Genomic DNA, 60,948 nt, shown 5'->3' on the forward strand with positions numbered 1-60,948 from the left:
GCAAACTGAGCCAAACATAAAGACAACAACTATGGCAGCATCCAACTATGCATGTTTCTTAAACAATAAAAAACATTTTTTATCCAAAAGTTATTGTTTTGTATTTTATCTGGAGTTATTGCTAGATTGTATACAGAGTAATACATCCCTTTTGACCTTTTACTACACGTTTGTAGTTATATTGTCATGTTGATTGTTTTATTTTTGGACTGACAGTCTGCAAGCTGGCTTACAATCAAAGTAATACAAGAAGGGTAGTAAGAAGACTGTGGATTTGTTTTGTGATTTATTTTCACATTTTCTAGGTCACGGGTTTGCAAGAAACATCTGTTTCTTGCAAAATGAAACATCTGTTTCTTGCAAACCCGTATGATCTAGTGTGATCATATGTTATGCAAGGTCTGAAGATCATGTAGCCGTCAGGTGCTGAGTCACTGCATATAAATCAAACACAAAAACTCACCAGAAGACTTTGTTATCAGAAATGATCCCAATAACAGCGGCAACACTGATTCCGTATGCTAGGCAGTCTCTGAACAGGGGCCAGCAGGTGAGTCGCCCTGCCTGATAAGGGAAACAAAAATAAATGGCTTATATTTTATACAAAGCACCGTAGCCAGACAATCCCTGACCTAGTAAAGACGCTGCTCTCATACACAAGGAGGTGATAAGGGGGTAATCTCTACCGGGATCTTTGGGTTTGTTGTTAAAATGTACCATAGAGGCCAAAAGTCCACAGGCTGCACAGATTCCAAGCAGGTTGTACACGGCAGATCCCACAATGGTGCTGATTCCAATGTCCCCCTTGGTCACAAACACCCCTAATAAAAGAAGCACACAACAAAGTTTGATGTTGGATATAGGAGCAATAAGGAAGTATTTCTAAAAAACTGTGAAAAAGACAAAGAGCATGCAAGGTTACCAGGTCACACCTACCGATGTGACCTGGTAACGCAGGTCAGATCTGTAGGTAGATGCCTACCGATCTGCGTATCGGTGTGTAAATGTGTGAGCGTTTGTGAGTGCGAATGGGTGAATGTGACTCTAGTGTAAAGCGCTTTGAGTGGTCAAAATGATTGGAAAAGAGCTATATAAGTTTAGTCCATTTACCATTTAAGGTTACCAGGTCACACTAGACCAGGTCAGGGGACATGTATCCAAACTACAGAGTGTAGTGTGCATACAAATAATGTTGTCCCTATGCATGATTACCAAGAAAAGCTGTGACCAATTCAGGTGCAGAACTCCCTGCTGCCATGAACGTGGCTCCTGCCACATCCTGAGAAAGTCCCAGACCTGAGAGAGACCCGAGAAATAAAAAAATATTAAGCTATTTGTCTGCAACAAAAAAATATCTAGCAAGAAAGTTAAGGTGTAGATTTCTACTGTAAACCATTTAGTTAAGTAGGAATACTGAATATTTATCTGCAGTGCCGGCCCAAAACATACTGAAATTAAGCAGGGCGCCAGAGAGATTGTTTTTGTGTCACATATATTTGAGAAATAAGACGACTTTTAAGCTTGATGATTTTCGTGTAGCAGATTTAAAATACTCTGAAGTATTTAAAATTGAATATATTTTTGATAAACTTTCAAATGCAGAAGTTGTAAACTTACAAAGCAAAATGTTCATAGCTTGATAAGTACGCTCTAGACAGGCACGTGCAGAGGGGGGCTAGGGGTGCTTGAGCACCTGCCCCTTTTGCTCCTTGCCCCAAAGTGCCCTTTTGGTCAAATCTTTTATTTTTTTGTGGTATTATTTCCTAAGTCCTCTTCTGACACATAATAACATGTGGGAGGAGACAGCCATGTGAGGAAAAACTGTTCTTAACTATCGATTCAGTATTTTTATCATACAGACATTAGGCTGCTGTGGTTGTGCTATTATCTAGCTGCTAGCTAACGACTTTGGTAGCAAAGCAAGATAACTGAAAAGCTTATTCCCTGTGTTGTTAATGATAGCAGTCATTCTTCAGTATTGCTTAAGCAATAGCGGCACATTGCCCATCCAAAACCGATCATCTCCATAATGGATACATGTCTTCTAATTTCCTTTGCTGCATAATGTACATTGCATTTATTCCAGTGTTAGGTAAATGTATCTTGAAGAAGAATGGCACTTAAATAAAAGTCCAACAAGGATATTCATTTAGAATTAAAAATAACACCCTGAATTACCATGATAAATATAATGTATGCAATAAAAGTGTGTCATTAATGAAGGGGATAAAACTCAATCCAGACTTTAAGTTTAGGGTCTGGTTTGCAGAGTATGAAGTTAAACTTTTTCCCCAATTATTCATTAAAAAAAAAACTAACCTCAGTTAAGTAAAATAAAATTGTAATCAAATTGTAATGATTCCTTTAAAAGAAAAAGTTTTGTTTAAAAGACATTTTTTCAAATTAAATTACTCATTTTTGTCTTGTGAACTTAAAAAGTTATTTGCCAAACATAAACTTTAATTTGCACACATCAGAAATATTTTGTTGTGATTTTGGGACCTCCCCACGACGTCATGTGAGAATCACAAGCAAAACTTTGAGCCACAAACAAAATCTTAGAATAGCAAGAAAAAATTTATGACAAGCGCAAATAAGTTTGTTTTGCCAAAAAAAAAAATAAATAATTAACTTCATGAGACAAAAATGTGTGATTTTAAGTTAAAAAAAGTTTTTTTTAAAGCAAAACTCAGTAGGCTTTTCTCATGATGACATGCATTAACAATTCAATATTTGCTTTTGTTTTTTTTCTTTTTTCTGCAGTTCCACATTAAAGTTTGATGCAGCTCTGCTTTCCTGAATGGACCATCTTCATCTCCACTGCAAGTGTAGCAAACAGGCAGCTTTTTTTTTATAGATTACAGTCCACTAAAAGGTGGCATTGTGCCCTTTTATATTTTTATTAGTGTAATTTTGTAAAGACAAAATATGTCTGGTGGTCTAGCTCTGATTTACATAGTTGTAGTCGTATGCTCTATATAGAGATTTTCCTTAGCTTTGATTGTATATCTCACAATTTTGTAATTTATCATTGTTTATAAATTTATTTTTTTTTTTGGGGTATTATTTCCCAAGTCCTCTTCTGACACATAATAACATGTGGGAGGAGACAGCCAGGTGAGGAAAAATAAATTTTTTTTAGGGTTAGGGTTATTCTTATCCAATCTTATTCCACGATTAATGCTTTCAAAGTTTACTTTGAAAGCTGTGAGGCTTTGTTAATATTCTGGTCTAGAATGCGGTTAGATGTGCCCTTTTTTTTATTGAGCACCTGCCCCTTTAGTGGTCTCTGCACGGCCCTGGCTCTAGAGGTCATAATTTATCGCTACGGCTGTAGTCAGCTCTGCTGCTTGCATCTCTGCAGGGATCAGATTTTCCTAGCTAATTGTCTTGCAAATCATTGCAATAAATTATTTACAACTTGCTGTTTAAATAATTAGCTTCTCCTTTTCGAAGGAGAGCAGAAACCTGTATTGCCACGCCAAATGATTATGTCAGAAAAACAATCTTATCGCCACAATTATTTTTACAGCTGGTATCTTCCAATCACTGCAACTGAGTTAATAAGTAATGTGAGCTAATAATCACAAGTGCTTAACAATAACTTTATGCAACATAGATCATTTAAGTCGCATGTGTCAAACTCAAGGAACGGGGGCCAAATCTGGCCCGCAGTAGCTTTTTATGTGGCCCTCCAGACTCCAGATTACATCAATAAGTCCCTCCAGTTTTTCACAAATATGCAAAATCCACACAAAATCAACACAAAATCAACACAAAATCAACAGATCCCCACATTTTTTCTGATTTTACTGACATTTTTTCTCAAAACTGGCCAAACACATTAACTTAACCTCATTTGATGTCAAGTTATATATGTGACTGATACAGCAATTAATAAAAAGTCACATTTAACATCATATATTAGTGCAAATATCGTAAAACTTCCTGACAAATATTCCTATATTATCACTACAAAATCTATGATTTTGATTGCAAAAAAACACAAAAACAATCACAAAGTCCTGGTTGGACTAATTAGTGTGGATTTTCAATATAATTTCACTTTAAGAAACACTTATTGGATGCTGAAACATCTATTTATTAATATTTTAACAATTTAATGGTTTTTATCAATATATTCTGGAACAACCGGTCCTTTGAGAACATTCAGATTTTCGATACGGCCCAAAATGAAAATGAGTTTGACACCGCTGATTTAAGTGGTCCCTGTGTGTGAAATGCACAATGGGCAAATGATCAGGCTTGAGAAACATTGGCGCTGTGGTGGCTGGTGAGGGACGGGCTTAACAGGAACTTCAGCGCCAATAAACTGAGGTTAAGCAAAAGTCCTAAAACAATGCCAAGGACAGCGAGCAGCTTCACAACCAGCCTCTGTAAGACACGCTGGCGAACACGTTAGTCCTGACACAGCAGTTATCAATGAGAGTCATAGGCCGCTTGAACACTAAATCGTTTTAACTTAATAAAGCAAACAGAGTCTGATTTGCACATGAGATTAGAGTAATACAACCACTCCAAAGTCAGAGCATTTTAATACTTTAAATAACTGATTAAACAGGAAATCATTTATTGATTAAAAATATAAGCCGATAAACTCTTGCTTGCCTAACAAATTAAGGACTAAATGTATCCACAACCACACGATGTGGCATTCGCACGTCTTCAGCACACACATTTTCAATCACATGTTCATGGCCCTTACGTTCACTTATTACTTCTAGAGATGGCAGAAAGTAATCGTCGCAGACTATGGAGACAGCCAAAAACATGTAGAATATGAGCATGAAATATATGACCAGGCCTCCATCTTTCCTCTCCCGCACCGTGAAGAAGCCTTCGGGAAACTCAGAGGCTTGTGGTGCGATGCATTCTGTTTCATTCTCTGAAACGACAGGAAACACACACAAACACACTCAGCCGTCACTGAGAAAATCTGCTCAATCAAACAACTCAAGCAGTTTGGGGAATCTGGGAAGATTGTCTGAATTCTTGACGGAATTTACTCTGTGCCAAGTAAAATGTCCGACTAATCTTTAGTCCACGATTAAATCTTCTTACAATCCTACATTTGGTTATGTTTCACGTGTTTCTGATGGGAAAATCGAAAGGTGCTCTTTGCACAAAAGGTTTACAAACTAGCTGTGTTATTAGACAGAGCTCTGCTGAATTTGAAGTCATATGAAAAGTCTGTGATAAGCAATGACAGGGTTATTACATGTTTTATATAGGACACTCTGGTTTGTTAGCTGTGTCATCTGATTAAGAAATATGTGAATAAAAAGATATTGTGTTTATGGGTGCAGGAAGATTTTCAGCACCTGTGGAAAAGACAAATAACAAATAATGTCATTATGTTTCCATTTTCTCAAAATTGTACAAAGCCTGGATGAATTTCCAAGCTGTTGTCGTGATGTAAAAAAACCCCCATCCTATATCATCCCAAAGCTATAGTTACATTTTTATATAATGTAATTTGATTTTTGCACATTTTTGTTTTCAAAATGTATTTATTTCACAAGACCTATTTTAAAGTACTCAATGACACCTCACAAATAAAAAAGCAAAGCAAGATTGCACCCTTCCTCTTACAGATACCTTTGTGCAATGATGCATGTTGATTCTTTGTAACCTATTTGCAATATACAGCTTCAGCTGGAATGTAAATGAGCGAATGTCAGGTAAATCCAAAGACTAAGATTTATTTCAGACTATTCAGAGAGCAAAAACAAGTAGGACTAGTCTTAAAAGTAGACTACAAATTTATATGTTTCAATAAATTTTAATGCTCTGCTCTGTTTCCTCTATGTGTATCACATTTACCAAAGATTCAAGTGCAGCAATTGAAGCCAATATGACAAAATATGTTTACTGTTTCTTTAAGAAACTCATTGAACCACTACTCCTAATATTCACCTTCTCGTAATCCACTTTTTGTCTACTTTTTTTTTTTTTACTATTCCTGGGAATTTTATGGTATTGTTGTTTGTTGTGACTTTGTCTTACTATGACGAATCTCCATGTTCCTTAATTGTTTTTTTTTTACATGCACATTTACTGGTGCGATGCAAATCTTGTCTTTAAAGGGATTTGTGGAGCTCACTCAAAATACCTTTGTAAAAGCAGGCCCTGATGCCATAGTCTGTCTGTGTTGTTTAAACTATTAACAACAAGCTACATCCGAATACTCAATTTCAATCTCAAATGGATGATCGAATTCTGCTACACTTCAGAAGTTGGTCACAAAGCTTAGAACAGACATTATATTTTCTAAATTTAAGATTTAGCCAAGTTATTCTAACTCCATTAGTTTAAAAAGAAAGAAATGAGGACACATTAATTCACATGTTGCTTTGAAAAAAAAATCTTATGGAATTAATTAAATGAAATCTATTTCTATAGACAAAACCTTAATCTACCACACAAATCAGAATATTTGCATGTGCTTACCAAGAGCCCGGCGCACCCTGACAGAGTGGTTCTCCTCAGCAGTTTTTGCTGTGAACGACACAAGATGAACACATGCATACAAAAAAAGCACAAAGCCCAAAAAGTAAGGTATGAAATCCTTTCTCCTTTTTTTCTGCACTGCTGGAGCTTTATCCATAATAATTTGACAGGTAAATAAGATAACCTGAAATCAACAGCTCTTCCAGAGAACCATGTGTCGTCCTAGTTGAATTAGTTTGCAGGGATTTTAAAGAAAGTTGAAACTGCTTGTTAAAGCTGCATCTAACTCTACTCTAAACTACAAGTTGCACAGAAGGGATACCAAAGCGGGGGGAAGCATCCTTTAAGGTCTGGTGGTACTACAGTGAGAGTGAGGGGGGGTGATCACGAGTTGCGAGTCATTCCACTTGACTTGAATGGACTCCTGCCTGAGGCGCATCAGAGGGTATAATTCCTCATAAGCAGGCTTTAGCGCAGATCTACCACTTTTTAAACAGGCGGAAACATGTTATTTTTTCAGTGGTGAAAGAATCACAGTAAAAGATCTGAAGCTGAGGATTTGGGGGTTAACGCTGCCATGGATTACATTTCACCTTTATCCCAACTGATGGCATAAACCCATAAAAATGAGGATAAATAGTTATTTATGGTCTTCATATCTTCGATTTGATTTATCTTGACGTGTATTGAGATGACATCCTGCAAAGTCACCTTATTGATAATAAAAGTCAACTCCTAACATTTTTTTTTTAGAAGACAGCCCTAGACATATATTTTTCACTACCAGTCTTGTGCCAGAAGAGGGGGTGTGTTCAGAGTCTGACGGACAGGACTTGTTTGGACTTGCCTCAAGTCACCCCGAGTTTGAGCAGGTAGCATTTCCGAAGCTCTCATTCCAGATCCCTGGAAATATCGGGAATTATTCAGCTAAGAATGAAGGTCTGCAGCACTAATCCACAGAAGTAGAGGGTGAGTTTGCTTGTTAGTTTTCAATGCGAGCTACTCTTAAGATTGCTCGTGGTTTGTTTTGCATGAGCATATAATATAAGCAAAACGATATTTTAAAGAAGTAACTTTGATCAATTAATTGTGTGTGTGTTGCATGATGGTTAGCCCATAAAGCGCACGCTTATTTTGTTGTGATGGGTCAATATGTAGGTAAACACAGCAGTGTGCTTTACCTCCGGTTCATAAATATCTCTGAGTCAATGGCGCCCCTTAGTGGATTTGAACCGTCATGTCGCTCCGTCTGTTGCTGAAACACAGAAAAGCTGTGTGAAGCTGACACATCACCCACGTCAAAAAATCTAGCAAATAGTCTGAATGGTTAGTGCTCCGTTTGTGCAGGTTTGTGCCGTTAAAATGTTTGTTTGTGCAGCTTTGGTTTCTGAGATATTAAAAATACATTTCATCTGTAATTTCATCTCGTTAAAATTATTCTAGCAGTCTCAAAGAAATCGTTTTGAATAAGTAATTTTTTTAATTTTTCCAAACTTCCGATTTTCATTTTTGAACAAGGTAAGTAAATTAATGCTCAGGTTTCACATAAAATATTGACTCAATGCAATGCATCCCCGTAAAAGCAGAGAGGATGTATGCATGGCTAGCTTACACATGCATTTATTTAAATTCACAACTTATATTTGAAGTCCAGACTTTTTAAACCTATTGAAACATAGAGAGGCACTATCTTGCAGCCTTTACATTTATATTGAATCATTAACACTTAAGCATATGCATAAAGGGCACATCTTATCTTCTGAATTAAATTCTTCGATCAAAATTATAACTTAATATCTCAAAGACGAAAGATGCACAAACGACAGTTTCAACGGTACAAACCTGCACAAACGGAGCACTAACCATTCAGACTATTTGCTTGATTTTTTGCCGTGGGTGGGGTGTCAGCTTCACACAGCTACACAGAAATGCTTGATTCTGTGATTCATCTGTTGCCTAATGCACAAGGTTTATGTGACTCTTGAGATCACACCACGATTGAACCGAAAAGAATTGCAAAAAAAAAAAAAAAATGTGGCACAAAAACAACACTGGAGATTTCTAACAGGAAAGTATCTTTACAGTAAATTACAGTGGTGATAGGGCATCATGCTCTGAGATTACTGTTTTTTTTTCATCCAAACAGATAGAACAATAAACAGTTTCAATGCAAGTTTCAGTGCTAGAAAGCTGAAAGTGTGAGTTCAGTCATACATACCTGGGCAAGCAAAGGAATGGCTTCGCCAGAACAAAGTGCATTTCTAGGAATGGACTAGCTAGTGCAGCGTTGGAGCTGACAGAAAACTTGTTGGGTCACTAGAAGAGGGGAGATTCCCACACAACCTGACAGAATTTGGGAACTTTTGAAATAGGCTGTATTGCAAAATATGTAAAGACAGCATCTGAAGTCCTGCTTCCACAATGTGCTTCAAGAAAGTATTGGTTTAAAAATACAATCTCATTCAACTGGGTTATACTGTAGCTCTTTTTTTCATTTTCTTCCAATGTTACACATTAAAGGTGGAAAACAAAAGATTTAAAATAATTTGCCATTACACATTCTTTTATTGCACAAAAACAAACAAACACATTTTAATAGACATTTGAGAAACACCATGGGTCTATACTTACTAGGTTTTCATAGCTGAATCTTGTACTTAAATGTCCAGATGTCTTTGAATTGGTTTCAGTTATTTCACTGGTTTTCCTTAACAACCAATCAGCTTAGTTATTGGACCAGTTAAAGTAATTGTCTTTTAGTGTGGTCACTGGTTTTGGTTTCTCTCATGTTGGCACTATTTGAACCAACATGGGACCTTAAAAAAAATCTGATTGCTACTTCTCATATTTTGTCTCTGAAACTCAGCCATTTCTTCACTTCTATATCTCTTGCCCAGAGGAATTTCTGCTATCTTTATTCCTATAAGTGTGTGCTTCTCTTGCCTGCCCCATTTCAATAAGTCATACTGGCTACTGAAATGTCTCCAAATATTTGGACATTGAAACCACTCCGTTGCCAGGGATCCTTATCTGGTCAAGTTGTCCGCAGTGTGACTTACATAACAGTTTATTGCCCTAGTCCACACCATTAAAAAACAAGCAGATGCCAGCATTTCAGCAGAAACCTTTTAGATGACGATCTAAAAAGTTTCATCTAATTCCACACAACAGGAGAAATTCATTAAGAGAAAGAAACGTAGTTGCTTTAATTCACTGTACGCCACCACCTGCTCTCTGATTGGTTAGTATGTTAGGAATTTGAGGGTCACAGCATCAACATAGTTTCTTTTGTCAAGAGCTCTGAGCTGCAGTTGCACAAAGAATAAATGCGTGACTTTTTTTTATTTGCAGATATTTCTGCGGTCATGTTTTATTATAAGCAAGTTATTCAGACCTGCTGCCTTCTGTGGTTTGTGTTCTTGTTGGTGGGCAGAGGTACGATATCAGCTTGGTAGGAATCCATCTCATCTGTCACTGGAAGCCTCCGTGTGTGTGTGTGTGTGTGTCTCTCTCTCACTGCTTGTGTGTTTTCACTTGTGTGTAAGAGGATACAATGGAAACTTAACAATGCCCAGTTCCATCTCAGTTATCACCAGCGTGGTGAGCCTCCGTTCGTCTCAGTAACTTACAGTCATTTATAAAATCGTATGATTGAAAACAACAACAACAAGGATTTTAATAAAGTCTCAAGTGGAGGCGGTCTTTGTTTGACTCAACCATGACGTGAATAGTCGCTGTACTTGCCAGTTTGCTCTACATAACAATGAGTCTCCTCAGAGAAAAGGGGGAAGGAAACAAGTGAGGCGAGAAAAACTGGTCGAGTTGCTTTGCTCATCATTACAAAAGCAAGTCAGGAGCTTTTATTAGTCTTAATGTTTCGCTCCGAGTTACTGATCTACGAATTTCTCCTTATCAGCGGACTTATCCCACCTTTTCTTCTAGAACATCATTCCTCTGACTGACAGTCCACCTTTGACTGTATTTTTTCGTACTTGTTGAATAGCACCACCCCGCCCTCTGTGTGGATTGCTTAGTGTTCAAGGTTCAGGAAGATAACGAGAGGTGAGTGGCTGACGCAGAGTTTGTGTTATGTTACCAGAGGATCATATTACCGGAGACAGCAGGTTGGCTGAAACTTTAGCTGCCTTCAGATCGCTGTGACTTGAAGCAAAACAGGAACTGGGACCAACAAAAGGAGTTTTTAAGAAGATTTTCACAACTCACAGACTATTTCCTGTCGTTTGAAGGCGAAGGTTCACCATGGGTGAGAAGACACAACTGTCGTTGCTGCTGATTTTGCTGTGTGTGTCGGGGCTTGTCCCTCGTTCGGCTGCTTTCGTGTTCTGGACAGCCTTGTTGGAAACACGCTATTATCTGAGCAGCAATGACACCGTCTCAAAGTTCTGTGAGTGTGGGGTGTATGGCCGTAACTCTGAAGTGGAAGCATTCTCAGGCTTTGTTGCTGTTCCCAAAGGAGATCCCACAGGCTGTAACCCATACGCTTCCTACGGCTGGAACTCCAGCCAGGAATTTATCGCGCTGGTGAAAAGGGGCAACTGTACTTTCAGCGAAAAGATCAACGCTGCCATGAACCAGGGAGCAGCCGGTGTGGTGGTGTACAATGTGGACGACACTGGAAATAGTACCACTTACATGTCTCACCCAGGCACAGGTGATGCTATCGCTATCATGATTGGCAACATTCAGGGCACACAGATCGCCAACTCGGTGAAAAATGGAACTGCTGTGTACATGTTCGTTAACATGGGCAGTCCTCACGGGCCTTGGATGGACACGTACTGGCTCTACTTTCTGTCTATCGCCTTCTTCATTGTGACAGCCGCCTCGATCGCCTACTTTGTGTTCATCTCCGCAAACCGTCTGTACAGCATGAACAGGCACAGGCGCACCGAGAAGAAGCTGAAATCTGAGGCCAAGAAGGCCATCGGGCGCCTCGAGGTGATCACACTGAAACGAGGGGACGAGCTTACGACGTCTGACGCCATGTGTGCCGTTTGCATTGAATCCTACAAAGCGGGCGAGGTGGTGACGGTGCTGACCTGCGACCACATCTTCCACAAAGCCTGCATTGAACCCTGGCTGCTGGAGAGGAGGACCTGCCCCATGTGCAAGTGCGACATCCTGAAGGCCCTGGGAGTGGAGGAAGACGTCAAAGACGACATGCCCATGAGTTCTCCACCAGAGGTCACTGTAATCACAGTGACAGGAGGAGACGCTCTGTATGAAGTCCCACTGAACGAACCCCTGAGCCATGAACCAGAGCAACAGCAACATCGCTATGACAACAGGGCCTTTGAGGAAGACTCTGAGGCTGCTAGAGGATGAGCAGAAACAACAGGAAGAAAACGATGAACAATAGCAACTGTAACCCTTTGTAATGAACGAGGACAGTGGAATCAAGGTTCCAATCAAAGAAATATGATCTTTCAATCCAGACATACTTAAGAAGAAAAAAAAACAACTTGAAGAATTTATGTGAAAAGTAAAGATGTTGTTAATTAGGTTCTGTTATTTTATTCCTTTGGATGCATGAATGACGTGTTTTTACAGATTTATCAGTAGACGGCGATGAAAACCAACAAGCTGCAGAGTGACACGAGTGTCACTTTACTGCTTTGCATAGCAAGCACAGTCGGCATTGTTTATGGACTCAAGGTGTGGTACGGGATTTGAATATCTGTTTGATGTCGGGGCCAAATGTTCTTCCTGTAGCTCGAGTTACTCTCTGCAGCTAATTCACTGATTCCTTATGAGCAAACCAAATGTCTGTTCATCGACAAACTCGGTTGTTTCACTTTCTTGGTGCCCCTGTTAAAACTGGTCTGGATCTTTCCATTTTCACTCAAGCGACAGGACCTTTTCTACATACACTCCCTCATATCACACCCTTGAGTGGAAAATCAGGATGGTTCACATTGCACTGCTACGACCAAAGAAGAAAAAAAAAACACCTGAAAGCTGTGGAGCTTTAGAAATGTTTATGCTGGAACTGGCGTAAGCCTTAACATGGCAGTGAAATGAATGTCTTTTTAGACTTTAGGAGACCTTATAGAATTGTTTTCTTGGATAGTGGGGAAATAATGCATTCTTGCTCTTTAAATTATGTATATTTAGACTTGTTTGTAATTTATAATATACTTTTTTTTGGTTATTATAATAAGACGATGCAAAATGTTTGTGTAATCTTCCATGTCTAAAGAACAGATTTCCAAGCACAAAATCTCTGTCTTCCTGGTTTTCATTTGACATTGTAGAGTTTATTTTGGTTCATCTGGTCTACCTCTTAATGAACGGATATAGGCATGTTTCACTGTAAATAATGGAGCTTTTTCCTGTCTTTGATTGGCACGAATGTGCTGAAAATGGTACTTAATAGCCCTTTCATACTGCTGATTTATTTTCACTGGTGTTTTACAGATTCCAGGAGTCTTAAATTGACTTGTAAGCACTAATATTACTTCTGTATTAAATCACATTGATGTTGATAAGAATTCAATAAATCCCTCAAAATGAGGCTAACTCTGAACAACAGGTGTCTGCATGGATCTGTGTGTAAAAGAGCGGAGGGTGTACCGTGTGCCTCACAAAGGCGTGGTAAAGTTTGTACTTATTTAGCAGGTTTTGGGTTCAGCCGTTGGGAGAGACGGAAAACAATAATTACCTCTCCCCAGGTGGGAGCAGAAACCATGAACTTGAGCTGGATAATCATCACACTGCACCAGGACAGGGGGCCTGACAGAACAAGTCGAGGTGTGCAGCTGCATGCCGACCGAATTATTCAACACAGAACATTTCCATGAGCTTTACGTCAAGCTGTTTATCACAGTCCAGCCTCTAATAAACCCGGGTGGTTATGAAAGCCTCTGGTAATAATTTATTAAAGAACTTTAGTCTGTTTGCTCTTCAGACTATTTATCTTGTAACGTCATGAGTTGTGGCCACAAATGCAGAACTCTTTTGAGTCGTTCCTTACTTTGTTATGTTTTGCTTCCAGAAAGTCCAATAACACTGTAGTCCCTTAATGTGACCTTCAGTAGCAGTTCTACAGGTTTTCTTATGGTTTGGTGAAACATTTATTTAAACGATGGCAGCCTTTTTTATTTGTTTTTTACTCCGTAAGCGTTAGCACATGGCAGATTATGATCATCTAAAATGACACAGCTCTCAAGTGGTGTGTCAGATCTTTTATGAATTTCCCAAGCGCATGACATTCAGATGCGGTTCACGTGCTGTAGACAGTTTTTTTTTAAACTTTATTCTTCCCCTTTTTTTCTGCACTTCTTTAATTTTTTTAAAGGTTTTTTTTGGCTCTAGTGACCTTTACTTGAAAGAGCTGAGACAGGATAGTTGGTAATGAGAGAGAAGGAAGACATGCGGCAAAGGTCACCATTTACTTAAACATTTTATTGAGAAACATAAAGAAGGATCCACAATTTGAAAGTTTAGAAATCAGGCGTAATGAATGGATAATGAGATTATAACTATTTACATGTCTGCAAGAACTATTTGTTTATCCATAAACTAAAAAAAAAAGGATAAAGAAGAATTACAACTTCTTGCTGATTTATCTGTGCTTCTCAACTTAACCAATCCTGTTACAGATTCTAGGCGAAGATCACACGCACAATCATTTCCTATTAAATAGTACTTTCTGTGCCTCAGGGCCTTTCGGTACAAGTCAGATGTTGATTTATTCCAGCGATACCTGTGCGAGTGCTGAGAAACGCTGGCTGAGAGGTGTTGAGGCAGCAGCAGGTAGAATAACAAGCCAAGATGTTTCCTGTGACAACACTACAGTCGGAATGCACAGATGTGGGTCTCGCCTCTCATGGCGTTTCCTCTTCCTTTCTGGGCAGCATGTTCTGAATTTCAGTTTTCTGCTGTGAGTCCTACGCTTATTTATTTTCACGTCCTACGCTCCCAGGTCAGATGGTTATAGTGGCACAACATCGAGACAGAGAATCGATAGCGAACTAACTGGCTGGGTTGGAAACAACTGGCAAGCTCCGGGTTTAGAGGCCCTGCTCCGCTCAGCAGTGTCGCTCCTCTGATTTATTGCCATTGTTAAGGAGAAAATTGAGTCAGAAGGTTTTCATTTAATGGCGCAGTGGTTGGTGGCTGTGCCTTAATTCCAAACTTGACCTTCAGTTTCTTGATAAGAGTCAAAATACTGGAATTAACTGTAGCTTATCTGCTTTTTTTTTTTTTTTTTTTTTTTTTTTTTACAGCACATGAAATTCAGTTGTCAACAAATAAGCTTGAATGGTGGTCTGCACCTGGGTGACAAATACAGAAAACGGAGCAGTGTTAATGTCTAAATACACTTAAACCCAGACCACAGGTCTTCCTTCTCTGTGGATGCAGCTACAGCTGTCCTGCAGCACCACCTGGTGGAAAATAACTTGCGATGCATTTCCTATGTTTGCTGTGTAGGGAAATCACTAGATTTTCTAGTCAAAATACACAGAATAATCACATTTTCTGCAGTAAAAATAGAAAACTTAATTTGATGTAGAGTTTAATGGAGTTGTGCCAGTCTTCATCTTTTTTTTCTCGTGAACTTTAAATCAGCTCACAGGCCTCCCTCATTTTCATCTCTGCTTGAGCGCACACACACGCACACACACGCACACACGCACACACACACACACACACACACACACACACACACACACACACACACACAGATGCACTTATTTGCGTGCGGTCTCTCTTTCTGCTGCACTGCTTCAGCAGGGCAAAAAGACAGTCTTCCTAATCAAATTACAGTAAGTCTTGTCTCAGCCTCTCTCGTCCCAGGCTGTCTTAGTAATTATCTAAACGAGGCAGAGAAATTAGATTACGAAAGTGCAGCAAGACCTAAATGGATCCATTTTGTTATGCAATGAGTAACTTACAAACCCCAAAAACATTTATATTCTGCTCAGATAAAACCGACGGATCACAAGCCTCTTGTTTGTGCGGAGCCAACTTGTTTTTCATTAGCTTAGTAATGAAGTGAAAATGCACAGAAATAAAATTACAAAGAATGCCACACAAAGCTTTCGCTCACATTGTTGCTGCTGGTATCATCTATGCATGCATTTAGTGAACCGACCACAGGTGCAGAATTCCAGGCTTGTCCAAGGGGGAAACTTATAACCTCCACTTGATGTTTTAAGCTCTTCCTTCCAGTTGTTATCCGTCCAGCAGAACAGATACTGCTGAGTGCACCGGACAGGGCAAATCTCATCCTGTGTCATTGTTGCTACTTCCCCCCTCCTGCCCTGTCCTTTGACATGTTTCCCGCCTCAGTCCGCACTGCTCTTTCTTTCCTGCTGACAGAAAAAGGGCAGGAGAGTGGGGTCAAAGCGAACCAGAGGATGTCTGAGGAAGAGACACCTCTTCCCCTTTGACTCAATGGAAGGAAGCATTGTCACAATGCGAGACGACCGCGTTGTAGGTGGAAAAAGCTGGCCCTCATCGTCCGTTTGTCTGCTTCTCGTCATTACTGCTTCTCTGTCTTCATTTGAACAATTAGATCTAGATTATTAGGAGTCCTTAATAGGCCACAGATATTTCTAGGCTGCCACCTACTGGAGAAAAGTAATTGCAGCTCTTCTGGACTGAAGAGGTGTTTTCCACCTTACAAATGTGTTGTTTTTGCTTTTTGTCACACTTAGATCCCCTAAATGTTTTAATATGCAACGCAGGGCCAGCTGAATTCGATTATCAGGGGAATAAACAATCCACGTGAATATGACCCTGTTAGAAAAAGTATGATTGGAAGACAGTTGATTAATGGATGACTAACTTAAAATTAAGTCCAGCCAAATTTCATGACAAGCAGTGAAGAGAAGAAGGTTATGCATGTTGTTTTTTTCCACCTGTATGTGTTGTAAATATGTGGTTTCAGCTGTATATTTATGCTGCAGGTCGTTATTCAAATGCTTCCTGGTTAAACAGGTGTTTACAGATAATGTAGGGGTTTTACAGCAGACTACTGTGATAGTTTTGAGATTGTGACCAGGCTTAAACCGTGTAAAAAAAAATGTTGAAAGTCTAGTTAGACCCTATGTAGTGTCTTCCTGCTGTTGTTCACCCTGCCGATGCTATGAAAGCAGCATGCCTCATCACAGATAACAATGAGCAAGAGGAAGTGAAGCTGCAGGTCATGTGGTGCTATGAAAACAGTTTCTCCCTGAACGGGACGAAAACAGAGGTTGAGATTCATGGACTTCAGGAAGCTTTGCAGCGTGCACACGTCCCCTTAGCATCAGATGATGCCGCTCTGAAAAACGTCGTTAGCAACAAGTTGATGACGGTTTCGTCTGTCATGACTTGGACTCCCTGTGCCGATATTCAAGCCTCTACCTAATAAGCTCAGAATGATGAGAATAGAAAAGGCAAAATTTCCTTTTTTCATCAATTTCATCAATTTATTACAACAACGTATGGCACTTAGGAGCCGATGTGTCACTCATCATCTCTAGCTGTCACAGAAAGCGTAATGGGAGCAGAGGACAAGCACACCCTGACATGGTAGGGGTGTTATAAGGTCAAAACATTTGGGCTGACCTCTTTCACTGTTCTCATTATGTCTTTCCATCTTCTGCCTTTTGGAGCCGGGCTGTCCAAAGATGTGGACCAATTAAAGTAGTTTTAAAATAAATGGAAAACATAAGCTCCAACATACATTATTCCTCTTGTATCAACTTTCAATCAATGTTTTGTTTTAAACTGAAAATAAATAGGAATGTAAACATCCATTACCTTTTACTGAAACGCAGACTTGGAATACCCATTTATTAAAATTGATTAAAATGTATATATATATATATAGTTTCCTAAATATACAAAAAGTTGAGATACATTTGAATTTTTTTTTTAAAGACACATTTGAAAAGTGTCACTATTTCCCAAATAAAAATGATCTACTGGATCCTTAGTTTGAGTCAAGCTTTATAAAAATGTTTAACGATCACAACTCTTTGTTCTTCCTGGGTGCTAAGTGCTCCATCTGTGATTGTCGTCTCCTGGTCCAAGTGCTAAACATTCCCAACATTTGTGTTACTGCCTCTGTCGCCATTAAACATATTTATTGCACGAACGTGATCCACATCAGAGATGGAGGGAAACTTAATGTCAGTCCAAAGAAAAGCTCTGTGTGTCTGTACAGAAACCCACCTTTAAGTCAGAAACACTTTTGAGACATTCGTCTACCTTCACAACAAAACTCAGCTTCTCCTCCCAAACTGATGCCTCAGCACTGAGCTGTACTTACAAGTACTGTACTTCAAACATTATGAATCCAGCCTTTAGAAATCCTGATTGGCTTTTCCCATCAATGGTCTTTTTTGTATACGCTGCATAAAAACAATTTGTCAGCATGGTTTAGCCGTAACACTCAACAGCTGAGCCGAACAGCATGAGCAAGAGAATATCTCCTTTTGACTCTGAATTCTCGTGGCCCGAGGTGAGGATTCAAGCTAAATTTCCGCGTGGTAAAAACTGCCACTCAGCACAGTTTGACAACAGGAATCAATAATCGAGCTGCTTTTCATCAGCTCCTGCCATTTGCTGTAATTTTATTCACGCACATCTTACTGGAGGCTCCCTTCTCTGAAATATCAATAGTCGGCATTCGAGGGTGTGTATGTGTGTCGCCGTGTTTCCCAGCAGTCCATCCATCGAGGCTGATTAACTCCTTGTGTGTCCTGTTGCCTGCAGCGATTAATTAATGACCCATTTGCCTAATTGCAAAGAGCCGGGAGGACAAAGAGAAAAGCAAAAGAGTGATTGCGTGGGGATTAGAGAGGTAATGTTTATCTTTTGGTTTGGCTGTAAGGGAGACTGGGTCTGATGCTGATACGGATGCAAAGCTTAAGATCAGGTGCCAAAAAAAGTAAACTGGCATGTACAAGTCCAAAAAAAGTCTTCTGATTGCACCAGGGAGTATATTATTCTGTCGCAGCGTGCATGTGCGTGCCGGCGAGTGTGACCCGCTCTCCTGCGAGTCTTACATTTTTATGTCTGTGGCGAAACTGCAAAAAAGCCTCAGGTTTTTCTCAGCCTCCTTGCGAGTCTTTGTGCTGATTGTGCTTTTCCAAACGCTGTGCTCATTCTCAAAAGTCACCCGTTCACTCTGACCATCTGTCGCAGGCCTGCTCGGGCTTTCCGACACAGTTGGTCCACAAGCTGCGTCTGCCATTTGGTTCATCGCTGAAAAGGAAAAAAAAAAAAAAAAAAAAAACAACAACTCTGTGTGGAGTTTGTCCTAATTTTTGCTCAGTAAGGGTCACTACTAAGAAATGGCTCAACTTCAATCTTAGCTTGAGGAAACAAAAACGACATAGTAACAAAAATAACGTGTATAAACGACATGGATTATTATAATTTAAGTAGACTCGGCATGTATTGTAACTTCCACACTTATTCACTCTGCTAACAAGTCCTATAAAATAAATGCATGCACTGACGCGCCATCCTGGGGGAGCTGCGATACCCTCTGCTGCGTCTCATGCCAGCAGCAGGTGAAACCGACCGTGTCAACCTGCAAACGAGTGGAAAACCTGTCAGAATAGATGAGGAGGGAGGAACTCCACCTGTTTGGCAAAACGTCTTATTGTTGCCCCAACAGTGGACCTGTAGGTGAATTCATTTTAAGACAGGAGCTGAAACTTATTTACAACTCTGTCTGACCGCATTAATATGGAAGACGTTTACCTGATGAAATATTATAGTAGTTATTTTAAAAAAAATTGTAGCAACAATAAATTCCGATTAATGATGTTTGAAAACCCCAAAAACTGTCTGAGTTGCCAACATTGTTGTTATTTTCTTCATTGACGGTTCAGTGAGAGCGTCAATAAATATCAGTTAATTTCACAATATGATTAAATGCGATTTATGTTGTGTAGTTTAGTTGAAAGAATCACTTTTGACTAAACTACATCTGTGTCCTGAAGAATCCCGATCTGCTTTGACTGCAGTGATATGCAGTCGCATAAAACAGACTGAAAAACATTTAAAATGCTTTATTGTCACTTGTGTTGTAATCGCAATAAATACCGCCAAATTATGTGAAACAATTTCAGGTTCACTTCGCCCGTCTCTGAACCACGCTTTTCTTTAATTACTGTATCAACGTTTCTTAAGTGCAGGGTTATAACATGCTATAATCTGCCAGGATCAAATTCTGCTGAAGCAGAGAGAAAGATTGTTTTCTCTCACTGTAACCTTCGTTTATTTGAACAGGGTTTTTTTTTTTCTTTTTTTCTCAAAAATATCAACCAGCCGAGAAAAGAAACCAGAACCTTTTTTGTTTAGGAGTATTAAGGGGGAATTTGCTTACTGGCGTGAATAAAAGACTCAGTTCATATGCATGTGATGAGGATTGTGGCCTTGTTGAATGCTACAGATTTTCCATGTGGTGCTGCAGGAGAAAGATATGTCTCTTCTTGAAACTGGCAGCAGGTTTGGGAGTTTGGGATTTCCTGTCCGTCTTCCTCTTAAATAGGGTCCAAGCAGCTCATCTTTAATAATAGCGACTTTTATAGTGCTTGTCCTCCATCTTCCTTGGGCCTGACTCAAAGTGATGCCCTCTATTCAGCCGCTAGCTCGTCCATCTGCTCCTTTAGAAATGGATTTTTACACAGTTTTCCGACTTTGCAGTCTGTGAGAACTTCACACCTTGTTTTTTTTTTAGGCTACAGGTTTACAATATAGTAACACTAAAAGATGACACAGTGTTACCATGGCTAGAATGTGTGATTTAATTCCTGAGATATTCTGTTTGTATCCATGTCTGTTGTCCATTGCCCAGGTCATGGGGAAAGTTGGGGACAACTTTCAAACATTATTAAGTTACAAACCAAAAAGCTTTGAATATCTCACAAGGTACTGCTCAATGTTTTATATGAAAATAAAAAGAGTATGGATAAATTACCAACCAACCAAACCATGACCCTAATGGCCGCAATCGACAGGCTTGGCAAGGAGAGTATTTGTCAAAGAAGCAACAGCCACGGTAAACAGTAGAGCTCAGGTGGAAGAATCTGCAGAACATTTATTACTGTAGCAATGCAATCCAAAAATCTAGCCGTTGTAAAATTGGCACAAAGAAAGTTTTTGAAGACAAAAAAAAAAAAAAACACAAGTCGCATTCGCAGTTTGCCTCAAGTCATTTAGGGGACAACGGAAACTTGCGGGAGATGCTGACAGATCAGACGAGATGAAAAGCGAATCCTTTGGCACACATGCAAAACGCACTGTGTGCTGTGGAAAACCAACACCACGCATCCATCTGAACGCCTCATTCTTACCGGAACATCACGCTTTTATTCAGCACTATGCTTTTCCTCGGCAGGTATTGTCCCTTCACTCACCATCTGCAGCCCTGTCGTATTTTTACAACGGTAAAATGTCTCCTGTTCATAACGAGAAGCATTTTCACTCACACCGTTTCCTATTACAGAAATACGCAGAACCCCCCCGCCCCCCCCAAAAGAACATTTTTGTATTTGACTCCTGTTGTAAAGATGTGAGAATAATTTGTTGAATCTGTGTGCAGAAGGAAACATTTTAAATGTAGGTTCTAGTTGCATAAATCATAACATACTATATGGGGCAGAACCCACGTAATGTCTGCCCTGTCAAACAATCGTTCTCTATAATCATGTTGAAGCAGGTGTAAAATGTCTGTTTTCTTCGTCCTCTATTGTTCTGTCTCTCTCTTTTGCATCTGCCATGTGTTTCTTTTAGCAATATCAGGTTCCTCGGTGCTGATATCCATGCCGTGCCAGGCTGGGGTTATGGTTTGCAAATACAGCAGATGCTTCCATAATGTGAAAGCTTCCTTCTGTTTTTTTTTTTTTTTCTTTGTTGCACGTCAGATCATCATTTGCAATTTTAATATCAGACAAAGGAAACATGAGTAAATCCAGTAGTTTTCAAATCATTATTATATATTAAGAAAAATCTGCCAAACCTAACTGGTCTAACGTGAAACAGTAATTGCTGTATTTTTGGATCACTTTCTTGTAGTTTTTCACTGATTCCTGATAAACCATCCAAATCGAGCAATCATATGATCTATCTAAACACATGAGGTAGGCTGAAAGCAAAACTCAAAAAGACACACCACGCCCCGATTTAAAGAAATTCCTCAAAATTCCTGACTCCTGGACAACAGAGAGAACCGTTTTCCACAAAACAGTAATGATCCTTTTCCAGGAGTGGCCAACCTACTAAAGTTACTTTAAGGCAGAAAAAATGACTCATCCAGGAAGTCACAAAAAAAATATCTGGATTACTACTGGAAGCAGTCAAGGTCAGTGGTCAAAGCCACTGCTGATTTAAAAAAAACCTGTAAGACTTTTGGGAATGTATTCAGATGACTGACAAGACAAAAATGCTACTTTGTTGAAGCCTCTTGTTATATCTGGCGCTAAACTAGCAGAAAAAATCCCAAACATTTGAGATGACATTTGTTGTGAATTGGAGCTATCTATCTATCCATCCATCCATTTTCTATACACCCTTGTCCCTCAGTGGGGTCGGGAGGGTTGCTGGTGCCTATCTCCAGCTAACGTTTCGGGCGAGAGGCGGGGTCACCCTGGACAGGTCGCCAGTCTGTCACAGGGCAACACAGAGACACACAGGACACACAACCATGCACACACACTCACACCTAGGGGCAATTTGGAGAGGCCAATTAACCTGACAGTCATGTTTTTGGACTGTGGGAGGAAACCGGAGTACCCGGAGAAAACCCACGCATGCATAGGGAGAACATGCAAACTCCATGCAGAAAGACCGGGGCCGGGAATCAAACCAGGAACCTTCTTGCTGCAAGGCAACAGCTCTACCAACTGCACCACTGTGCAGCCCTGGAGCTATCTAAGTAAACTGAATTAAATTGAATTGAGACATGGTGGTGTTGTAATGGTCTCGGACTGTTCTGCTGTTTCAGGATCCTCTCTTTTCTTGATGTGATAAGGAGTTTTGATCTTAAGCAGAAAGTCTTGTCCTACCATCACTTTGTGAAACACACTCAGGTTATGCAGCAAGTCAGTCGCCCATAGTAAAACAGCAAGTGTATATATAAGAATCAACAGTGAAGGTTTAGGGATGTTCTAGTCAAAGTCTAAATTGGATCGAGCTTTTGTATTATAACGTCAAGTCATGCTGAAGCAAAATGATTCAAAACTGAAAAAAAAAATATAGAAACAGCTTCTTCCTCATATAGTACCAGGTTAGCTTGGATTGCGTTTTCTCCTTAACAAATGTAATCACAGTTTGAAAAGTGAGGAGGCAGATGCTTTTTTCTCTCCACTGACTGAACCCTGTATGGTGAACAAGGCCGAGGTAGTGAGGCCTTCAGTCCTGGTTTTATTATTCTGAACGCCTTGACTAATTTTCGAGAAACGGCCCACAGTGATCAACATCTAAGTAGCATTTCAAAGGGTGTTGTTTCAGGTTCTTATCTTGTTTATGGAAGCAAAATGATCACCATGCTGCTTCCTTATGACCTCAGCATTTATGAAGAGCAATTTTGTTTGGTTCTTGCACACATTAGCACTGACGCGGCAATCAGATTAGCGGCAGGTGAGAATCCAAAGTCGAAGATGAGATCATGATAGCAGAAACTCAGTGTTATTTTCTTTTAAATTATTCTGATTACATATTAAATTAGCTGATGTCTGATAAATGTGAAATATTCTGCAGTGTTCTGTGTGTCGCTTCCATACCCTGATCTCTATTTCTTTTCCAGTAGAGGGGGAAAATATGTGTTGCTGCTGCAGGAGAACTGAAAGCTTTGTTGTGACTTTTCATAGGTGCAGGCAAGATTACCTCTCAACAAAGTCTTTGTCCAAGCAACAGGATACCTGGTCTATGGCTAAGCTGAAGTCCAAGCAGGGGGGCAGAAGGGGGGTGGAGATAAATCTGGGAAATGGATAGCTTCAGGTCGGGTCATCGAGAACAACCTGTGATGCCGCATAAACGACGAGAATCATGGCCTCAGGCTGGGAGACCATTGTCACATCAGTGTCCCACAATGGAAGCGTCACCTGGCAAAGTTTGTTTGTGTTCACCTTTCTCTTCACCACAACCACAACTATTTGTTAGAGTCCCAAGTGTGGCCGAGACAGAGCAGGGATTTGTGGTTAAGGTGACAATAGGTTGGGACGCAAACCGCGGATACTCTGGATGTGTCTGGGTCAAAGTTTGGTTTAATTATCATATAGCTAGCATGATGGTCTGGAGTTGAAGATTTGACGTTTTGTTTCAATTGTCCGATATTGTACCATTAGCTTAAGAATGCAACAATATTTCAGTAACATGCAGTTATAAAAGAAAGAGTTTAATCGTTGCTCACAGCTGTGTGTAGTTCAACCCAACCATAAAATCTACAAAGCGATAAAAATGGTTCATTTTATAATGTCAGAAATGTTTCTATTATTAGAAAAATAATACCAATCACATGACGATTGATAATTTAAATTTGACAAAAAGTAATGCATCTGTGGAATTGAGATGAAGGTTCGATTTAAGTCATGATGGGTTAGCCTGCACTTTACTGCTCACCATACCTGTAAGCCACTTTGCATATCACCTGTGCTTTTAAAAAACTAAATAAGATTAGTGACTGTCGATCCTTTAGTTTTCACACCATAAAGCTCAAAACTTCCAACATTTTGTCTTGTAAATTATAGAAACTGGAACTGCACTGAGAACAGAAAAGAAACTGCAAGAGGAACCGCTGGAACTTAGAAACTTAGTAATGGAGCTTTAACCCATAAGGAAATTATGACCAGAATCTTTGGTGGTTTAGAAACCTGATTCATCCGGGACAAAAAACTTGTACGCTTTGAGACAACCGCCCCTTGTGTAGTGCATGAATGTGCATCCATTTGGGCAGAACTCTTCCATGAAAGCAAAGGGGAATTATGGGCGAGTAACCACGTAGAACCAGAACCACGTGTGGTCTGTAAGTATGATACATAACACAAGACTATTTTGACTTTTAAAATAAAAGGAAAATGTCTAAACCTGTTCTGTAGGAAAGTATCCCATCTCCAGCTCTTTCTCTGGCACAAGCAACACAAACCAGGCAAGCTGCGGTTCCTTGCCGCGTCCTGCCGTTTCCAGAGCTAACCGGGTCCTGGCTCTACCTGCGTTTTGTCTTGTAGATATGCGTGTGGATTCAGTTGTTTTTGTAAGCCGAAGAAAAGTGGTGAAAGGCTCACGGCTTCTTTAACATACTACCTACAAGGACAAAGCAGCTGTCAGGAGGAGGAGGATAAACACTGAATGTTTTCACAACCTGGGAACCCCAAAAGTTGTTATGTTGGTACTTTAACTTTCAAAGAGGGTGACTTATTAGAAAGGGGCTCTGACTAGGCTTGAACACACACGGCGCGGACACCGATATAGCACCGGCACATTTTTCTCCTGCTCCCGATCCTCTTCGTAAATAAATCTAATTTACAGCTGCTGAGAACAAGAGGTCTTCTGAGTTCAGGCACAGCCAGCTCAACTAAATCAACTTTAACGGCAACAGCTCCCGCAGCAGGCCGGTCATCGAGGAACGGTTTGGATACCAGATCAACGGCAGAGGAGCAACAGAGAAAAAGAAGTGAGAGAGAAAGAAAGAGACGGCTTGAATTGGGGGCGGGGGAGGAAGTTGGGAGGGATAGATAGACGTCCTTCACTTGCGTGCACAAAGGTTCACACACAATCTCACTCTTATCGACAGCCCGAGGGTGTCAGCAAGAGTCGGCGAGGTCTCCTGCACAGAAATAGTCGCCATGGCTCTCTGTGTTTCTTGATTACTGCTTCAGATCTCAGCAGGTGAAGGACAATATTGTTCAGGCGCTGGATGAGAACTGTAGCTTCAAACCCACAGCTGCACCTCGCATTTGCATTTGGTTCTTTGCTCGTGAACTCGTGGATCTCCAGGCTTTTGTGTTGAAATCCCCTGGGAGAATATATGTTGTTTCATTATTCATACTTTTAAAACTTGTCCTAAGGGACATTTACTCACTGATCAGCTTCGGCTATGATTGCATGTGTGTGTGTGTGTGTGTGTGTGTGTGTGTGTGTGTGTGTGTGTGTGTGTGTGTGTGTGTGTGTGTGTGTGTGTGTGTGTGTGTGTGTGTGTGTGTGTGTTTTACATTAAACAAGCCAGCCTTTCTGGGCATCCATGTGAAGTGATCTGTAACTGTGGTAACTGCAGGCTATGATGGGACATTTTCCCTGTGAGTGACTTGGCCAACTTGTCATTCCCTCCGGCTTTCTTGCCCTTCAAGTCGGGTTGCATGTGTGTGAGCGTGCTTGTGTGTGTGTGTGTGTGTGTGGGGGGTATCATGGCTCACTTTAAGTGTGTGTGCGTCTGTGGAGGGTGAAGAAATGGGTCTGTCAGAAGTGAATGATCAGATTAATCAGGTGGAACGGCGCAGACAGCAGGATTAAGATATGGTGGAGAGAGAAAGTCCAAACACAAGCAGGAAAGACACATTCATCTGTGTTTGGAAAAAAGAGAACTGTAGACCCTCTGGTTTTGCCGTTCGATAATAAGTCCTTTTTTTCATTTCCTACTGCAATTAAAACATGCTGAAAAACCAGCAACTGGGTTTGTAGTGAAACATCTATATTACTATTTAACCCCTTAATTGTCACCCCGAAAACACCAAGATGTTATCCAATGGGTCTCTGAGGACACCGGTGTCATCGTGACAGTTTAGGGGTTCAACAAGGAAGCCCTTTTCTAGCAAAACTTGTGCTAGAAAAGGAGGAAAAATAACTTATTTGCCATTTTATTTTGTTTACATCACAGGTCATATTTCTTGAATTGGGAAGTGTTTTTCCAATTCAACCGGGGAAAAGCTTTGACTTTCTGGAGAGCATTTAGCTTCGTTCTAATTCAAACCTAACATTTTCAAAACCATAACCAAGGACATAGTCCTAAAAAAAGAAAACAAAATGCAATTCCACTCACATTTGCTACAACGAGGGGGGAGAAAAGCTGAAGCTTTACTAAAAACTATGAACTCAACAGATCCACTGAAACGGCATGACGTCTGCAATTTTATAACTGAAAATCCAAAGGGTCAGTCATGTTGGCTATGGAGGTGGCAGGTCCAGTTTATTATTAATAGTTTATGCGCTGTTGGATAACACATGAGAACTAGAGTTACACAATATAATGACTAGCAGTCTGGAATATTTGATGATGGAAAAACAATAACCACGATTATTGCTTTGAGACATGAACACTTACTGATACTTTCTTGTTATAACTTCCCCTAAGTTACAACAAGAATATATATATATATATATATATATATATATATATATATATATATATATATATATATATATATATATATATATGTCACACACTTGAGCACAGATTTAGAAAATCCTGTTTTCACGAAGATAGAAAGTAAATGTACTGCAGTAAGGTCAGGTTCAAAAACAAAACGTTGCACCATCTGGCCTTAACAGCATTAACTGTGAAGCAGAATGAATTTACAGCAGTAAAGCCTAGCATGTTGTTTACCATTACAGTCAACCTGTTTAACATAAATGAACTTTGCTAGCTTAAAAGGATAGATCGTCAGGCGTGGTGAGATAACAGCCTGTGTTTATCTCCCACCTCCATTTAGTCTTCCTATTGCTGATGAATGTACACCATCGTACATCTATTGATGCTTCTTTGTTTTTTTAATTTAATGCACTGGATTAAAAACATTCATCAATATTAATGACCAGCCTATTTTTGAGATAATGCTCACATTCATTACCATCCATTAATGTTTGTTTACCTAATTTGATTGGACTATAACCTTCACACATGCATATAATGCACTGCTGCTCAGCTTGCCTGGATGTGAGTAACCCTGATGGAGTGGAAGCTAATTGAAGGGGAAGTTGAATATATTCTTGTCGATGTCGCTTCATTTTTCAGTCGGCGGGATACTATCATTTGAGTTAACCTTAATCAGATTTCACATACCGTTGTATTCATCTCGCTACACTTCCAGTCGGACCTGCTCAGAGTTCCTAAAATGTGCAAATTGATTTTTTTTATTTATTTTTTTTTATTTTTTGGTTTTCACCAGAAATTATTTTGTTTGTTTTTTTTTTTCGGCTCTTATTTTAATCTTTTCCAACCTGCTCATCCTTCTCCATCTACTCCTTCCTCTTAGGTTGTCGCTCTGAAGCTGCTCTAATTAAATACAAGGTCTGCGGCGGCGCGGGGTCTTCCAGCCGAGCCGAGGAGAAAGACTCTAATTCCAGCTCTCAGGATGAAACTGTGACACACAATGGCCCTGCCATCCTCTCTGCCCTCCCATAGATTCCCAACTGAAAGTCCTCTCCTCAGGCAGCTTTTTAATAGGCCTCTCTTTCCTTTGCACTAGTTTATATACACACATTCATAGCCTGCACACACGCACCTGTGCAGAAGCGCACGTGTGCAGTGCGCGGCATGCGTGCACACAAGCCTGTGACCCCCTGCGAGTGTCTGTCACTTGTGCTGCAGCTCACACCGCTTTGGGCTTTTTGAAGTGTTCTTAAGGCCAGACGACAGCCTTTTTACTTCCCACATCGTGCGGAGGCACAAACGCCAAGCCAGATTCGGTACTCCACTTGCCAGCATTGTAAAAGCAGCACTCAAGGGCATGCGGTCGGGGCCTAAAGGCTTTGGCCGTTTTCCCTGTATTATGTAGTTTTTAAAAAGCACTCAAAGCATGAAGATTTAACATGAAACGTATTTGAAAAGCAGGTATTTGGAACTAAAAGGAGTTTCCTGGTGAGGGCATTAGGTTAAAAAAAAAAATTGCTGTTCTTCCTAATGGACTCTATTTATTGCAACACAGCGTGCAAGTTTTGCTCTTGGTTAACATTTAGTTGTCAACATTGCTGCTTTTTCCAGGTTCAGAAGTCACTATATTTGAACACAAAGCTTTCGTTGCTCGAAATCAGATGGTGTCATGACAACGAAATGTAGCAGTGGATGTCTTTGTCAAAAAAAAATGTTTTAGCCAGGTTGTTTAAAGGGCTAGATTAGGTTTCATTAAATTAGGTTCTGAGAAGTTATCATCAGTAATAGTTCCCTTTTATACAGTTTCACACCAGAGTTTTGTTACATTTGGTCCACGATCCTCTGTGGCCTATTTGAATCTGCGGGTTGCATATCAGTCAGATCAGCTACACACTTGCAGTCCGTTGCCTGCATGCGCTTCTGGTGTGTTTTTGTTCATCATATCACAGGTACAGAACTGATCATGAACATGGGGCAACAGTGGTCCTGTAATCAGAGGGTTGCTGATTCGAATCCCAACTGCTTCTGTATCAGTTGTTGTGTCCTTGTCCAGACACTTCATCTGCCTTGTCTGTTGGTGGTCAGAGGATCCGGTGTCACTGGTGCATGTAGTGGGAATTACTTTGGGGTCCTCTGGACTTAATAAAGCGCTATACAAGTACAGACCATTTGCAAAGTCACCAAGACACTTACACTCCTCAGCTTGGGGCAGAAAGTGACCCCAAACCCAGAAAGAACGATGGCCTCAATGACACAGCGTGGTCATGCCGAAGTTGTTGCCCAGTCGATGCCCGGTCATGTGGTTGCAGGACATTCGTTTTCACACAAACCCTTCCAGGTCCTCAAGTCACATTTCTGTGAAACCCCTCTCACTGCATTATATCTCATGGTGTTTTAACAACAGTAAACACAGGAACCATGGCAGAGTCGAATGACTTTTACGAGTTCCCTGGTTTCGAGGAGGAAATAATGATTGATGAGCTGAAAAATCTCATTTTATTTCCCATGAAGCCAAAAAAAAAAATTTTATTAGTGGGACGTTCCCGCTTTGTGGGACCAAATCCAAGCAGGGAGAATTCAGTGTTTCGGTCCAACAGATGCCAGAGATTTAATCTTCTTTCGGATGATCACTGCCCGTTTTGACAACATTGCTGTCCGAGCCACTTTACCAACAGTGTCCAATCTGACCAAAAGTTTCGCATGAAGAAGGGGGCAATAAGTTTGGCAGGGTGGTTGTGAAAAGAAAGGTTTGGGTGACAAGAGGCTAAGAACAAAATTTGGTGATTTTTGTTATGCAACTGCAACAATGAGAGCCGATTTCGGCCCGACCATGCAACGTCCTTTGGACTTAGACGAGTTCCAGAGTCACTGACCTGCATGCTGGAGGTCATGACCTAAGGAAGCCATTAAAACTATATCATGTTATGATACAGTTCTGATCCTAATTTTCCCAAACCAAACTGCATTGTATGTGATTTTTTGAAGCGTGCTCCGTAGTAAAGTTTGATTGATTGCCATATTTTGAAAGGAAAACACACAAATGAATGTATTTCATTGAATGCATTGCTTTTATCTCCTTATTTGGAATATGTTTTGTCATGACTTCAGACAAGAAGGAGATGCTGTGGAAAGAAGCAAGATAAGGATTTTTCTGCCTGAACTGCAGACATCAGAATGGCTGGAAGCTTCTTTTAGATTATGTGTGGGTATGTGCTGGTGGGGATGGGGGTGGCGTTAAGCTCTATCCTGTGCACCCAGGGTTTTTGGATCTGTGTCGATGTGTTTTTGCCCTGAATGATAATGCTGCCTGTTGGAAAGACTAGGGCTTGTTGTGCAACATCTTGGCGCTCAGCTCTTCCCTCCTTTTCGTGCCATCCTCTCTCCCCTCCTTCGCTCTCTGTCCCTGCTTCTCTTTCTCCTTCCAGCTACCCTTCCCTCACTCTTTTTTTTTTTTTTGCGCTGTCTGAGGCCGTAGATGTGCCTTAGCAGCACAAAGAGACAGTGTTCAGAGAGGGTGGGAATAGCGAGAGGGAACTCATCTGCTCAGTGTGGCGCCCATTACGTATTGATCTGGACTTCTGGGCAGGGCGGCGAGGGCAAGTTTATGTTGGTAGCTAAGTAGATAAAAGACGAAAACCGCAGGAGGATGTCGGATGTGCATTTGCCTCAGTGTGCTGCTATCATTTTGTCTCAGTGATGTGCGAGGTTGTTTGCCGGACGACTGCTGAGTTGATGTTGAAGTTTTGGATGCAGCCTGTAAAATCTGCCTGCTGGTGCATGTGGCCGTCTATGAGGCTTTTGATCTGGTGGGGGAATTAATTTGCTCCAGCGCTAATGCAGAAAGGAGCAAATTCCATGTTACTAGATCAAGGCTATGTTCACTTAAGCATGATAACAAAGGGAGAGGGAAGCATTTACAAGTGCACCACTTTATCTGATCCATGGGACATAATTAGATCTTTTGTATATTCCTCACTCATTAGTAAATAGGTTTTTTTTTACTTGTACAGTTACATACAAAAAAAGGTTGTTTTTTTTAGGTGAAGAATTGTTGCTTTGGCTAAAAAAATTTGCTGTAAGCCGTTTATCTTTATTAAGGCGTGCTGCTCACTCAGCCAATTTATTTGACTGAAGGCGGTGTCACATTAAAAGCTCTTTATGAGTGTTTTCGTGCTTTCCCATGCGCAGGTCTTTACAGGTGATGACTGTCCGTTGCCTAGCTGCGTGAATCTCCTCGTTATCCCTCAAGGCAGGGCGTGTCTGTTGGTGCGTCTTTTGGATGTGTGTCTGGGAATATGCAATTTCCCAATGACAAAGTCCCATAATGGTAGGGTAGGTTGTAGTCATAAAGCAATCGGGATAATCTACTGGTTTACCAGCAAAGCTCTCAGAACACCCACACTGTAAATGGTCTGAGAGGGTTTCACTCGAGGGTTGAGAAAGACCTAAAAAAAAATAAATACAAATAAATAAAGGAAGAGAGGGTTTTATATCTCGATCAAAGCAGATTAATGGCTGCGGTGTTATCTTCTAGATACTGTGTTGTGATAATCCTAAATCAGGTGGACACATGATATCTCTCACCACAAGCGTCGGACTCTGCGAGGCGTTTCAGAGTCCCAGCCAGTGAGTGTGAGCTTGATAGGCTTGCTGCAACTTGCTCTGCTCGCCCAGCTCTTCTCCAAAGCCTACACTTTCATCACACACAAACACCTTCACACATCTTGGTGAGCAGATTAAATCTGACAGATAAGCACCTTTCCTTGCAGGTGCTGGAGCAGGTTCTGCGAATCTTAAAAGAAGCACATTGGACAGATATTAATCTCGCTCTGCCCCCTCTGCGCTTTGCATCGCTCCCTCGCTTTGTCTGTTCATTCTTTTTGTTCGGGCCGGTATACATCATTGGTTAATATGTTGCAGCAGAACGTTAAATGATTTAAATCCTGACCAAATAACATTGTCGGTATGAGTTTCCCCATCTTGTTGGCTGAACGCTAGACTAGCAAAGATGCACCGATTTGGGTGTTCCTAGCCAATACTTGTTTCTGCTGATTTGCTTTTTCAACAGTTCACTCTGTCTTCTAAGGACAAAAACCAAAACATATGTGGCAGGTTTCAGAGCTATGAGTTTTGAATCCAACAAGGATGAAAGAATCACAAAACCATCCTCATTTATGTATGAAAGTGCATTTCCCAATCCTTAATCTGATTTTTTATTTTTTTTTTTCAAAAAAGAGTGAATCAAAAGAAACGTTTTTTTTTGTTACCTTCACAAACCAAAACTAAATTCTTATGATGCTGGTTACCATTAGAGATACAAATGGTTTCATCAGTAATTTTTTCTTTCTTTTTTTTTTTTGAGTTGATCATCAGTCTGATACATTCAGGGAAAAACTGATTAAATCTACTCTCATGTGAATTGACTGGTGCATCTGTAGTTTTTCCAGTCATGTTTCCTGCAGGGTGCTGTGTGCTTCTACGCCTCACGTGTGTGAGATTTCTTCTCGCTCAGGTGAAAGCAGGGAAATTTAAGCTCCTTTAAGTTGATGCGTAATGAGGAGGTGGCGGGGGGAGGGAGCGGTGGAGGTCGCGTCTGTGTTTATTGCGAAACAATGGAGAAAAGCTAGCGTCTCACTTGCTTATTTGAATGCCCCTATAGTTTAGAGAAATGGGAGTCGTTTGGACAGCGGGATCAGGCTGGGCTGACAGCAGAGGAGGGGCTTAGAAACTGTCATGCAATTGAAATGACATTTGTTTTAAAAAGGGCAAAACCTGATTTGAAATCCGACTTTAACTCTTCCATCCCGTTAGCTTGATTCTCCAATGAGAATTTCTGAAAACTGTTTCTAGAAAGTTGTCTGCCACAGATAAAACACTTACTGCTAATGACGGCTCAATAGAACTCCGCAAAGAAACCTCTGCTGCATTGTCATAAAATGTTACCATCTATTTAAGCAACGTTGAACATTGTCTTTTCCAATTACTGATATTAAAATCAAAACAACCTCAATGGGAGATTTATGTGTCCCAGTTTTCTCTGCCTCGCTGTTTTTATCTCTTGTGTCAAAGGAACTGATTGCAGCCGCTCATTTACAGGGAAGTAAGAAATGTGAACGTCAGCAGCGCTATTTTCTCTTATTAGTTTGCTTTGTTTATAGTTTATCAACCATTCCATTGCCTGAGTTAACTCATAAAAGCCCAGGTGGTGCAGTTTCTTTTCTCTCCGCGCTTCCAGTCCCTGCATTTCAACAATCTCCCGTCTTCTCACCGCCGCAGCCTTTAAAGTCACTTTTGAAAGCAATGACTGCCATTAACCAACTGTCAGCGTAAGGTGGATTAGATTGTGATGGGGTATTTTTTATTTATTTTTTCCCCATGGCTGTGGATGCTGTACTGCAGAAATGTCAAAGCTTTCTTCAATCCAGCTTAAAGGACTTTTGGCTTCTCCTTCCCTGTCATTTAGTTCTACTTTCAAATAACCCATTTCCTGAACACTCGGATTTTAATGCATCTGAAAGAACGAGCGCTCTTGTTTAAGCTCACATCTCTTTTACTGTCACTGCGGCATATAAAAGTAATTGTGGGTTTTCTCCTCTGGGCTTCTGAGGGAAAAGGACAGGAAGAGGAGCAAATAGTCTGGATGACTTTTAGTGTAATCATCATCCTTTTCTCTTGAAGAGATGTGGTGGATAGAGCCGTAAAGCAGAGACGTGGCGCTGACTGTTTCCCTTGAATGCGCTTTTTGTGGCTTGCGGGCCTTTATTCTTCTATTTTCGTGTTTCGTGTTTGCAAGAGAGGCAGATCTTAATCTAAACCTTTTAATGTAGACAGCCACTTTCATCTGGCTCCATTTAAACGAGTGACCTTGCTGTGTTCCACTTATATTTAATGAAGGGATGTGCTTTTATTTATTTATTTTTACATTGCATCTGCTCTGATGTCCTTTGGGAGACGGAAAGTACGCACTCGTCCGCGCAGAAACGTCCGCATGACAACACGGCACACATGCTATTTGTCCGGGAACGGTCGTTGCTGGTAATGAGACTAAGTGTGGCGAGGCGGACAGACAAATGAATGAAACGGCTACAGAATCACTGGCTCTGTTTGATTTGCCTCCACTAATTCAAATAGACCATCTGATAAATTGAGAGGATGGGGATGTACATCAGAATAGCAAGAGGCGTCTCTTTGTTGTTCCCCATTCACAAGCAAATCACACCCCAACCCCCGCGAGAACACCCAGAGGGGAGAATGTTTCCTTATGCATGTGCTCGTCTCTGTGTGTGTGTGTGTGGGGGGGGGGGTGTGCGTGCGTGCGTGTGTGTGTGTGTGTGCGTGTGAGAGAGAGAAAGAATGAGCCCGGTTGCTAAGAGGTGCGAGTTTTCAGGAGGTCCTGTTGAAAGCAAATGAAGGAGTACTTGTGTCAACATTCTGACGGCAATGATGAGCCACAAAGGCCCCTGGCCAAGCAGCCGAATGGCTCCAACACCAGCCTGTAAGAAAGCAGGGGGTGCTCTGCTCTCTCACGGCGCCCTTACATTCACCGCGTCCTACATCATTGGCTCATTATCGATCTCACAGGCCGCTCTGCCTTTCCTGTTCTCTTTGAATAGGCTTGCAAATTTTATAAGAGAAATGGGGGGAAAAAAAAGTTTCAAACGTTAGAATCTCAAATGCTTGTACTGTAAAAGAGTAAATGCTGAGTTAGTCTGCATGCTACTTTTGAAAATGGCTTGACTTTGAGGTCGCTTCCTGTGAAGACGCTGTGAATACCTCGCCGTGCCTTCCCTCTCAGCATGCAGAAAAAATATTGGGATGCTCCTCAGGAACGTCGGCAAAATTTTAACAGCAAACTTAATCATCTGCCATAAGCTTTTCATAATTTTTTTAAAAGGATTTGGCAACTACAAGAAGTAACGTATTCTTCCACTGTTTCCAAGTATCTGAAGAAGATCGTCTGGGTCAGAATTTACCCAAGATATTGATCCTGTTAAGGTGCATTTTGATTGTGCAACTTGTTCCATCTTACTGTTGTTTCTTTCTCGCAGTTTCTGTTTATCAAAATTCTTACATAAAGTGGGTCACTCCTCCCATAGCAGGAATCTTTGACAGTGTTTTGCTTAGTACCTGAATGTGAAAGAGGTAGAGGTTCCTGTCACAAGAATAAAACAATAACCAATAATTCTGCCAGCAATAACATTTTATGACCTATATAAAGTCACAAAGTCCACATGAAGGTGAACTATGACAAACATCATGCAGATTTTTGCTGATGCGGACTGCGTATTATTTTTGTTTTTACGAAGAAGGAAACAAGACGGTTCTGGTTAACATGGATTTGCAGAGATATTACTCAATTTTTACCACGTGAAGCTGAATTATGATGACTGCAAGGTCAAAAGAAATTTAAGACATTCACAGAGTTACCTAGATAACGTTTTTCATAGAAGCTGTTTTAACTTTGGAAGAGTTTAACTTCTTCCAAATTGCATGTTTTTTTTGTCAACTTCAGCTGCATAGGTCTTAAATAACTGGCTGCTGGTGTCAGTTGTCTGTGGAGACCCAGAGAAAAAAAGTCATATAAAACAAAAAAAACCTGTCGTAAATCTGGTTTCAGTCAATCAAAACTTTATTAACAGGTTCAGTTCAATGATTACACATATTGAAGAGAAACGAACTAAAAAGAAAACAGGTTGTTAGCAGGTGTTGATATTAAAGCAGACCAGGCACGCTGCATATGCACAAACATTTAGTGACATGTCCAGCTTAATTTATTACAAATGTGATAAGGTAGCATGTTCCTTCTGTTTATGAAGGGATTCTTGTTTGGGTTCAGAGCGTAATTGCTGTAAAGAATTCAGAAGCCAGGCGGTAACTCAAGAATCAGGTTGTTGTAATTCCGACTGGCATTTTTATTCATCTGCCCTCCACAATTAAAACCTTTGCACAGACTATACAGTCACTCTGTATCAGTTTCACAGTCAATTGCTGTGAAATTATTATTATCGGTTATAATTTAATTGCTGAAAATCATGTCGTTCCATTTTTTTTTCCTTCATCCTCGTTATGCTCTGCATCAACAATAATGAGGAAGACAGAGGAACAAAAGTCTTAGCATCTATTAGTTTACATAAATGACGATGGCACTAAAAGTCCAGACAACAAATATTTCAAGAGAGGATTTAAGGGAGAGTTTAAGGTTAATTAATTTCTGGCAGAAATTTCCGGGAAGCAAACTGGAAATCTACCTTTAGGTTTAGTCTTAATCACCACAACATAAAGTAGTCTCTTGTTTTAAAATAAAAAATGTTCTTAAGTACGAGGTGTTTTAAATATTTCAGGTTTTCTATAAGTACACCATGTTTCAACAATAGATTTGTTCACTTCTGAGTGGTGAAGCTTACTGCTCCACTCTGAAGGAAAATACGAATGATACTCCTGTGCAATTTATCTTCTACACCACATTTGCATCCACTCGTCAGAAAAAGTCTTTTCTTTTTGACTAATATTCATAGCAGTTATCTTGGATAGGGCTTTAAGTTTTGTGTGATTTTTAAGGTGTACACAGATTATGATTCTTTCTTTGACACAAAAGTAAACATAGTTATAAAATCTGTGTGAGTGTTGGAGGGTCGTGAGAAATGAGACTTCATTCAGTGTCTTCTCAGTACGGCAGAACTTTACTCCTGTGTCTCAGATCACTTATGATCTGATGATTGAATCGATGCAGATATCTGTGTTCTAAATGTCTGTGTGTATACAAATATATAAATATATTCTTAGATAAGTAAGTTAACGAGGACAGTTGGATAATTTAATTCACTCAGTGTGGATGCATGGAAAATTAATCATCATTCACTCATCTTGCTCTTTTTTTTTTATAGCTGTTCGGATCTGTAAAATCATGTCTGTTTAATATCAGCACATGCATCTGAAATGACCACTGTTCCTCCACAACTCATTTTGGGGCTTAGATCTTAGGCCCTAAGAAGTAGTTTGTCCAGATGTTTAGGGAGTAGAAGAACATATTACTTTGGAGTATTTCCCACATGCTGTGTTGTGTGGCCGACTCTGTGCTGACCTCAAACATCAAAACAGCCAACATCTAAAAATAGGCTTAATCGTTCCTCACTCGTGTGTCTGATTGGCTCGCAGAAACCAACTGAGACAAAGCACCAGTCCCTCATTTTCATGCAGTAACAAACCGATACACATTATGGTTCCCGTGTCAGACTCTTGTCAGATCGTGTCAGATCAGATGCATTATTGGTATTTTCTTTTTTAATAAATGCAATTTTTTGTTTTAATTCTGTTGGCTGAAAAACACCACAGAGAAACAGTTTCTGTGCAGTAATATTTTATTTCAACTATACGTGCCGTGTTAAAAAAAAAATCAACAAAAACATGAAACAAACAAAAAAAAAACATTATTTACACATTCACAGTACAACTTTACAACATATCTACACGCCCAAATACTCTGGAGATAAAATATACAGCTGGCTGTGCATAGCCATTATGCACAGTATTTAAAACAAACATACGCGAGATAAAATGTTTAATCTGCACATACATTAAAGTCTGACTGAAATATAAAGGCTTCAGTTTGGATTGCAACGAAAAGACCCAGGTCATATTGCAATGTACAAGGCAGTTGAGCAGTGTTTGATGAGTGCATGTCTGTGTGCATGTGTCGAGTAGAAAACAGAGCATAAACACTGGTTAGATGATGGGCAGAAAGCCTCTACATACAATCATCACTTGTAAACAAAACGTGGCTTTGGGCTAAACAGGCAACTGACACTCAAAAAAAAAAAAAAAAAAAAAAAGAGACTGCAAAAGTCACCCAAATCATGTACCCACTGCTACAAGAAATGATCCCCCCAAGTCGTACTTTCTGGCAAACAAAAACAATCCCCTTCCCAACACGTCTCGGGAATTACGGAATCTGCACCGCTGCCGGCTATGCCAAGGGACAGCTTTCATCTGAACATCTGAATACTGTGTTAATACATTGGCTGCGAGCAGGACAGGCTGCGTTAAGCCTTCCACTCAACAGTGCAATGTCTTGACCGCCCCTGCATCCCGTAGTTATGAAAGTACATTCACTGCATGGCACCACTTTTTGTCGTGGAATATCACAAATCTTCGCAACACTGGCAGTAAAAGGGAATAAATGATTTGAACCCAATAAGTATTTTTCACCGTCCTTTTTGGGGGACGTAAACTCCCAAGTGGAATTAGTTAGAAACTTTTTTTTTTTTGACAGACATCCTGCTAAATTTCAAATTGCTTGTATAAAAACATTTGCAGAACATGTGACACATACAGAGAACCAATTGACATTGCCAACAATACATACCGTACTAATTTGTTTTGTTGATAAGGCACACAATGCACAGATTCAGGTTCAGATGCCTAAAAATATTTATACCCTTTATTTATATTATTTAAGTATATACAGGACCTTGTCATTCCCAGCATGACTTATTTGGACACATTAGTGAATGTTGAGTTGATTGTACACTGGCCTTTTGCAGAAAAAACCTGCACTAGAAACCCAGGCTATGGAGCACATGACAAGAATATTATGTCGTTGCACTGTACTGAGTTCAGATTTGTTTTTCCTCTTTAGGTTTATTGCAGGGGCAAACTCCTGGTAGCCTTGTGTTATTAGGGGGCATAAGTCTAAGAGAACAGAAGTAGGCTGAAATGTCAACATTGTATAAAATCCTTTTGCTACTTTCACAGTGGTACATTTAATGAGAGACAAGAAACACTTGAAAATAATGTTTAAAAGTATTTCAAAAGCGGGGCGATATTATGCATTTTTAACACTACTACTAATGAGAGAAGACCAGTAGAACTCCTAGACATGGGCAATTAAGAAAAGGATACATTTCAGTCCTGGAGAAAAACATTCTGTCCAATGTTCTAGTCTCGACAGTGTGTTGATCTGTACTTTTCCACCTCTGTTTACAGTATAACACACATACTCAGACACAAGCAAATGTCCACACCCATATCAGCTGTCCTAGCATTGGTTGAGGAAACAATGCATTAATGACGAATGCTCTGTCTAAAACCCATAGCAGCAAATGTCAAGAAGTCAGATTTCCCAGTGAGTAACAGAGTCCCTGCTTTCAGCACACACCCAACATAAGCAACTTCAGCCCGACCCAACCAAATGATCATTAGTGTGTGACACAAAAATGGATGCATCCTCGATTCAGATTATAATGTTGGAATAAAAGACAGTGACTCAAGTCCTCAACACATCTTAAGGTGCTTTCACTGACACGTGGAAACTCAAGACCAAATATATGCGCAACTTTTTCAGAAAGCTGCTTCTCTGGTCGACCGAGACACATTCAAGCATTCACATCCTTTTTCACCTTGCCTGCTACTCAATTTAGTTGCTAAAGCAGAACGCACACAATGAATATTAACTTTCTTTATTTCCCCAGGCATATCACAACCATAGTCATCGCCTACCTCTCCTCTGATCAGTTCACATTAGTGGGAAAACAGTGCTCAAGGGCAGTGACAATTGAGAACCATTCTTCAAGTATTGTACCACTTTTGCCCACGCACGTGTGCCACACTGGCCTGTTGAGGATGCCCTAAACCTTGTACCTTACATTGGAACAGGTGGCACCAAAACCCAGGAACAATGGTGAGCAGCAAATTCACCATTGTCTGCTATTCATTTCCATGTGGCTACTGGGTGCAGGGAAGCAGTGGGGGTTGGAGGGAGGCCCAGTAGGTTTCTTTGGCCATGTGGTGTTTCCCCTTTCCAGTGCAAGTGTAATGCACATGCCATTTGAAGAGCATTGAAACACCTCAAGTTGATACACAAACACACACAAGGCCTTATCCCATCCAGACACCCCAAGCCCTTGAGCACAAAGCTCTACAGACCAAGAGCCTGCTTAGAAATGTCCATGGTTGTCCATGTTAATAACTGTACTTGTTGACCACTCGCATCTGTGGAGTCTGTGGAGGAAACCCATTGGGTTTTGGGGGCACATCTGGCTTTAATGATGGGGTCCTTTTAAGCCCTGTTCGGGGAAGCGAACCATGCCCACTGTAGCTGCTCTGTCGAGAAACAGAAGGTGTGTGGGGCGAGTGCATCCCCGGTGCCACCATTGCACCATGAGAGTCAAGTCTAGAAGGGGGTGTTGGGGGCATGTATCCCCCTCTGTTCATACTGTGCTGGCGAGACACAGACACCCCCATGGTTACTCCATTTGGTGAGGTCGATAAAGACTGCCTGTGCGAGGCACTCCGGTGGAGTTGGTAACCCCCTCTTTGCCTCTCAAGGGTCCCACCCATGCTTAGGCTTCCTGTGGGTGTAGTGGGAGTGGAGGGCATGGGCACATCGACCCTTTTAGTGGGGCTGTGCCTTGGTAGAGAGGAGGAGGGAGAGTACAAGGAAGCTTCACGGCTGGGCACAGCTGGGGGTACTTCAGTCAGCTCCTCCATTGGCTCCAGCATGAGATGAGGCCTTGGGCGAGGCCCTGATTCTTCTTGTAGAATGGCCTTTGGGTTGGCCACAGAGTCATTAAGATGTTTTAAAAGGTCATTCAGGGTATTCCTGGCATCCACAGACCTCTTCTGATCTTTCCCGTTTCCTTTACAATCTGGAATCTTCAGTTGCTTTTCGGAAGAATGCGGCAAAGTTTCATTGCCATGGTCAAGGTTAGGCTGATCATGTGTAGCATTGGGCAGCACAACTGCACTGGGGATGTTGGAGTGTCCCAGGGCAATGTGAGGGTGGTTGTAACTTGCATTAGCAGGTGCAGGTGAAGAAGAAAGAAACTGTGGACTCTTTGCTGATGGGTTGGCTTCCTTACGGGGCCCGCTGACCTTTCCATGAGCCTTTTCCCACTGGTTCTTGATGGGCTGCAGGCCTTTCTGCTGAAGTACAGGAGTGGACTCTGGAGTGGGTAGAGCAGCCAGTTCCGGGGGCTGACAGCCATCCCGCAGAATCATTGTCTTGGTGTCACCATTGGGTGTACTCAAGTCTTTACCATTGCTCAGCAGATTGGTGAACAGCTTGGGAGAATCGATGTTGGTTTGGTATTCCTAAGAACATAAAAGTAAAGGAAACACAGTAAGATAAGACACAGCTTTGCTCAACTTTTAGGTACTTGTTGCCAAAACATGTTGAAGGATAAATTACTTTTTCTGGTTGTACCTTTACAGGGCTGTCAAATAGACCATTGAGTTTGACAAAACTCCCAGTTGAGTCAGAGCAAGACGGTGCAGACTCCATGTCCTTGTGGACGTGCCTTGGTTTACGAAGGACAGAGTCTCGATAGCAGAAAACGATCAGCCCAGCCAGGAGAGCCCCCATCAGAAAAGCAGCGAAGACGCAGGTGATGAGGATGTTCATGTGGACCATCTGGTTACTGTCACCAGTACGGATGTCCCATACACCTACAATACAGTGATACAGTGGTTAACGCCTCAACGAATGCACTTGCCACTGGGGTTATTGAATGACACATACTTCACCATATACCAGAAGAAATGTTTGTGTGTAAAAGAATCATGCTGGATTTTTCACTTTTACGCTTCTCCCATACAAAGCACCTACATGCAAGTCAAATACTTTCAAATTCTTCAAACTAGTAAAGCACAGATAAAGGACACGTATGGTGAAATTTGGCAGCCACTGCTCTGTACCCGCATCCATTTCACCATCTACAGGAAGCACCGTTGGTTCAAAAGAGTTGACTTGACCAGCATTCAACAAGAGGCGATCATGCTTCTAAGCATCAACAGGAAAAAGAGTGCTCTCTTATCCGAGATGGAGCCAAATTGACATTTTTTTTCTTGGTTGGAGAATAGAGATGCAATGTTTGCATTCAGAGCATTCAGGAAGCCTCTGCTCTACACAAGGTTTGTTAGTAACCACAGACACGGAAGGGGGTTAGTCATCCACTGTACAGCCACAGCAGTGGTGTGGCACAGGAGGCCCAGTCAATTATCTACCAGCCAGGATAAACTATCACTAAAGCTAGCTAAAAGATTTCTAGAAAAAAAGGATAGAAACAAACAAAGAAGGTCTTAAAACAGACAACAATGAAGGCTAACGTAGATGATAGGAAGTAAATAATTTGACAAGAAACACAGAAAATGAAAGTGGTGACACAAAACTATAACAGACAAAAAGCAACACAAATAATGTAGAAATTCTGTGCATTAAGTGCTCTCCACAATTATTGGCACCCTTGGTAAAGATGACGACAACAGCAAAAAAAACATGAAACACATGTTATGTAGACATTTGCTGAGACATATGCGGGGTTTTTTTCAGTATTCAAACAGGAGGGTTTAGATTTTGTATGTTTTTCAGCCTTTTTCTAGTTGAAATACTGCTCTAACTTGGATATAGATAAGTTTAGTTGAGTATCTATTATAGCCATTTGCTGATTTGCTGACTTAAGATCAACACAAATTTGCCTAGCTTTAAAGACGCTCTCCTGTACGTTCCATTCAGAAACATGTCTAAGAAAAAAGGGGTTGTGTGTCATGTAATATTTAGACCCCACGTCGTAGATTACCCTTTAAATACTTCTAAACTTTATTATCCCCTCAATAAAAGTATAGATAAAAAAAATGTATTTGTTCACATTTATTTATTTACTTTTTAACATTCTTTATCTAAGAATAGGCATATTCACGAACCCAACATATATGCATATATTTATTTACATAAACATAATACACAAAAAAACACTTATTTATTTTTTATTTAATAGGATTTTTGTGCAAGTTGTGACACTGGGTATTCAGTAAAAACAGTAATTTGATAACGCTGAATAAATGTAGTCAAATTAAAGTTTCCTTTCTAAAAGCTAAGGCATTTTTTAAGGCTTTCGATCCATCTCTACCAAGGTTGCCAATAGATATGAAAGACGCTTCTTGCTGGTAACTATCAGACCAGCTTTAACGCAGCGTGTTTGGCCTCCCTAGGAGCCTTACCCTCTGGCCCCCCTGGGAGAGAGTTTAAAGAATGGGATGTGGCTGGGTCATCCTGTAGCACAAAGCCTGAGCCGTAGAGCTCTGGACGAGGCCCTGAGCTGGGGCTTTGACTGGATATGAGTACTGGGGGCTGTATGGGCCCACTGGGTTGGACAGTGACTGGTGCAGATGAAAACGCCATGTCTGTGGTGACAAACAAACGGTTAACAAATTGTGCAGGAGTGTAAAGCATACTGTTATCCCAATTAGTAGGCATGAGCAGAGCATTTGTGAGAGAAAAAAACAAAAACAAAAAAAAAAAAACAGAACAAAACAAAAAAAAACATTTACAGAGCCAAAACAGTGCATCATTGAATATTCTAAACAAGAAGAAAAATATTGGATTAAAGTGTTCAGAGGAGTTGGTACACAACATTACGGATGTTAAGAGTTGAACGGTTGGCATGCATAAGAGAAGATGGATGAATCAGGAAAGGGAGTGGTTCTCTGCTGTGGTTAGAGCACCTATGTGGTCTACGTTGTTTGTGACGGTGAAAAATGAAGCGTTAGCATTCAGCAGTTGTTTTGGAACAAGAGATGAAAAGTAGCAAGGATGGAAAAGGATAAGGGTGGGAAATGCTGAACTCAAGGAAAGAAACCAGTTGAGTAAAAGATCAAACTAACCAGAGGTAGGGTCGCCAAATGATTTGTAATCTGGCGCTGAGGTAGTGCCCAAAAACACTAAAAAGAATTAAAAAGGACAAGAAATCATTATAAGGGAATTCAGAGGTAAAAATAAAACTGAACGCTTAAAACCTGCTTTGACAACTAATATTTAGCTTCCTAGCAGTGTTTTTTTTTAATTTTTTTTATTCTGACTGGAAGCCCTCTGGTTCTGATCAATACTGAGGTTCAGCCTTGGTCATGTTTAGCCAATACACATGAGGAGAAAATTCCATTTAAGTGTAGATTCCTTAGGGTTATAATTGTCTGCTCATAAAATAAAATAAGACATCCATCATTTGCATGAGCTAAGCATGACCTTTCAATTGTACATGTCCATGTGTGGGCCTTACAAGCACCCATAGTTACAGGTGGCCATGTACTGTATGTAGATGTGTGTGTTAATACTGAGAATACATGTAAGGGGCAAAGTTACTGGAGTGGTTACTGGTTGTGAGTGTGCAGGCTTATGGTGTATGCAGAGATGGGTTTGTGTTTCATTTGTGTACAGTGTGTGTGTGTCAGTGTGAGCAGAACTGAATGTGTTTGTCCGCGTTGCAGGATCAATGGCACGGCATGGGGATGAGAGTCGTACCTTGACAGTCTCCAAGGTGAGTGGTATTTCCATATTCAACATCCTGTTCGTATCCTTTCCTGAAAACACAAAGGGAAAAACTTGGCTGTTACTTAAAAATTAGCAAATGCCTCATGCAGTCTTGTTTTCTCATGTTTGGCTTTTGTTTTCTTTTTTTTTTTTTGGGCAACCGGAGCTTTAACTCACAAAACACCAGGCTGTATCCTGTCACAGGCTCCATGAGGCTTCCAGCCACAGTAAGGATCTCTCGATGCAATGCATGACCTGGCGCACAAACACAGTCAAAAACAGGCTTAATGATTATGGAAAGAACATCGTTATCATTTGTGACTGACTGAACATTAACCATACGGCCGCCTATGGTCAAACCGCTGTGATGCCCTTTACGATGTTTACGTGAAAAACGAATAAGGTCAAACACCTATGAGTGACACCACAACCCCGTGCAGAGAGTATGGTCTCGCTTACTTTTGGCAGGAGGAGTGCCTTTCACAGCGACTCAGGGAAATACGGATGACACAGCTTGAAAAGGCAACATAAAGGCTGTGTGTGTTATTGTCCACATGAAGCGAGAGGACACGCTTGTCATCCTCGCGGTTAGACGGGCACCTGGAAGGAGACGACAGAAACCTGTCAGCAAACTCAATCCTCTCAGTGACAGTAGTTGGAGACACTTAAGGTGCAACTTTTTGTCCAAGCCTAACAGCGGTTTAATCTTTAACATGTGACGCTTCGACAGATAAATAATCACTTGCACTGCAATTGTGGAGAAAGCAGGCACACGTTGCCATGTGTGCCGGGCGCTTTTATTTTGAGAGTTGCTGACTCACCAACCGAAAGACACAAAGGGGAAGAGAAACGGAGGAGGAAAAGCAAATACAGAGATGGAAGAAGGTTAATGTAGACCTACTTGGCCCTGTTGAAGACATCGATCTCCTCCAGCAACAGACTCTCATTCAGGGAGAGAAGGGAAGTCTTCGCCAAGACCTTAAGGACGACCCCCGATTCGGCGCCGATGAAGACCACCGTGTAGTTCTTGTGGGGTCCTGCTTGGCCGTCTACAGCCAGCGCTGTTAGTCGGTACCTTCATGAGTAGCAGAGAAACATGAGGGAAATTATTATACGTCTAAATAATATTCACCTTAAACTCTGCAGGCAGTGGCGCAACTACACATTATTCAGGTGGATGCGAAAACATAGATCGGCGCCCCCCACCACCCAACCCCCCGAGGGAAGGATCGTCAGGGTGAAGGAGCGACGCTCCCAACACCCTCCTCCCCCCTCCGAGGCAACGATACGTGAAGGGTAAAACTCGTTACATTTACCTCGTTATGTGCGCGAGGTGAAGGAGCGTAAGGCACGCCGAAGTGTATGGGAAAACAATCATCGGCGCGCCGTGCCCTCCAGACGGGGTTTTGGCACCCCCTCTGATGCTGCGCCCCTATGCGTTGCATACCCTGCATACCCACTTTTTGCGCCACTGTCTGCAGGTTTAATCCAGACTTTCAAATGCCAGAAAGTCAAATGCTAAGAATCAAAATACAAGGCAAAGCAATAACTCTGAAGCCAACAAATGTCTTCATAATTCACTGTCTGTCTCGTCCATGACTGCTTACTTACACATCCCTGCCTCTATATGGACCCGTCATTTATACCACTCATAGGTGGGTACAGCCCAATTAAACGCACGGGTGTCATCTTTTATCCAAGTGAATATTTTGTTTAGCTTTTAAATAGAACCGGGATTTTATTATCTCCCCAGTATTTGTAAGTAAAAAATGTAAACTGGAAAACACATTGGATAAACTTTGTTTAAAGCTTGTTTTTTGCGCATGTTTCATGTCTGTTCCGTGTTCATGACATTTCAGGTTGTTTTAGATTTTGAAAGTATTGCTTTTCACTGTTGATATTTTTGTGAGCATATGTCCATTACTAATGAAGATCAACACAAACCTGCCTTACTAAAGAGGCACGTTCTTTTCCCACAGCCATCTAAACTACACATAGTTTATCCTAATGTGAGACTGATATGTACATAGAAGACCGCTGTTTTTCTTTTTGATTTGGGAACCTTTCTGTCCCTCTAAAAATAGTCATAACACGAACGACGTAAAAAGGGAAGAAAAAAAAACAAACTAGAAAAACATTTTAGGTTTCAAACAGGTCAAAGGAAGCCTGTATCCACCAAAGTGACATATAAACATGTCAGTAATGACATAAAAAAAACTTTGAACAGTACTGCAAATCATTGCTGACACATACACCCGTAAATTTGTGCGTCAGGTCTTGTGTTTCCATCGACAGATGTTTTTTCCATGTATGCTTACCGGACACGTGTTTTGGTGAACCACGGCTCATCCCCAATCGAAGGCACAGCTGTGTCCATAAGAGGGTGGGACTTGATGAACTGCAGGGTATCGTCTGGAAACTCCACAGAGCTCTTAAAGGACGCAGCCGGACCGTGACCTGCACAGCTCCCAGGCCTAAGATATGGGGAGTGCGCATGCACAGAGGGCAAAAGGTCAAAGATCGGGCCTATACCGTCAAACACCAAGGAGCAATTATAACATACAATGAAATGAATGAAAAGCGCTAGGACAGTTTAGGGAGGGGGAGGGGGGAAGTAGCAGGTGTCTTTTGGGGTATGGAAAAGGCCTCAGCTGGAAACATAAAATATACATATGCATGATTATCCCTCATCAATGATTTACAGGGGTAATGAGGTGCAGCGCGGACTTTGTGTTTTGGACGCAGGGCATGGCTGCCGATATAAGTGCCAACACTAAACTAGCTAAATATTCAATGCATTTAATTATGCCAAATTAATAATTTAATCACCAGCAGATGGCAAGTGCGTGTGCTGGGTCAAAGCTAATAACCCGGTGGCTGGCTCGTGAAAAAGATTTGATTTCACTGGGTTTAACCATGACAAAGAAGGATTAAGAAAGAGGAAAATTGAGGTGGTTAACAGCTGCTGCTCAAAAAAAAAAAAGAAAAGTTCAGTAACTCATAATGCACTTTAACCACTTTACTGCGCATGCCCGTTCCCTGTTGGGATTGTGTATCGAACGGTCGGAGTATTGCCTTGAGTTCAAATTCTAACCGAGGTTTTGGCAGCTTCTCCTCTGGAAACGGCGTCCACACAGAGTCGGGGGTCTTCTGCTCCTTGAACCGGCCCATGAACACTTTCTCTATGTCAGTCATGGAGAAGGCACACACCGCTGACCCCGGAATGCTGCGGAAGGGATACGACACCAGTGAATAGGGATATTTGAAGAAACACACATCCCAAGAATCCTCCCTCTGTGGCTCACCTGTTCATCTGTGTGGTGAACACGCCCACCACGGAGGGAACGCCGTTGACGTCGATGATGTCGGTGATGGACTGAAGCACGTCAAAGTAGAAGAAGGACTCCCCCGGCACGGAGCAGTTCAGCCTCGCCTTCACGAAAGAGGTCCAGTGCTTCTCCAGCACTCGCTGCGACCCACCGACGTCATTTTTGCAGATCCGGGCCACTCGGGAATAAACAACCTGTGGGGGGGGAGACGGTTGGAGAGAGGACTGAGGCGAGCGGAAGAGGAAGGCATCTCCGTGAGTGTCACTAAAAACACTTCAGGTTCTTGAATAATAAATAACTCCATCCTGTAGCAACTCAGCACAAATCACTTAACACACACACAACTCGTATTTAACTCCGTGTGAGGAGATTATTCGCCCCGGATGAAACAAACGCAAAAAGAAAATGTACTTAAATCAGCATTGTGCGAAAGTGTGTCTGATTGCACAGGGGCAGAGAGCACAAATGAGGTACATGAGGCAGTCGGCTTAGACGCTTTTAATAATTCACCAGTGCAAACCTCCATCAGAAGCCAGGTGTCACCCCAGCATTAGTAGAGGTAAAATATTTAGTAGCTAGTGGCTGATGGAAGATGCTGGCTTCCTGTGGCCCAACCCAGGGTGAGGTGTGGTCAAACGCAAAGTTGGTCTCGAACGTGGACCGTCCTAATTCCCATTACATGACTGTGTTTGTTGGAGTGTGAGGGAGATACAAAATACAAAGCCTGTAGGAGGTAAATCCTTTTACTGTGTAATGGCCTTGCATTTGGAAGCCATTCCCAGTAAACGCTGGATGTCGAAATTTCCCTTTGAGCTGGGATGCGGTTTATAGCCGTCTTCCCATCACCACTACGGCTCATTTATCCCAGCGATTCTAACCCATCCACTCACTAAAGCAGAGAAGTCCTGCACGCTGTGTTTTGGAGGAACATCCATGGTGTTTAGATCAGAGGTTGCACTTGTCTTACCTTTCCCAGATTGCTGTGTTCCACGGCGATCTCCCGGTAGAAAAAGTACACGTAATTCCCAAACTCGGCTGCATGCAGGAAATGAGGTTCTGAGAGGGAGAGAAAGAGAGAGAGAAGGGGGGATGGGGGGGAGGGGGGGCAGAGAGTTAAAGTGTATTTCTGCACCGTCACCACTGCTGTGCATGTTGAATATTTCAGAGATTTGTACAAGGCCGTATATGACAGGGGTGACCTAGATTGCCTGGGAGAGAACAGGCCATATTCCCGTGAAGCTTGGCAAGGCAGGAAAGCTCTCTATCACTCCAAAAACAGCTCTGACAGTCACGTACGTACATGCTAAGGCACCATGGGCATTTCGTTTTTTTGGCAGGTAGATGCATGTGTTTCCAGAGAAGGATTCAGAGTGATGGATGGCTTTTTTTTTTTATTATTAAATGATACGGTACTATAGTTCTGCTGGAAATGTTTCCTCCTCTGCAACAATATTCTCAAGACTTGGTTGAAAATCAGCCAGTGACATGAATCACCTTCCCTTTAAGGGATTTAGTTTAGAGTTTGATTTTTATTCATTCAGTCCAGTTCAGTTTTTACACGAGGAGTTTTTACATCTTTCTGGTTGATCACAGAAACGGCACTTTATGGAGCCCAACCAAACATGATCAACCAGGAGATTAATCTGTTCGTCCTCACGGCGGGTTAATAAACCTCCTCATGCATTGGCTACACAATGAGATTTCTGGTAACTGTGTCGTAAATTGTGAAATGGACTTGAAGAGGACTTCATAAAACAAGCATGTGTGGAAGTAGTTTAGTGAAAAAGCTTGGCGTGCTAGAAACCTCAGCTAAAAAAAAATGGTCTCATTTGCATTTTGGGCACAACATTTCAAGTTCAAATCAGTACATTAAATGGATAACTGGAATCTTGTTATCCAAAGACCAATTTTAAAATAAAAAATCAAAGTACATTTTTACAGATGCCACCAAAGTGACTCTCCTTAACACCTCAGCAGAGTCAAAAGCTGATCATCTGCCATGTTGGTTTCCAGCAGCGGACAACCTATCTAGTGGACTGACATTTTTGTATTAAGTTTATTTTTTTCTGGCTTAATGTAAGATGCAATCGTCAAAGTGAATAGAAACGAAGGCTTGAAATGTTCACCCATTGTGTGAAGTAATCCACATGTGTTGAGTTGAACTTTTTTTTTACGATATTCTATTTGACTGACATCCACCTGTACTGTTCCGTACAATTGGGAAGCACAGAAAGGGCCATTTGCTCACCTTTCAGCCATTTGGAGTCGTATTTGATGGTTCTCAGTGCTGATCCGTCACCCATGCTACGGTAGATGACAGAATCGCTGGCCTGGAAGTCGGCGACTGTTGCAGAATACAGCTTTCCCTCTAGGAAGCCAAAAACAAATACATAAAACGGTCACAAAAAGTAGAAAGAACAGATACCACTGCTTCTCGCTGCTTTTTTCTTTTATAACACTTAATTGGCCGAGCTGTTATCGCTGCAGGCAGGTTTTACCGTGGCAAAGACACAGAGGTGATAATGAGAACATAAGTAGAAACGCATCAGTTGTTCTCCTGCAAGACTACATATGCGCGCGGGCGGGCGTGTGTGTTCGACCCGTACCAGCGAACAGGGCCACGTTGGTTTGCTTGGCGTCGAACGGGCACCGCGCCAAACCATTGATCTCTTCCCCGTCAAACTCGAGGTTATCCAGCTGAAGGAAACACAGAGATCACCCACACATCAGAGGAGACCCAGCGGAAACACGGGCACATCTAAGCGGCTGCATAAATCAGTCAAATTTGTGCGGCTGAGCGTGTTTCAAAAAAATGAAAAGTTGAAATCGTCCCGGTCCACTGACCCTGTAGTATCTGCACATGGGGTTGAAGCCATTGGTGCCACAGATGAACACCAGGTCATCATTTCTGGGAACCAACACTTTAATAAAGTTGTGGCACTCGTCCTGGAAACAAACGCGCACACACACACACACATATAATAAAAATCCGCCCGCTTCTTTCCTCACAGTAGACACTTTGTCAAGTCCCTTTTTTTTCTCCATACTTACTCTATGTTTTCCCTTCACAGCACACATCTCTCTGTCACCTTGGCCCGACCGCCATGTTAACTTCTGTAAAGACACACAGCATATTAGACATGTGCATGTCAAACAAAATACACAGACTTGCACTCAGATACAGCCCTCTTCTCTCCCCCCACCTCCATTTTTCCACTCTCATTTTACAACCTGTCCGGTTTGTGATGAATGGCTCAGTATTTTCTGAGGAGCCCTTTCAGGGTCTGTGGATTGAGAAAGCAGCTTGTGGCGAGAATCTTACCCGGTAAGAAATGATCTCATTCCTGTAGGATTCTCTCAGACTGACGAGGTACACCTGATCCCTGCAAACACACAACAACGTCACGCGCACACTGCAGTCAGAACAAGGAAAACACTGAGAGGTTCAAATGGTTGTTTAAATCTTCTTTTTTTTTGTTGCAATTTTTCTGAGGGCCAGTTCGCAACTTCACCAATTTATAACCCAGCTTACGTTACCATTTTCCCTATTCTCATTTAGGCATTACAACTACAAAAAACACCCTCCTTTTGTAACCTCAAACTAAAATCACAAGGTATCAGGATAAGCTTTTTAAAAAAAAGAAAAATACTGAAATAGGTCATCGTCATCATTGAAGTTTTAATACAAATGAAAAATTGCAGTGCGGACAAAACACAATAATAACCCTGATCTCACTGACTGCAGTTCTAATTTGCATTGTGGTCAGTTGTTTCTCCATGGCTGATTACGACCCCCACATCAAACCAAAGTGATCTCCAGCTGGTAGACAATATTCATTTAAGTCATGTTCTAAGTGAATATCCTGACAGAATACAGAAAATTTATATTCGGTATGAAACAATTTTCTACACCCAGTCTTATTTTAATTTTAAAACAAAATTACCGATTCAGGACTCAGTCCCAGAAATCCTCGAAACTGATACCAGGTGGGAAAAATAAAAACGCAAAATAAAATGGACGATGTATTCACACATTTGAAACCTCACAAGTCTTAATATATATTTCGGGTTTACTCCATATTGTTGAAGGTGTAACCTTTGGTAGCAAAGCACAGAAATTGATCTTTAAGTGAAATAGAACAAAATTACAACGTTAGATAAAATCATCCCCAACTGGACCACAAACTGTCACTTTGTGGTTTGGCTAAATAAAACATTGATTGTTCGGTGTGTTGGAAAGACATTGCTTGTATATCTTGTACCGTCCATGCTGTATAAACTTGCCTCCACATACAATGGCAGATACTTTGCCTGTCCAACCATTCACTGTTCATTGAAGGAGCTGAGCGGTTTTATTTTGGAGCATCCTATTGATAACTTAATCATGTCAAAATGATGCCTTTAACAACCGTACCACCCAATGTAACTGCAAGTGGTCTAACCCGAACAATGAGTTTGCCTTAGTAAATGATGGATGATAAACTAGAACTGAACAACTTCAAAATTCTCTGATTATCTGTATCCTGCTCATTGAGAACCGTCGTTTACTTTAATCATTACTTTATCCATGTTTGATTTACATGAACTGTGTTCTGTTGATAATGGCGTGCCAACAGAGACCATAATGTCTCTCTTGGCAGACAGAAGGTCAATGTGGGCAGCATATGTCTACAACATATTTTACCTACACCTGCTGAGCTGGATGTACACCGCCATGACTCAATGTCGAAAACACAAAGGTCAAAGAAAAATGGGGATTTTAAATAACGAGCAAGACATCATCGGCATAAAGGGGAACCTTCATGTTCAGGATTACCTCTCTGAATATCCTGAATGTTCTCTCTGCACGAATATTACCAAGGGTTCGATGAGTTAGCTCAAATGCCAGTGGCTTGTTTAAGGTGATCTGTACAAACTGAGGCAAGTAGATAATCAATGAATTATAATTTGAAAGGGTTAGTAAAAACCATTCCAACACAGCAAACAGATCAATATGGTCAACGGTTTCAACTTCATAAGGAGACGAAAAAATGCATTCCAGCATGTTATCTACGAATTTAAACAGAACATTTAAAAGGTTCTGAAGAAATAGAGACAGGCAACAATTAGGGCTCGCTTTGATTGCTCTTGATTTATTTTCATTCGTTTGACGATTGATCAGCCCTCGGACAACATATTTCTGATTCATTTTTTTAAACTGAGGGCACAAACTGGCAGGAATAGGATCACACCTGACAATAAAGCACCATGTGATGGTGGCTGCAGGGACTTTAGAGAGACTTTTCATATTGTTGATGTCAAAGCAATTTCGAGCAACAATATTAGTGCTAGCAGTCACATTAATTCCGCTGCCCATAAATAAAAAATAAAAATAAAAAAATAAAAAAAAGACATGTAAGGATGCCAAGAAAACCCCCCTGAAAGCACGTCAAGCGGGCGTGATGGATGCCTTCACTGAATCAATACCAGCCATACACATCAGATGCAGGGCTGGAAGCCACAGATCCAATAACACTAAGAGCTTTTTCACCCGTATGCTTGTGTTTACGTGCCAAGCAGCGACTGAGTATATTGATGTGGGGGGATGTGAGAAAGGGAAAGGCGACAGATAGAGACGGCAAATGTGTGTGTCTGTGTAGGGGTGTGTGTGTGTGTGTGTATGTGTGTTAAATATACCTGCCAGCGATAAATAGCGTGTCCTGTATTTTGGTCATCAGCTGAAAGTCGAGGCGATGCTGGGAGTCGTTGACAGAGGGCCTGCCTCTGAACACAGGGTACCGCCGAGCAACTGCAGAGAAATCACACGCATGCACGTTCAGTCGGAATAAATCTCACTCATTCGTTAACGTGACTGCTCTGATTAAAATTAAGTTGATACACAGGCTTGTATTTAAGACGCACTGCAAATCACCATTGCACTGTTGTGTACGTTCTCAACAATCAAACCTCGTGTGTCATTAGTTTCCTGTGTTAGGTGGAGGCTGCTTATGTCAGCGTTTTTGCTCCGTTGTTCCAGTGCGTAGCGGAAATGGAAATGAAATCTTCCTAACGCTACCACTGGCCGTACAGCAGAGTGATTTTATGAATGTGGCACCGTGGAGTGTGAACTGCTGACACGGCAAAATGGATGGATGTGTGTTTTGTGTTAATTTGGTGTAGTAAATGAAATGAGAAAAAAAAAAAAGTGGAGGCTGGGGGGAGCGTTTGGTGCGTGTTTGTCCACTCACAGTGCGCGTCAACGACGTCGAGGGGCACGGTGTCCTCCGGGAAGCTGACTGCGAGGAGAGTGCGTGAGGCTGCCAGCAACAGCAGAAGCTTGCTGAGCAGAAGCGCAGCTCGCTGGCCCATGGCTGCTCACAGACGACGCGTCCTGTTGCACACTGCTGGAGATGTTACCTGGAGACATGGAGAAAAATGCAGGCTTGTTGTGTCCTTGGATGTTGATAGATTTCGTGCTACGGCTCAACAGTGACGTCAACTCCGGTTCTAGGAGATGCGTGTGAAAAGCAGGCGAATGTATATATATATATATATATATATATTAAAAAAAGTTAAGCTGTGACGTAATGATGCACACTTAACGTTGCCTCTGATTTATTGATGACTGGGCTGTCGATGGCAGCGTTTGGTCGCTTTCCTCCCCCACAACCTCTTGCTGCATCTGCTCTCTAAGAGGAAGGTCAGCCAAATAAGAGTGGCGGGGGCTTCTCGGTGTGTGTTTGGAGACGCCGGAAGTCCACCCTGCGAGGGACGTCTGCTGTCGCCGTACATCTGTGCTGTGATTCGTTTTACTTGGCCGGGCCCAGAACTAATCAGCGCATTGGCGCGTCATCACCGCTGGTAGCGCAGCCTCTGCTCTGACCTTAGCAGAGTTTTATCAGAGCTCTGCTGGCAGGTGTCACTCCGGCCTTAAAGTAGATAGAGCTGGTCTGCTCTATTTTTATCGCAGCGCAGTGATTCCCTCACTTTGCGTCTGCACTGCGACATGTGTACAGTTGTTTTGACATGGTTGTAATTTTAGGAGATAATGGTTTGCACAGTGTCTGATTGGAGATGTGATATGCCGACGGCTGCGACGGCAATAATTTATCGTGGGCGTGGCGGAGGGCGGGGGGGGTTAATGTTAAGTCGGTGTGTGAAGGGGTACTTTAGGGACAGACTGTGTCTGTGCATATTAATGACTGGTGTACATTCAAATATTTATAAGGCAAACAAATTATTCATGGAGGTAAAGCCTGAGCGGATATAAACAATTTACTGAGAGACGTCACACAGGCAGGAGGATGGATTAGCTTGGAGCACACTGAGATACCCAGACGCATACACGAGGCTGCGCATGCATAATCACACTTTCAAATGCTAGAATGCCGAGCTGACTGTGTTGGACGCACAAATAGGAACGCACACACACACACCCCCACACACACACACAGAGAAAGTATCGACTCATTTTTCAATTAGCCCCAAAGCACACCTGCTCCACTGCTGTCTGTGTGCCCGGCCCTGCCAAGCCATTAGCGCTTTGATTGATCCACACAGGAAACATGGCTGATCACCGGCCAGAAAAGACAAATCTATAGCCCTCACCCTAATCACTGTAGCAATGTGAAGACATTGTAAACCGAAATGTGATTGGTTCAGCTTGTCAAAAGAATCACATATTTGATGCCAGCGCCACCAGAGTAATTCTTCAGGTATTGGAAAAAACCTACAGCACATGGTTGTCAGGTACCAAATTAGACTGTAAAATCAGAGAAGGAGCGTCATGTGAGCGTGCAGAGTGCATAAAGACGGCCTTTATGCTAACACGTTGATATTAAACATGCTGCTTTTTTCACCCTAATCCTGTGTTGATCTAAACAGTTACTGCTCGCTGATCAAAGGGAAGGGTTGTTAGCTGGAATCAGAGTAAAGCCCATGTGTTTTAGTCATGAGCAGTGTGTAATCATGGCTATTCAGCGCTCTGTGGGACACTGAGGCCTTTGAAAGAGCAGTGCCATTAACTCTGAGTAATGTAATGCCTGTACGAGATGATGCTTAAGCTTCATCAGTCCACATAATAGTTAAATTAGGGGTTTGATGTCTCAGCAGAAATTGAAAGATTTCTGGGACCAGAGGGTTATTTTCACAGAGATCTAGACCGAGCACCTGTTAGGATCCTAATCAGAAGGAGAAGTTGATGTTGCTGCTCTGTTTTAAAAAAAAAAGCCTTCTGGTGTTCCTTAAAAGCATCACATCATTCCTTTTTTTAACTACCTTCTTTGGATGCACTCTTGCACTGAGAATTGTGCTATTTTAAAATCTCGTGCAATAAACTGCTGAGTTTCGAAGAGAAGCTTGGGACAGGAATAGATACCAAATGCTCAACAGTGGGGGGAAAAAAAAGCAGGAGAGCTATGAAAAGTAAATAAACTGAGCTGTGCAGTTCTACTTTATGGTGCTTTCATGAAAGCTGCAGGCTGTACACATATCCCAAACTTGGCGGTGTTTGCAGGTAGATCATTTCTTCACTTGTCAAACCATTTTGCAGGGCTTCTCTCCATTGCCTCATCAAAAACATAATTATTTTTTTTTTTGACTAAACAATTCAGGTGGAAAACACTCCAGGGTGACACTCGGAGATAATCTTCCTTGCACGACTATCGCCACCGAGCTCTGAAGGAGCTTTCTATAGAAACTTTAGTGTAAGGTCAGCGATCTAAAATTACTTATTCTCTTATGAGGCCCAGTTTTGTTTTCAGTTGCCTTCGCGCTCTCTGGTTCCTGCCCTCCAGTGTGTGCACGGGGCCGTGTGCACGTAGGTACGTGCGTGCGTGCACACACAACGCCTCAACAAGTCTGGAGACGCTCGGCTTGTCACGCAACTCAGTGCCATTCAGCGCTGCCTCGCTCTGCCTCTGTTATTACAGGCTTTTCAGTGTCCTACAACCAGGCACTTTCACTGCCGACGCCGCTGGCTCCAGTCCACGGTGTTATAGGGGGAACCAGAGAGGGGGGAAGGGATCTGCTGGATTTCTGTTCCTACTGACAGTGGGTGACTTGGGTCTCTAGCCCAGTTATGGTGGTTGCAGCTCCAAGCTTTAATGTTCCAAGCTTAACGCGACAGATTAACACTTATCCTCCTCTTAGCTGTGTTTTCACTGGCACATGTAACCTCACCTCCATTGTGACACTGGATGGAAGTTGTTGTTTTTTTTCTTTTTTCTTGCAAGGAGGTCCTTCTTTGAGGGATTGGGGATCGTAAGAAAGAGTAGCAAACAGCAGTGCATGAGATTTCGTAAATTGTGTGTGAACTTGTGGCGTGGATGTAAATCCCGGCAGAACAATGGCTGCTGCTCGGGGGGACTCTTCGACTTGTCATCTCACACAACGCGAGCTGTGTGAACCTAACGCAGGAAGTCAGATAACTGAGGAGTGGGGTTTCAGGCATTTCTCTACCCTGTGCATGTTTAAAAACACATGCAAGCATGCGTGACTTTCAGGCCTAAGGCTGTGTACATGGTGTGACGCGGTTTTTGGTGCTCTCCTACTTGGCTCGGTCAAATTAATCCAGATGCAGCTCCACTGGAAGGCTGAGTCGGCCAGATGATTAGAGCGGCTACCAAACACGCACAGAAATGAAATCTATTCCCTTCCCACTTCAGTAATAAGCATAGCACTCCTAACTGCCAGCTACTTATGCCAGGATTACGCCTGACGGGCTTGGTCGGACTTGTTGCTTCAGAGATCTGGCATAAAGGGAAGTTTTCTGCTTCCTTGAACGCATGCTTCCAAACTTTTCCTCCGTAGCTCGACGAGCAGGGGAGTGAAACAGGAGAAAAGGCCGCTCTCAGCGGTGGTTCTGCACAAAAGCCTTACGTTGCAGGTGTGACGAAGAAACAAAAGGGTGGTTTGGGCAATACAACACAATGGAACCGCACCCCCCTCCGGCCTGTGGATCCATGTTTATTGGATGTTTCTGATCACTAAACAAACAAACTGGAGCCAAATGTTGCACACATGGTCAAGCTTTTACCACTCTGTCTATTTAGCCCAAGCAATCAGCATTTTAGGGAAACCATAAAGGGGTAAAAAGTGGTCACTGTATGGTTTAATGGCGGCTGTTCCGGGGTTACGGCCGGCTGTAGAGGAGGTTAACAGTGGTCGTTCTGGTCACCGAGCTCTGACCCTGTGTCCAGCCAGGCGAAAGCAGGACACACAGACCAGCTGTGCTGTCCGAAAAAGGTGGGGGGGGGAAAAAAAAGTAAAAAATCAGGGCTTGTTCTGATGTTTCATCTGGCCCATGGTGTGGTGTTCCTCCACTACATGCAGTTTGTAATTACAGCATGAACTAAGCTCTGTGATCTCTGTGGCTGGAGTTCAGATCCTTTAGACTTTTGGGGATTTAGATGTATTTCTAAAGGAGAGTGCAAGATTATTTGGCAAATATAGAACCAGCATTTAGACCATGAGTCAACTATCATCAGGCTTAAACATTCATTGAAAAAAAAAAAGAAACATCAAGTTGGTTTAGGAGTAGCTGTGCGCATTTGTTAAAGAATAAATAAAATTATATGAACAAAAACAACAACAACATAAGCGCCTCCTGTTGCTTTTTTCCCCCCACATCCAATTTGCCCACTTTCTCTAACACAGCAGATTGTGGAATTACTCCAGAACTCTTCCTGAAATCCCAATCCGCATATTTCTTCTTTCACTCCAAATGTTCCAACTTTGCATGAAGATGTTTCACCCCTGTCCTGACTACAGAGTCCAAGCTGCAGCCCCTGCTCTAATGCATGCATTGTGCAGACCGGAGCATGAAGGCATTCGAGTTTTGTCCGTGGTAAATCCTTTCATAGCCCTTTTAGTCCACATGTAGGACTCATACAAAAGAACAACAAAGACTCGAGGGACAACGGTGATGGGGCTGCGTTTTTTTTTTTTTTAAACTGCCTCCATTGCGCTTTATTCATGCCCAGAGCTGGGCTTCCATGACCCCTCTCTGCCTGCAAAAAGGTTAGCAGCGCTTCTGCTGTTTACTCTTCAACGTCAAGATGGCTTTAAAAAAAAAAAAAGAAAAAAAAAAACCCTAGGATGCTTTAAAAATAGCAGAGGCATCAGAAAAGGAACCACCTTCCTGGTAACTGTCCGCCCATCTCCTCTTATTGTTTAACAGCCCACTCTTTACCAACCCCTCCAGTCATGTGCATGCACCGCCACCAGAAGTTGATTTTAAGACAAACAAATAAGAGAAAACACTTTCATAATTTTACTCAACATTTCATCAGCAGTTTGATTCATTCTAGTAACAGCAAATATGGATGTTTGTAAAAAATAAAAAATAAAACAAACGTTGGAATATGCGAATTTTACGCACAGCTTCAACGGGATGTCGCCCTTTTTCCACAGTCAATCATCAACGAGAAATACTTTCATTTCATGGACATTCCGGCCATTAATTAGCTTTTTGGATATAAAAACAAGAGAGCAGTAAACCGTCCAGTTAGAAATTTAAGGTGCGCCTTGGTGATCGCACGCAGCTTTGGTCTCAAAACGCAGGAAATTAGACACTTTATCCTTAAGAATATCCCACATGTCACCTACCTTGAGCAGCCAAATTCACGCATGAATGAGATATTCCGACTGAACGTTATAATCCTTTGATAATCCATATGCGAGGAAAAGCCCAGCCTGTGATATTCCTGTTGTTTTAAGCTCCATCCGGAACCCCACTTTTTTTTCTTTTTTGTCCCTCCTTCATCCAGAAGCGCTCTGTGATTTTTCAGCTCCGCTCTCCGCACGCAGGAGCATTCTGACTCGGTCTCCGTTCCCCGGGCCCCCCTTGCGCTCTGATGAGTGATCTTCAAAGCTCTGCCACGACCACACAGCCCCCACTATACCACCATCCCCTCCCTCTCTCTCTCTCTCTCTCTCTCTGTGTTGTGTGTCTCTCTCCCTCTCGTACACCAATACACCAGCCCCTTCCACTACTATTAACTTTGGAAACCAGTGAGGAAGGGCATAAACAGGAACGATGGTCTCCTTACTATCCAGCTTTCTGACTTTATTTGCACGAATCGATTTGGAAGGAGCAGGAACATCTCCCATCCACCGATGTTTATCGCAAACTGATCACTTTGTCTGTTTGTATAAATCAAGTTGCATGTCTACATCAACCGGTTTCACTTATTTAGCTGTCTTATTACAAGTTGCGAGCACATATCACGGTACACAATTCAAACGTGGTCCCATCTTTCTCCAAACACCCAGTGGAAAGAAGCGTCCGAGCCGAGCAGATTCATTTTGTCACCTAGAAATAAATAACGAGCGGACTCTGGCTTGAAATAAAAACAGTCCAGGGTCCCACTACTCTTCTCAGTTTTTTTTTTTTTCACTTTTTTTTTTTTTTTTTTTTTACAGATCAGCACAGCGCCCCTGTCAGAGGGGATATATTTGTTTTCCTACGAAAAGACTTCTCTCTAGTTTTCCTCCCTCTTCGACTTTCACCGTACAGTGTGTGGCGCAACAAAAAGTACATCCACGTATCATCTGCAAGGGACTCACCTCATCTGAAACGGCTTATATGTATATATATTTTTAATATATATGTCCTTTTTACGCGCCGCTTTTGGTAATCCAGAAAACAGAAAATCTCTCGTGCGCGTCGTAGTGAATCAACTTCTCCTGGCTGGGAGAAAAACAAACTAATGCACGGCAAATGGTGTAATTCGACCCGAGCAAAGTCAATCCATCCACTGCGAGGACCGCAGCCTACCAATAAGCAGCGCTCTTGCTCCAGTCCCTCCCCCGACAGTCATCCATCTCGCCTCGGTTGGTTTGGGCTTCTCTCTCTCTCTCTCTCTCTCTCTCTCTGCATTACTCTGGTTTCCTTCCCTTTCTTTCCTAAAGCCTGGAGAGAAAGGAAAAATTGACCCCCCCTTTTTTTCAGTTCTTCTTGTGACCCTATATTGCTCCCCCTCTTTTCCCAACTTCCCAATACTAAACCCCATCCCCCCCTCAGAAAGAGAAGGGATCCCATTTAAAATCATTTCAGCTGAGTTGTATCAAGTCAGTTAAACAGCTTAGGACCTGCCCAGGTGAACAAAAAGTATACTTTAGTATACTTCAAACATACTTAAATTTATGAAAGTACACTTTAAGTATACTAATTATTAAGTGTACTACCTATAAGTATATCTGAAGTATACTAAAAATACACTTGTACCAATTTCGAAATTAGTACTTTAAACACACTTAAACATAATTGTGCCAAAATACACTTTTAATATATTAAATAAAAGTATACTTTAAGTGAACAAAATATGAATGAATATGTATGAATTACCCAATCAATTTTCCGATGTGTGACCTAAAACCTTATAATCAACGGCATTAGCTCCAGTTCATACTCCAAACCAGATGGTGGCGGTATTGCACACTTTCATTTATTTAAAAAACGCCACAAAGAGAAGAAAAAACGAACGCAGGGAAGATAACAGACGCTGTTCAAATTCGCCATTTTTACTCGCATAATA

General features: G+C 41.6%; 3 protein-coding genes and 1 long non-coding RNA gene across 11 annotated transcripts in view; 2 read left to right on the forward strand and 2 right to left on the reverse strand.

The window, feature by feature from the left end:
* slc24a5 (solute carrier family 24 member 5) overlaps positions 1–7,802 on the reverse strand; it is a 10,922-nt gene extending 3,120 nt beyond the window's left edge. Inside the window, exons 1-5 of the mRNA XM_008404588.3 lie at positions 6,472–7,802; positions 4,727–4,906; positions 1,213–1,296; positions 718–821; positions 464–564 (exon numbers count right to left, since the gene is read on the reverse strand). Coding sequence (XP_008402810.2) covers positions 464–564; positions 718–821; positions 1,213–1,296; positions 4,727–4,906; positions 6,472–6,628 — 626 coding nt within the window. The 5' untranslated portion in view covers positions 6,629–7,802. The remainder of the gene's footprint in view (positions 1–463; positions 565–717; positions 822–1,212; positions 1,297–4,726; positions 4,907–6,471) is intronic.
* A 2,436-nt stretch (positions 7,803–10,238) lies between these two features.
* On the forward strand, positions 10,239–13,021 carry rnf128a (ring finger protein 128a). Its single transcript, XM_008404578.3, has one exon. The coding sequence runs from the start codon at positions 10,732–10,734 to the stop codon at positions 11,815–11,817; it is 1,086 nt and encodes a 361-aa protein (XP_008402800.1). The 5' UTR covers positions 10,239–10,731; the 3' UTR covers positions 11,818–13,021.
* Positions 13,022–37,143: 24,122 nt separating this feature from the next.
* Positions 37,144–60,340, reverse strand: sema6d (semaphorin 6D). Of its 8 annotated transcripts, none has more exons than XM_008404581.3 (20): positions 59,978–60,340; positions 53,659–53,827; positions 53,108–53,219; positions 50,754–50,814; positions 50,483–50,545; positions 50,276–50,377; positions 50,038–50,128; positions 49,680–49,799; positions 48,399–48,487; positions 47,408–47,625; positions 47,197–47,328; positions 46,421–46,576; positions 45,004–45,177; positions 44,562–44,702; positions 44,280–44,357; positions 44,094–44,152; positions 43,460–43,516; positions 42,797–42,979; positions 40,989–41,245; positions 37,144–40,891 (listed from the first exon to the last, which is right to left on the reverse strand). In XM_008404581.3, the coding sequence occupies exons 2-20, from the start codon at positions 53,777–53,779 to the stop codon at positions 39,761–39,763; spliced, it is 3,345 nt and encodes a 1,114-aa protein (XP_008402803.1). In that variant the 5' UTR covers positions 53,780–53,827; positions 59,978–60,340; the 3' UTR covers positions 37,144–39,760. The 8 variants fall into 8 exon arrangements, with proteins under 8 accessions (XP_008402803.1, XP_008402802.1, XP_008402804.1 ...); XM_008404580.3 differs by lacking the exon at positions 59,978–60,340 and adding an exon at positions 59,018–59,955; XM_008404582.3 differs by lacking the exon at positions 59,978–60,340 and adding an exon at positions 59,018–59,332 and having other exon boundaries at positions 41,004–41,245.
* LOC145551078 (uncharacterized) lies at positions 45,110–45,915 on the forward strand. Its single transcript, XR_014086863.1, has 2 exons — positions 45,110–45,248; positions 45,584–45,915. It is a non-coding gene; the product is annotated as an uncharacterized LOC145551078 (long non-coding RNA).
* Positions 60,341–60,948: the final 608 nt, after the last annotated feature.

Source organism: Poecilia reticulata, chromosome 3 (genome assembly GCF_904066995.2).
Source record: "Poecilia reticulata chromosome 3, P_reticulata-male-v2, whole genome shotgun sequence".
Taxonomy (NCBI): Eukaryota; Metazoa; Chordata; class Actinopteri; order Cyprinodontiformes; family Poeciliidae; genus Poecilia; species Poecilia reticulata.

Bases quoted from the DNA above. Each gene is read 5' to 3' on its own strand.
- sema6d (XM_008404581.3), bottom strand. From the start codon at position 53,779: ATGGGCCAGCGAGCTGCGCTTCTGCTCAGCAAGCTTCTGCTGTTGCTG. The intron at 42,980-43,459 runs GTTAGTTTGATC...TTGTCACCACAG, and splicing joins ATTTGGCGACCCTACCTCTG to ACATGGCGTTTTCATCTGCA. The intron at 41,246-42,796 runs GTAAGGCTCCTA...ACTGTATTGTAG, and splicing joins TCTCCCAGGGGGGCCAGAGG to GTGTATGGGACATCCGTACT.
- rnf128a (XM_008404578.3), top strand. From the start codon at position 10,732: ATGGGTGAGAAGACACAACTGTCGTTGCTGCTGATTTTGCTGTGTGTG.